The sequence below is a fragment of the Vigna angularis genome, chromosome 8, assembly GCF_016808095.1.
Source record: "Vigna angularis cultivar LongXiaoDou No.4 chromosome 8, ASM1680809v1, whole genome shotgun sequence".
Lineage (NCBI taxonomy): Eukaryota > Viridiplantae > Streptophyta > Magnoliopsida > Fabales > Fabaceae > Vigna > Vigna angularis.
The window spans coordinates 16,951,614-17,023,702 of NC_068977.1; the positions used below are offsets into that span (position 1 = coordinate 16,951,614).

General features: G+C 32.7%; 3 protein-coding genes across 12 annotated transcripts; 2 read left to right on the forward strand and 1 right to left on the reverse strand.

The window, feature by feature from the left end:
• Positions 1–12,418: 12,418 nt before the first annotated feature.
• On the reverse strand, positions 12,419–21,266 carry LOC108345774 (somatic embryogenesis receptor kinase 1). 4 transcript variants are annotated; one of them, XM_017584516.2, is made up of 11 exons: positions 20,795–21,266; positions 19,992–20,124; positions 19,803–19,874; positions 18,497–18,640; positions 17,167–17,238; positions 17,000–17,071; positions 16,811–16,917; positions 15,986–16,117; positions 15,560–15,901; positions 13,917–14,311; positions 12,419–13,235 (listed from the first exon to the last, which is right to left on the reverse strand). In XM_017584516.2, exons 1-11 carry the CDS (start codon positions 20,877–20,879, stop codon positions 12,921–12,923), a joined length of 1,869 nt encoding a protein of 622 aa, XP_017440005.1. In that variant the 5' UTR covers positions 20,880–21,266; the 3' UTR covers positions 12,419–12,920. The 4 variants fall into 4 exon arrangements, with proteins under 4 accessions (XP_017440005.1, XP_052723411.1, XP_052723412.1 ...); XM_017584515.2 differs by having other exon boundaries at positions 12,420–13,235; positions 16,805–16,917; positions 20,795–21,265; XM_052867451.1 differs by lacking the exon at positions 19,803–19,874 and having other exon boundaries at positions 16,805–16,917; positions 20,795–21,265.
• A 5,156-nt stretch (positions 21,267–26,422) lies between these two features.
• On the forward strand, positions 26,423–34,740 carry LOC108345649 (uncharacterized). Of its 3 annotated transcripts, none has more exons than XM_052867484.1 (16): positions 26,423–26,651; positions 28,797–28,880; positions 29,417–29,500; positions 30,306–30,502; positions 30,665–30,762; positions 31,508–31,594; positions 31,683–31,821; positions 32,012–32,257; positions 32,631–32,770; positions 32,870–33,067; positions 33,215–33,305; positions 33,398–33,536; positions 33,805–33,915; positions 34,011–34,110; positions 34,303–34,433; positions 34,531–34,740. In XM_052867484.1, the coding sequence occupies exons 4-15, from the start codon at positions 30,404–30,406 to the stop codon at positions 34,343–34,345; spliced, it is 1,491 nt and encodes a 496-aa protein (XP_052723444.1). In that variant the 5' UTR covers positions 26,423–26,651; positions 28,797–28,880; positions 29,417–29,500; positions 30,306–30,403; the 3' UTR covers positions 34,346–34,433; positions 34,531–34,740. The 3 variants fall into 3 exon arrangements, with proteins under 3 accessions (XP_052723444.1, XP_052723441.1, XP_052723443.1); XM_052867481.1 differs by having other exon boundaries at positions 26,425–26,651; positions 33,398–33,545; XM_052867483.1 differs by lacking the exon at positions 26,423–26,651 and having other exon boundaries at positions 26,680–28,880; positions 33,398–33,545.
• Positions 34,741–63,458: 28,718 nt separating this feature from the next.
• Positions 63,459–72,032, forward strand: LOC108345651 (uncharacterized). Of its 5 annotated transcripts, XM_052867531.1 has the most exons (15): positions 63,622–63,676; positions 65,805–65,888; positions 66,406–66,489; positions 67,612–67,813; positions 67,983–68,080; positions 68,845–68,931; positions 69,019–69,157; positions 69,348–69,593; positions 69,967–70,106; positions 70,206–70,400; positions 70,549–70,639; positions 70,732–70,879; positions 71,139–71,375; positions 71,568–71,698; positions 71,795–72,032. In XM_052867531.1, the coding sequence occupies exons 3-13, from the start codon at positions 66,434–66,436 to the stop codon at positions 71,255–71,257; spliced, it is 1,521 nt and encodes a 506-aa protein (XP_052723491.1). In that variant the 5' UTR covers positions 63,622–63,676; positions 65,805–65,888; positions 66,406–66,433; the 3' UTR covers positions 71,258–71,375; positions 71,568–71,698; positions 71,795–72,032. The 5 variants fall into 5 exon arrangements, with proteins under 5 accessions (XP_052723489.1, XP_052723490.1, XP_052723492.1 ...); XM_052867529.1 differs by lacking the exon at positions 66,406–66,489 and having other exon boundaries at positions 63,459–63,676; XM_052867530.1 differs by lacking the exon at positions 66,406–66,489 and having other exon boundaries at positions 63,459–63,676; positions 70,732–70,870.
• The last annotated feature ends 57 nt before the right edge of the window (positions 72,033–72,089 follow it).

Below are 72,089 nucleotides of genomic sequence, written 5' to 3' on the forward strand. Positions count from 1 at the left end.
TTCTTAGCTCTTAGCCCAATGCTTTTCCTTTTTCATGCTTTCCCAACAACCCCAAACTTGAACATTTAACAATACCACACAAGATTTTCTACTTAACTCAAGGTAAAGCTTTTCAACAAGGGTTTTCAATTTATGTTCAAGGCTAAGGGTTCAAAGGATAGAACACAAAGTGTTCTCTTTTAATGGGCTAACTTTATGAATTTGGCCAATAAAAAGGGTTCCAACAAACGACCTTGATCATATGATGCACAACAAGCAATTGATTCAATCAAAGAAAACCTGGGCAAAATCATTCATGTTTCCAAAGTAATAGCATTCAATCAATAAAAACTCTAGAGCTTAAAACCTCACATATAAGCTCATTCACATTTGACATACACATCCTGCTTAATCTTATAATCACAATCATAATATCCTGCATTTGTTCACAAAGTTTGTGAACCACCTGTATAAGCATGTAATGTGCACAATCTCAACATCAATCAATCTCAAGGCATCATCAAGCATTGCTTATCAAACATTCACAATCATAAGCAAACCATCATAACAGATAAAGTTTCCAATTAAGTACATCAAACCCTATTCTAAAACACAAATAAATAAATAATAAAATGAATCCTGCTTTAGTGTTTTGAAAAACTCAACCCCATCAATGATGCTCTCTCCCAACCCCAAACTTAGATGGAAAACTAGTGAGAAAGTGAGTGAAAGGAAGATTTTCTCAAGAGGGGTGAGGAAAAAGTTGTAGAGATCCTTTGAAAGAGTAAGTAGGAGTGTGTGTGCAGAGCAAAGTGTGAAAAGAAAAGCCAAGGCGCAGCTTAGGGTATAAAAATACCCTAATGGGCTCGGGTTCCGCTAAGGAGCAACCCAAGCCCAGTCTGCGATACTACCGCTCAACGGTAGTTTGCCGCTCAGCGGCACTTTCTGGAAGTGTTCTTCTTCTTCCTGGCTTGACCTAAATGCATCCTAAACATACCCCTCAATGGCCCCTTGCAATGAAATTCTCAGATCACTCATGCACAACCCTATTATGCAACTAAAGCTGGATCAAAACAAACAATACAGATAAAATTAATCAACTAGGTTGCCTCCCAGGTAGCGCTTGTTTAACGTCACGAGCCTGACCCAAAATCCACCAACACCCATCAGTAGGTGCAAACTTTCTTACCAACACCCATCAGTAGGTGCAAAACTTTCTTACCAACACCCATCAGTAGGTGTATACAAACATACTTCAGTAGATACTTTTCCGCCTAACATCCATCAGTAGATGTAAACCCTGTAACAAACTTATAACAAAAACAATAAAATGTCCAAAAAGTTCAAAATTACATGACCAAAACCAAAAATTAAAAGTTCTTAACTCACTGGGTTGCCTCCCAACAAGCGCTCTTTTAACGTCATTAGCTTGACCCTATAAAGTTCAAGTTCCTTCTTCTTTTTCTTCTTTCTACTGAACTTCTTCAGAAATTTGATCAAACCAGGAACATGTTGCAATGTCTCAATCATAGGAACTTTAATCTCCAATTTCTTGAAGATTTCCATAAAGTACTCAAATTCCTTCTTCCTATGATACTTCTTTGGATGGGGACGGGGTTTTTCATATGATTCTTTCTTTTTTACTCTCGTCCTATTTCTCTTTTCTCTCACTTTCTTTTTTTCTTTTCTTTTTCTACTCACCTTCTCAATCTTCACACAAATTTTCTCTTCTTCTTTCTCTTCTCTCTCTTTTCTCTCTTCTTTTTCCAACTCAACTTTTTCAACATTTACACTCACTACCTCTTGACACTCTTCCCTGGGGTTAACCTCAGTATTAGCCCCAAAATTCGTGTCAGGCCTTTCTTCCAACTGCTTGGTAATCTACCCCATTTGAATCTTCAAGTTCTTAATAGCAGCTTCAGTGCTCTTTTGAGAAGATTCAGTTTTCTGTATAAATTGATTAAGAGTTTCTTCCATCTTTATGAACCTTTCATTAAATGCAGAAAACTTTTGCCATAAAGTTGGTTGTTACTGTTGCTTGTTAAATTGCCTAGTTTGTCCAGCTTGCCCACTTTGTTCCTGACCAATACTTGGGTGTGGTTTCCACCCTTCATTGAAGTTTCCCTGACAGTATGGAAATTGATTGGCCATGAAGTTAACATCCTCTAAAGCTTCCATTGGAAAGGCGCATTGACCATTGATATGGTCACCCCCACATAATTCACACATCAATTCACACATATGTGGTTGAACCTGTGCAACAGTCTTTAACTCTTGTGGCAATTGTGCAAGTGTTTTATTTAAGAGCTTCCAGTTGTTGAGTTAGAATTTTATTTTGTGCTAGCAAGGCATCATGTGTTTGTAATTGAAGAACTCCTTTTTGTTGCATAGGAGCTCATCTTTCACTGTTGAGCTCATTATCACTAGTAGCCATATTTTCAATAATTTCTATTGCTTCCTCTGGAGTTTTCCATTTAATGTTTCCTCCTGCTGAGGCATCAAGCATCATCTTGGTTTGTGAACCAAGACCTCCAAGGAAGGTAAGGACTACTTCCACTTCATCGAATCCATGCGTGGGTGTTTTTCGTAGCAAGCTTTTGTATCTATCCCATGCATGACCTAGTGATTCTTCCATGCCCTGCCTGAATGAAGAAATCTCTTGCTTGCCTTTGTTCACCTTTGAATGTGGAAAGTATTTATTTAGAAACTTTGCTACCACTGCTTCCCACTCTATGAAACTTCCCTCTGGAAAAGACTTTAACCAAAGCTTAGCATTGCCTCCTAATGAGAAAGAAAACAAGCTAAGTTTGATCGCTTCATCTGGCACCCCATTGATTTTCACTGTGTTGCAAATCTCATTAAATGTAGTGAGGTGCTCATATGGGCTTTCATGAGATAACCCATTGAATTGATTGCTCTTCACCAGTTGGATCAATGCTGCTTTGACCTCCATGTTAGCTGCATTGACTCTAGGTCTAGCTATACTGTTAAAGTGCTGAGGTCCAGCTGTATTGGTGTAATAAGCAAGAGTTCTTCTGATATTATTGTTCTCCATATTTTCTGTGTAAGATCCTTGAAAATATTTGTAAGTTAAATGCTAAAAAAAAATTATGAATAGTAAATTGTGAATAGTAAATTTTGAATAGGAAATTGTGAATAGTAAAAAGTGAATAGTAAAAAAATAATAAATAATATTTGGAAAGGATAAGTGTTCCACGTAGCTTTGAGATCAGAATTCATCAAATTGCAAATAAAAAATTATTTTTGTAATAGTAAAATGAATAGTTAAAATGAATAGTAAAAAAATGAATAGTAAATTTTTTTGCTATAAATAGCCAAAGGGGGGAGGTTGAAAATTTACACCAAAGAACTTAGAAATTTTTTGAGAGAAGAGAGTTGGAAGAATTTCTAATTTCAAAGGGGATATTCTGGAAGTTTTCAGAGAGCGAGGAGATTAAGTTTGTAATAGAGGTAAGGGAAGCTAACTTTGAGTATTTCTTTTTGTATTATCTTGAGTCTTGAATATGCTATATTTTTCTTTTGTCTAATTTTAAATCTTGAATGTGGAGTATTTTGTTTCTGTATGATCTTGAATTTTAAATGAGAGTATGCTTTTGTGTTGATATCCAAGTGTGATAGTTGTAAAATGTGATGCTGATTATGTTATGCCATTTGTATGTTATTAGTGGTTTATTTTTGTATTTTGGAAGGATTAGAAATTGTCTAACCGGCTCTGCCAGATTCAATTTCTTGTTTCCCCAAACATTTGATTGTTTTCCTTATTTATTTTTATTGTATTTTGGAAGGATTAGAAATTGTCTAACCGGCTCTGCCAGATTCAATTTCTTGATTCCCCAAACTTTTTATTTCTTTCCTTATTTATTTTTATTACATTTTTGGAAGGATTAGAAGTTGTCTAACCGGCTCTGCCAGATTCAACTTCTTGTTTCCCCAAACTATTTATTGCTTTACCTATTTATTTTATTGCATTTTTGGAAGGATTAGAAGTTGTCTAACCGGCTCTGCCAGATTCAACTTCTTATTTCCCCAGACATGTATTGTTCTTGTTATTTAATTATATTGTATTGTTGGATGGATTAGAAGTTGTCTAACCGGCTCTGCCAGATTCAACTTCTTGTTTCCCCATGAATTTTTATATTAAGATTATTTTTATGATTGTCAAATATTGTATTCTTCTATGACCATTTATAGTAATATTTTATTATTGTTAATTGTTTATAATTATCTTGTATGAATTCTATTATGGATGTTTATTGTGATGAATTTATTGAATGAGTTTGTTGGCTGAAATTGATCTTGTTGGAAGGTTTGGAGTAAGGGTTCTGTAATAGCTTGTATATGGGTATTAAATAGATATGCAGATACTGTTTGAGGTTGTTGTGAGAGGAAGTAAAATATTAAAATTAGGCATTTTAGATTTAGAGCATAAGAAAACAAGGTAGATAAATTAAATAAATAAATTGTTAATTATTGAGGGCCTCCCTCTGTTGGTAGGATAGAGGAACCTTAAAAACCTGAGTTGGCACATCCCTGATCATAGAGCAGCCCTGGCCTGGTCCAGTCAGTTGTGACTAGTCATATGTGCTGGCGTCGAAGGTGAGTTTGATGCGTTCAGACATCTGGGTCCTCTCCGGTGACCAATTGGGGTAAAGAAAGATCTCTAATAGGATAAAAATAAAATAAGTCAATTGTAGATGCATAAAGTTATCATGGTAAAAACTTCATATATATTTTATTTATCGTTACGTTGAGCTCAGACTTTAATACGTAGTTGCTAAGATATGTTGAAATGTTTTGACTGATCTATGAATCTTTGATTGGTGAAAATATGTTGAGTTATACTCGTTATGGTCAAAATGAGTTTATAATATGAAGTATGATATCTGGCAATATGTTTAATTTATTGACACCAAATAGGTTATTGTCAAATTATGATTAAAGAATGAACATGATTGAGTTATGTGGAGAAGAGGTTATGAATTGTTGATTTGATGAGATGTTAGAGTGGATAAGAGGGTATGAAATGTTGATTTGATGAAATGTTGGAGTGGATATAAGAAATTATTGCTTATGAAATGATGTTTCCTACGGGAAGTAGTATGTTCGGTTATACCATGAGAGCTTGATATGAGCAAAGTAACACCTGAGGTTTATGAAAGCAGGCAGCAAGTGGTCTGACCATAAGGCTTTGACATAAATATGTGATTCATAAGTTTTATAGAAGCAGGCAGAGAGAGGTCTGACCATAAGGCTTCAGAGAGTAAGACATAGTATACAGGTGAGGCTTAAGGAAGCAGGCAGAGAGCGGTCTGACCATAAGGCTTCGTGAGTAAGCATGGTAAAATTGTAAGGTTTATGAAATTGAGGAAGATTATTTTGATAATGATGAATTAATGACATCGGGGTAATGATATTTTAGTAATTGTAGAAATAAATGATTGAACTATTCTTATTACAAGTTTAATGATTGATATGATATGGTTGGCTTACCCTTATTTGTTTGTGCTATGATCATATAACTCATGTTATATGTGATTAGATAATGTTGCAGATGCGGTTGAAAAAGCTTATAGATGAGACAGATGCGGGGAAAAGCTTTCAGGGATTTTTGTAAAAAGAATAAATTTGTATTGGGAAGATTATGTTGCGTAAAACTTATAAGTTGAAATTTCAATGGTGAAGACTATATTGTTTAAAGTTTGTAAGTTTGGTATTGTACTTTGGAGTAATTGAAATAAAGTTTGATTGTTTATATGAGATATCAAATTAATTTAGTCTCTACTATCAGTAATACCCTTTAAAATATTTGGGTGTTACATTCTGTGCTATGGTCAGAACCTTGTGGTGATGGTTGAAATAGAGTTTTCGGAGGAGGGAAAAGTTCTCTAGATGTTCGGATTTTTCTCCTCTGTCTACTCTCGTTTAAACCTTCAAGAAGAGGTTCTGCACTTATCTTGCTCCTAGTTCGAATTGCCTCCTGCATACACAAGAACACAAAACCCTAGAATATTTGGTTAGCACAAAAAGATATAGGAGAAGATATAAAATTCAGAGAATAAAATAAAATAAAATAAAATAAAATAAAAATAGAAATTCAAAATTAAAGTAAAAGATAATCAATAATCACACAAATTAACCAGTTAAACCACGAGTCCTCGGCAACGGCGCCAAAAACTTGATGACAAATTTATGAACACCGAAATACGGCGCCACAAACTTGTTTTACAATCGGCAAGTGTGACCGAATCGTTTCAAGTAATAAACTCGGTAAGACCAAGTATTGTTCTCCTAAAGGACTCACGGCCTAGTTTAGTTATGTGATTCGTTGATTATTTAAGACTTAAGAACGAAATAAGTGGAGTTTAATATGCAAAACAGAAAATAAACATGTATGCATGAATTTGATCAATGGCTAAAACAAAATACAAACACTTCAATGGAATATATGGATGAGTATGTTGTTGGGGTTATCAATTTCATCTTATCCACTCTCATATACTTTAGGAATTCAACATTCTTTTCATCATTGTTAATGCCACTCTCTAAATTACCTTGCAAGAAGGTCTATCCCTAATTACGAGTTCATACGATTCCTAGCATTCCTAATAATTAGTTCTTTTAGTGCAGGAGCTTAACGGCAACCAATATACTATTGGGAGAAATTCCCCGGATCTAGACTTTCCCATACGTTCCCGTATCGACAAAATCAATAATCATGCATTGAATAAGTTAAACAAAGCAAGCATTGAGCAAAGAGGAAAAACCCTAACTAATGATGAAAGAAAGCATAGGTCTTAAATATAAGATGTAAAAACAAATTCCATATATGAGAGTTTCACAAGACTACATTTATCCCCCAACAATAATACAAGGTTTAGTTCACCATATTCATGGTGAAACTAGATGAATAATAATGAAAGAATGAAAGATAAAACCTTAGAAAGGTGAAGAGGTAGCCTGAGCATCCAAGATCCTCCTTCAAAGGGGTGGAAGAGAGAGTGTTTGCTTCGTTTCTACCAAAGATACAAACCCTAGGACGTCCTAAAGCTTATATACTATTCTAAAATTACAGAAAATTTAGGCCCAAGCCCATAAGTGTGCCGCTCAGCGGTAAAGTACCGCTCAGCGATAAAGTACTGCTCAGCGGTAAGTGCGTGAGTTGGTTTCTTCCCCTCAGCGGCCATTTTGCCCTTCAACAGATCCCCCGTGAGTTCTTGAGTGTCGCTCAACAATAAACTGCCGCTGAGCGGCAGTTGCGGCTTATCCTTTTGCACTTTTTGATGTCTTTTCTGATTCCATCTCTCTCCTTCTTCACTTCTTTCACCAAATTCACCTTAAAACCTACACAAAAACACTGAAATCAAGCATAAACCTGTCCAGCTCTCTTATTTCGGAAAATATGAACAAAAGCATGATTCCAAGCTAGTTTCTAAGGGTTAAAGGTTGCTTTTAGTATCAATTTCAAGCATAAAAATAACAGTTTTTCAACTGTTATCAACGGGCGTCGTCCCCCTTTTCATTGGTTCATTCTGACATTTGGGGACCTAGTCGTGTTAAGTCTATTTTAGGTTTTCACTATTTTGTTACCTTTATTGATGACTATTCCAGATGTACTTGGTTGTTTTTAATGAAGAATCGTTCTGAGTTGTTTTCTATTTTCCAATCTTTTTTCAATGAAATAAGAACACAGTTTGGGGGTGTCTATTAGAGATTTACGTAGTGATAATGGTCGTGAATACCTTTCTCAACCGTTTAAACAGTTTATGCCTTCTCATGGCATTCTTCACCAAACCTCATGTGCTTATACCCCTCAACAAAATGGGGTGGCTGAGCGCAAGAATAGACACCTTATTGAAACAACTCGTACACTTCTGATTCATGGTCAAGTACCCTCACTTTTTTGGGGTGATGCAGTTCTCACAGCATGTTATCTTATCAACCGCATGTCATCGTCCGTCCTAGATAACAAAATCTCTCATTCTATCTTATTTCCTCAAGACCCTTTGCATCCATTACCTCTTCGAGTTTTTGGGTCTACATGTTTTGTTCATGATTTTAGTCCTGGTCTTGATAAGTTATCTCCTAGGTCTCACAAATGTGTCTTCTTAGGATTTCCACGGTCACAAAAGGGTTATAAGTGTTTTTCCCCTTCCCTCAATCGTCATTTTATCTTTGCTGATGTCACTTTTGATGAGTCTTCTTTTTACTTTTCACATCTATCTTCTAGTTCTGTACCTCTCCCTGTTACTGTTGATATTCCTCTTATCTGTGATCCTCCTGGTGATGCTCCACCCATTTTGTCTTCTCCTTCTTTAGACTCTCATTCACCACAGGATCATCCTTCACCTCCACCCTTTCAGGTTTATAGTCGCCGTAATTGTCTCCCTCATGACTCACTTCCGGTGCTGCCTCATGTGTCCCCTCCGGCTCCAGCAACTGAGTCTGACTTGCCTATTGCCCTCCGTAAAGGTATACGCTCTACCCGTAACCCTTCCCCCCATTATACTATTCTTAATTACCATAGATTATCTCCATCTTTTTATACTTGTCTCTCATCCATTTCTTCTGTGTCAATTCCTAAATCTGTGGGTGATGCCTTAACTCATCCTGGTTGGCGTCAAGCTATGATGGATGAATTAAGTGCTTTACAGGAAAGTGGAACTTGGGAGCTTGTCCAATTACCATCTGGAAAGTCTGTTGTTGGTTGCAGGTGGGTGTATGCTATCAAGGTTGGTCCTGATGGCACAATTGATCTTCTAAAAGCTCGACTGGTTGCCAAAGGCTACACACAGATTTTTGGTTTGGATTATGGTGATACTTTTTCTCCAGTGGCAAAAATGACCTATGTTCGCCTATTCATTGCCATGGCCGCTCTTCAACAATGGCCTCTTTACCAACTTGATGTCAAAAATGCTTTCCTCAATGGTGATTTGCAGGAAGAAATTTATATGGAGCAACCGCCTGGCTTTGTTGCTCAGGGGGAGTCATCTGGATTGGTATGTCGTCTTTGCAAATCCTTATATGGCCTAAAACAGTCTCCTCGGGCCTGGTTTGGTAAATTCAGTTGTGTTGTTCAACAATTTGGTATGTCTCACAGTGAAGCGGATCATTCAGTGTTCTATCGCCACTCGAGTGCTGGATGTATCTACTTAATAGTGTATGTCGATGATATTGTTCTCACAAGAAGCGACTATCTTGGCATCTCTCAGATGAAACAACACCTTTGTCATCATTTTCAAACCAAAGATCTTGGCAAACTCCGGTACTTTTTGGGTATTGAAGTAGCACAATCCAATGATGGTATTGTCATATCTCAGAGGAAGTATGCGTTAGACATCTTAGAGGAAACAGGGTTAATAAACTGTAAATCTTTTGAGACACCTATGGACCCTAACATCAAACTCCTACCAAATCAGGGGGAGCCTTTCTCAGATCCTGAACGGTACTGAAGACTAGTTGGTAAATTAAACTATCTTACTGTTACGCGTCCTGACATTTCCTTCGCAGTTAGTGTGGTGAGTCAATTTCTAAACTCCCCATGTGAAGACCATTGGGATGTAGTTGTTCGTATACTGAAGTATATTAAAAGATCACCTGGAAAAGGTTTGCTATATGGCCCTAACAACGATACAAAAATCGTTTGCTATTCAGATGCTGATTGGGCTGGTTTCCCTTCTGACAGGAGGTCTACTTCTGGATATTGTGTCTCTATTGGTAGCAACTTGATATCTTGGAAAAGTAAGAAGCAAAGTGTTGTGGCAAGGTCGAGTGCAGAAGCAGAATATAGAGCTATGGCATCAACTACTTGCGAGTTTGTGTGGCTTAAACAATTGCTTAGTGAATTGAAATTTGGAGATGTCACTCACATGATACTTATATGTGATAATCAAGCTGCACTCCATATTAGCTCTAACCCTGTCTTCCATGAGAGAACCAAACACATTGAAGTTGATTGTCATTTCATTCGAGAAATAATTATATCCGGAGATATCAAGACTGAGTTTGTTAACTCAAGCAACCAGTTGGCAGACATATTCACTAAGTCTTTACGAGGGCCTAGAATTGATTATCTTTGTAACAAGCTTGGAACATATGATTTATATGCTCCAGCTTGAGGGGGAGTGTTAGATGTTAAGATGTGTGTTTCTGTTATTTGGGCTTAGTCTATTATGTATTAAGGGCATTGGCCTATATCTTACAATATAAATAAACTACCCTATGTGTAGTCTAAATACACAACGGATATTTTCTCCCAATCTTCTCTATTTCTCATAAAGCATAACAGTATATTAAAGCCTTGGTTTAAAGCTGAGGTTTTGAAATATTCAAAATCTTTTGAGACTTTGATATGTCTAGCAAATGGATTGATGTTTAATATTATATGTTGTACATGTTGCAAAATTAGTAATTTCACTTTTTATATGAAGTCTTTGGATTATAAAAACACAGTACAAAATAGTGGAGTCAATCTTGAAATTGAGTCGTCAAAATTTTTTACATCCAAAGATCAAAATCCTGTATTTAAATCAATGACGTATGGTATAATAGAAGAGATCTCGAAGGTTGATTATACTATGTTTACTTGTCCAGTGTTCAAATGTAAGAGGATTGACAATAAGAGTGATGTCAAAATGGATGAATCAGGTATGACGCTAGTTGATTTTTGGGAGGTGGGTTATCCAGACGAGCCCTTTATCATGACATATTAAGCATCTCAAGTTTTTTATGTAAAATATCATGCATTTGAATATTGGTATGTCACTCTTCGAGACAAAAAAAAAATTGATATTGATAAAGAAAATCTTAATAATAATTATGATTGGTAACTTGTGATTGATCCATATTTTAACAACTTCATATGAAGTTGTCAATTTTGATAATGGTTGTGATTGGTCCATTTCAAATATACAAACCAATCAAAACAACTAAGTGTTTACTTATATTTGATAGGAGTTTTTCAGTCAATGAAAATACTTTTTGTTCTTTATTGACATCCTTTTCCATTTTTATAAGATCTCTTTGTTAATGATGTGTTTAATGCTTTTTCCATTATTTGCATTGGATATTATCATTTTCTAGAGTATGAGTATATATCTCTTTCAATTATTTTAATGTTTTGCCGATGTATGACTTTTAAAATTTATTGCTAAATTATTTTGGAGTTTACATAGACATCAAAATCACTTAAAAATATATTAAAAGAAAATTATCATGCTAGAAAATTTACTCCAATTTTACTTATCAAACCTATCGTTTAAATTTCTTAAATTTTAATGTCTATTAATTTTAGTTTCACAGACAAGTTAAAAATATTTTAACTAAACTTCAAATTGTGATTCAAATTATTCATATGTATAATATTACAATTTAATATAAAACTAAAAAACCTAGCATTAATTGAAGAAAGTTAAGGAAATTTCAAAAAACTCACAATTTTACATTTATTAAATTTAAATTTAATTACTCTACATAATATTTAATGCTTTAATAAACAAAGTTGTTTTATTCTTAAAGTTGAGTTGGCCGAAAAAAGTAGACATTTTAAGCAAGTTTGAATGTCAATGAGAACTCTAAATTGTTAAAATGATTCCACGTTTAATGCATTTAGATTCATATTTCAAATCAAATGAATTGATTCTAAAAATCATACTCAAAATATAAAGCTTATAAAACTAAAGTAATGACTAAATATAAGATCGGTTTAACAAAATGGCAAAGATTTTTTTTCATTTTTTGAAGAAATTGATTAATGGTGAATTAGATTAGAAAGGCTTAGTTCACTTTTCAAAACTCCAGAGAAAAAGTTCTCTCTCTGCCCTAAATTACAAGTGAAAAGTATTTTAAAATTCTTATACCTTTATATGAACCAGTCTTCTAATTGTTCCTCCCAGTAATTGCCTTTTGAATCAAACTATATTTAATCATCGTAGTTCATAAACAATATATGTTACAAGTTTCAAACTATATTTAATTATCATAGTTCATAAATTAAATAGTTTAATTAATCTGGATGAACTATTGATGTATTATATTTAAAGAGAGAAAAAGAAATTTAATTTTGATATACCAACTATAAAGATTAATTATCAAACAAGTAGAAATCACTCAAATAACTTTTCAAATAATTACTACAAAAGTATAATATTATAAAGTAAAAAAATAAAACCTTTATTTATAAGTATATTCTAATTAAATTGAAACTAATAAGATATAATTAATCATTAATCATGAAGCTACAAATGATACAGAAAAACATAACACACTGCCAACAAAATTAATCAGGATCATTGAATAAAAAGAAAAATGTGCCATAAAGTTGAAGCAAATATACAACAATTGATCAATATACAAGGACATATAAAGTATTAAAAATATAAGCTGCTAACAAGGTAAAAGAAGGAATTGAGCAAGTAAAAAGATAAAAAGAATGGTGGTGCAGAAAAACTAGTAAATAAATACAATGAGTCAGGATTACGTTTTAAAACATGAAAAACTTTATGCTTGGTAAATGATTAAGCAATAATCATGACAAACAAACCCTAATTTGAATGACAGCAAGCACTTGTCAAGACAAAGGATCCATGCAAATTGGACACTTTGCCCATGAGGGTGCAGGGAAAGTCTCCCACAATTTCACAAACATCATCATCAAAATTGCAGATTATAGAAAAGTATGAAAGATAGTGTGCATAGTTCTGCTGCAATTGTTTAATCTAAGTAAATTTCACTTCATCAAACTACAGCAGAAGCAGGTGATACACATTGTAACTCAAGAAAGCGACCCTTATGCACAAATGGAAATGAATACAATGCAGTGGACTGGACTTACAGGAAGGAACAAGAGTGAAAGAAAACTTCTATAGCTGATAAAAATGACAAATAATTCTATTTTCTCCCTTTAACTTACTATTGTGCCAGAGTTACCTTGGACCAGATAACTCAACTGCATGTAGATTTTCAGTTGAGTCAACAATCCAATCAGAATTGGAATGAGGGGTGAGATCCACTTCCTGGCGCAGAACCTCCACCTTTTGCCACTCGTCCCATCTTTCGGCCAAACCGTCACCATCAAGCATTCGCACCACTTCTGACATCTTAGGCCGGTCCATAGGGAAACCTTGTGTGCAAAGCAGTGCAACCTGAATTAACTGTTCCACCTCAGCATCTATGTAATTGCTATGGAGATCAGGGTCCACAAGCATTTCTAGCTTCTTTTCCTTCAAAAGTCCTTTAACCTAACAACATACTCAGCTATGTCAGATCTGGACATGACATTACTATAAAATATTATGCATTTCAGAGACAAAAGCAATAAGTACTAAACTATGAAATTCTTGTCGACAAGTAACATGGACTATAATTTAAAACTAGTGATTGTTTCATGGAAGATCATGAATGCACAGTTCAAATGACTACAAGTCAATGTTCAACATCATGTTAATCCTTTTCCAATTAGAGGCGTAGCCTGTTTTTTCTTTCCTAAATCAGATCATGATAAATTATATAGGCATTAAGTAAATTTCAGTACTAACAGCTGCTAATAGCATTAGTAACATTAACCTTGACCTAATTTTCCTAGCCTGCACTAAAAAAGTATTATCAGTTAGAACTTGTTTTCTCCTGCAAGACCTAACCGGCCACATTTGATGTCATAGATACCACTTTCAATAATAAAACAACAGTGAAAGTATTTAGAAGCACAAAAGTAGCATTGAAATTAGTACAGTGGTGGCAAGAAAATGGAAAAAATGGAAAATTTGAAATATGTTCTGCATGCTACCATCTGCGGGCATAATTACTAGTCCTGTGTCATCCTTGTCCGAAGTATTGAAGGAAGGAGAAAACTACTTTAAGGGTTGAATGAAAACAAATGTAATTAACGAATACACAAGGATATGCATTTACAGTCAACATACCCAATCTAGCAACATAACATCATCATCATTCGCAAGTCGAGCTAAGTCAAAAGCCCTTTGTCCAGTGATCAGCTCCAGAAGCATTATACCATAACCAAATACGTCAGTTTTCTCTGAAGATTTACCAGTAGATAAGTACTCTGGGGCTATGTGCCCAATTGTGCCTCGTACAGCAGTCGTAACATGGGTGTCCTTGTAGTCCATCAGTTTAGCCAACCCAAAATCCCCAACAACAGCCTCAAACTCCTCATCCAACAATATGTTTGCAGCTTTTACATCACGGTGGATAATCTTTGGATCACAGTGATCATGCAAATATGAAAGACCTCTTGATGATCCCAATGCTATTCTTTTTCTTGTTGGCCAATCAAGGGGTTGTTGATGTGCTGGACGCTCTATAATAATGCAAATACGAGATCATGAGACAACACAAATTAGGGAAAGATAATGTAGAATACTCATGTTTGACATAAATAAAATAAAGAACTGAGTTAGTAGCACAAGTTTAGTTGACTTGTGGTATAACCAAGTTCATTTCACTTACTGTAGCATAGAATGTTACACAACAGTAATAAACATCATGGGTCTTTTGTTCAATGACTATAGTGTTAACAAACTCAATTTGCATAAATCGGGCAATTTCTTTATCTTATGGTGCTTTATCTTCTCTTCTTTAGTCTGAGTCTATATTTCATACATACTTTCAGCAGGAAATGGTAAATCAAGCGCAGGATCATTTTCCAAGCCAGAAGATAACAAAATCTATAAGTGAAGTCAATGGTAGTTAACACTTAATCCAAAAACGGTGGCCCAAAATTCCTCGTTTTGATGTATATGTTGACATGAATAAGAAAAAAGAGAGCAAAAGATAGAATGACTTTTGTTACTTTCTGATAGGATCTAAGGCAAGAGGATAGAAGGCGGAAAAATGAGAGAGCGGTTAGGAAAGGCGGGATGGGAGATCTTATATAAATAGAGTTCTATTCTTTGTTAGAGGGCAGCTAGCCATATACTTTTGTGAAAACAGGTCTTGAACCTTGTTGAGGGAGATTAGGCTCCCGTTATTGTATTTCGTTATACGTTACAGTAGATACATTCACAGAGAAATTCATTCTATTCCTTTGTTATTTATTGTTTCTGTGCTGTTTGGGTGTTTGGATATTGTGAGAAAGTTAGGTTTCTCAATCGGAAACCTAACACTTTCCTTAACATCATATTAGAGAAATAACTCTAGGGACTTTGGAACAAGAAGTCTCTTTTAAACCACAGATGACACAAGAAAACTTTTTTCCAATCCACATGTCTTTACAAATTTAAACCCTAATTATCTTTTTCATTAGTATTCTATCCACGTACCAGAGCTGTAGCACATTAAAACTATCTATGTACTTCAAATGCCAGTAGCAAGGATTGATAGAATTTGAAAATTGAGAGGAATAACTGACAATGACAGGTAATCAAGAAAGGAGAGTGCATGACAGTTGAAAAAGTAAAAAATCAAACTGATATCTTATGTAACTTGTTTCCATCCCCTGAAAAGCTAAATTCAAAGTAACTACATAGCAAAACTGAAGGGCTTTTAACATAAGCATGTTCTATTTTGTTGCTAGGCCAAAGACTGGAGGAAAAAGGAAATGCCATACCTCTTAAGCATGAGGCAACACTTCCATTAGCCATGTAAGGATATACAAGTAGTCTTTCTGTTGGTGTCATACAGAACCCACGTAAACGGAGGAGATTTCGGTGCACAGCCATGCTGATCATCTCTACTTCAGTCTGAAACTGAAGTTCCCCACCAGGTGTGCGCTCCTCTTTCAATCTTTTCACAGCAACCAGTGAACCATCTGCCAAGCGTCCTTTGTACACCTTACCAAATCCTCCCCTTCCAAGAATGTTTTTATTACTAAAAGTATCTGTTGCAACTTGCAGTTCCCGGAGTGAGAACCTCTTGAGCTGCCCAAGGTGTACTTCTGGATCTTCTTCAGCTGCAATTAGATGTAAGGAAAGGAGTCAACTCTCCAATTATTCTACCAGTGCACTACTAACTCGAATAGGAAGGGAAAGCTCACCAGGTACATCAAAGAAAAATTCTTGTGGTTTCCTTCGACGCCACCATGCAAATGCAATTGCTGGAGCAGCAAATAACAGAGCAGCACCTGCAGCTACTCCTCCAGCTATTGCACCAGTGGCACTATTTCCTCCTGCAATTAGACAGAGGAAATCACGAAACATAAGTGCTTCTTTTATATTAGCACAAAATAACTGTAAACTCATAGCATAAATAGGCATTGAACCTATTAAAATGTATGACTGACCAATGACTAGATAAAAAAAGAATTTAATCTTCAAAACTTCACAAGACAATAAACAGCAACAATGGAGAATGAACAATAAGTCTATGTAAATCTACACCAACTCACTGGCATGACACAATAAGAGTCTCAACGTTCAATGGAAAGAAGAAAATAGTAACACCAATAATTAAATTTCAATAAACCAAAAATAGAAAAATCAGGACAGGAATATTGGCCGGTCATCACTGTTGAAATTTAATGTTTCTTTATTATTATTATTTATGTATGGGAACCCAACTTTAAGGTTAAGGTTTACGGAAGTGCCTTGACCTTTTGTATTCTGCTCCTTTGTACTCTATAAATACAGTAGTAAAGACAGTGTAATAAGTACATACACTTACTTCATTCAAGTTCTTCAAGTATCATAACCACATTATAAAAAGTTGAAATAGGCACCATGATGGGTACCGCGTGAACTTCAAGTTAAAACCCAGGTTAAGAAAAACTGAGAGCAACAGCTATAGAAGTTATGATAAAGTAGCAGATAACAGTGTAATCCAAATTTTAAAGCTTCACAAGCACAATAAAGACTACCTGGACCTGAGATCGGGGATGGTGGGACAAAAGGAGGAGGAGGAGAAAATGGTGGTGACCCAGGACAAGGGTGCCCAGTGACTGGGCCACATAAGTCCAAGTTGTTGGTAAAACTACAGGAAGGGTAATCCATTCAGAAATCGTTTGCAGGCCAGATCACTGAAAGCAAGAATATCTCAAAGCGGAGCAAAATACCTGATGGGAGTGAATAGTGAGAAGGAGCCATTATCAGGAACCACACCTGAGAGACGGTTATTAGACAAATCCCTACATTTCAAAGTAAATATTGAGAACAAAACATTAGCTTTGCATAAAACCATTGCGAAGATAAATAAACCACGTGGTGAGGGAAACTGTCTCACAGCACTTGCAAAGCAGTGACATTAGTCAGTGACATGGGAATAGGACCAGTAAGGCTGTTGTTGTTAAGCCGGCTATCCTTAGACAAACATACCACAAAAATGGTATTAGATATAATATTCTATAGTGGTTCAGAAAACAAGAGACAGATCAACAAGCACAAGGCACCATATTACGCTTTTACAGTCCTAGCCTATGACAGAAAAATAATAGCAATTTACATCAAAGTAATATAGTTTTCATTTTCATTTTTGGTTACTCTTACAATACCTTTTAAATTTTTTCAAAGAAACAAGCACGAAAAAAAAAAAAAATATATATATATATATATATATATATATATATATATATATATAAGTGTTCACAAAGAGAGAGTCAAGCGCACATGATTTGATTAACAATAACTAAATGTGGGCTGGGGAGAGATGAAGGAACAATTTTGGGTAAATAGGAATGCATTTTGAGCCAAGAAGGACCCCTTTGGTTTAATTAATGATTAATTTACATTTCATTGGCTTAAACTGTCAACTCTGTTTAATACACAGAATTAGTAGCAACCAAAACCATAGGTGAATGTATGTTATCTAAATTTTAGATTCACTGTAGAATTTAACTAGTATGTACTAAAAGTATAAAGCTTTTTTACACTATCATCCAATCATAGATTTCAATCCATGGTGGTAAGATCTAAATGGAATCAAAAACTAATTGGTGGTTTGTTTATAATAATATGATTCAATACTAGGTTTTTTATAATAATTACTTTGAAAGTCATATCTGTCATGGTTGCTAATTGGTTAACTGTGTAAAAATCTTAACGGTATCAATGTATGAAATTAAAATATTTATTAATAGCACGATCGCATGCGCCCCAGAGCCTGTATATCCGCATTTCTATTATATTAAAAGAACAAAATTTCAAAAAAATAAATAATTTGTAATAATGGTTTAAAAAAAATCTGTGGTGCTTATTTTAAGTGGAGAAGTTATATAGATACTTTTCAGACGGGAGATTGTGCAGTTACATATTTTATTAAATAAAGAAAATTAACTCTATTCATTAAATGATAAAATTGTCTAATTAAAAAGCAATACCAAAAGTAGTTATAAAAAGGTGTGGAAAATGATCGTAAAGATAACCCATTTGTTTTATTGTCAATGCGCATTAGCATATTCATCTTTTCATTTACAATAATAGGAGCCGTTCATAAATCATAATGCAAACCAAATGTAATGATGATAAATAATGGAATTCAGAAAAATAATATTCTTAAAAAATTTCACAGAATACATGTACATAAAACAATTCATCCCAACAATAAGTGTACTCACAGGAAGCGCAATTTTGACAACTTGCCCAATGACTCTGGGATAGGTCCACTGAAGTGGTTCAGATACAAATCCAAGCTCACCAAATTAGTAAGATTTCCCAGATCACTTGGAATTGGTCCACTAATGTTATTGCTGTAAAGTTCCCTGATACGAAAAAAGAAATGACATGAAAAAATATGAACATATCAGACATCCAAATTAATATTTTGTAAATTAGAATCCAGCTAAATCTTTTTAATATTTCATTAACATTTTATCACTGACTGCTAGGAAATTGCTATCATCCATTAAAAGTCATACAGCTTCCAAAGTTAAAAGAGTCATTTAAAAAGTACTTAATGCAGATACTCTGTTTTCTTCAGGAATACAACAAATGCACATAGAAGTATGGGAAATTTCTCTTGTGGATGAACTATTAATAGGCTTCTTTTCAAATATGTTAGAACAAGATCCACACAATCCCAAAACACAAGAGGCCTTGGATTTCCTCCTCAAGAAACTTCTGAACAGGTCAAATGCAACTGCTGAATCACACAAATTCAAATAGATAGCATAAGCAAAGAGAACCTATGCACAATTAGAATGCTAGTCAAACCACCCTTAGCCAAAAACCATTTTCAATTTAGATAGCTTATCAATAATCCAAAGCCAAGAGTGTATGGACAAATATATGCTAGAACATTCTTAAAAACCAAGAGTGTATAGACAAATACATGTTCAAACTAAGATCATCAATACAAAGTTTTCTTTTCTCTGTCTTCTTTTTCTGTTATCCTCTTAATATGGTACCAGAGTCATATTTCTATAAACAGAAGTTCATTAATTATAAGATGCTCAATACAAAGGCCTTTCATATTATCTTTAATGGTACAAATATCAAGGGTTCAGATACCTTAGATAAATTCACCAGTTACAGAAAATATGATAATTATTCTGAATAATAAACTAAATAACAATAATAGCATGCACTTATCAAGTTCAATATCTTATAAAAACCTTACCACCTAAAGTCTGCATTGAAAAAACTGAATGAAATGTTTTATAGATAGGATATTTCAGAAAGTGACAATAAATTATGTATCCATAAAATTAGAGATCTGAGTACCAACATTTGCCCATGATGACAGTCTTAAACACTGCACTGTTTTGCTCTACATTATTGGAAAACCATCCCTATGATACTATTGAAATAGAAAATTAAACTGACAAATAAAATATTAACAAAAACAGGAAAAAATATTGTCATCCATAATAAAAATATTATAAAAGGAAAACTAAAATATTGAAACATGAAAGTATAACATACAAATACTGTAAGTTTTTAAGTTGGCCAAGCTGTGGAACAAGTTGACCAGACAAAGCAGCATTTCCCAGATCACTGATATTAAAGCAAAGGAAATAATAATAAGACGTTAAAATGTAAAAGATGACATTAGGCTGCAAAAAATACAGAACTAACATAAATGCGACAAATATCAAGGGGCAAACAGATTACACTCTAATGACACTATTATCATTGTTGCATGTTACATGAAACCACGTGCATGGATTCACCAATGTAGGGTCCCAACTTTGCAAAACATTGTTAGGATCCTGTAAATTTGTCCTCAGGTTATGTAAGGCGTCACCTGTTTCATAATACAAGAGCAAAAGATCAGGTGCTGCAAAGACTATCATCTTGAAAATTATTTTTTACACACTGCATCTAACAAAACAACGCCCTATTGATTGGATTGGGCAATACACTCCCGACACCCAACACACATAAACACTGAGAGAGACAAATAAATAAATAAATAAAACAAAAAAAAGTTCAGCAGCTGTTGAAGTATGTGAATCAGAACATTAGAATCATGTCCCTACTACACAAACAAGTACAAACAATTGAGGAAAAAGATAAGCCTAATGAACACTGTTCCTATTCCCTATGAGTAATCACTTCACACTCTGTTTCTTACTGTAACCATAAGGGCGTAGCCCATTTTGTTAGAATCTTATGGATACACAGTGCAAAGGCATTGCCATCAGATGTTCTCTAACACAAAACCATAAGGTCATTGGGACAAAAATGTAGATACAATATCTTTCAGGACGTTTGTACCCCAAAACCAAACTATGATCCGTGAAAACCATTACAGCACTTAACATTGCAAGACGTACACAAAAACCATAACACAAACAACGAAACATCAACCAAAAGTCCCAGATATCCAACTCAAACACAACCAAAGCTTAAACTCCTCAGTAAACGAGCCACAAAGTAAAGAGCTTCAACACTCAAAAAAAAAAAATACAAACCTTCCATGTTAGCAGAAACCAAGCACAATGGGTGAGCTAAGAGCACCCACCAGAAGAAAACAAACCCCCAAAACTTTCTCTCCATCAAAAACTAAGTCACCAGAACAAACCTCAGATCCAAATGGTATCTCACCCCCCAAAACACCATCACAAAACACCAACAACCCAAAATGCCACAAAAACCCTAACCCCCTAAAAATTCTCACATGCAAACCAACATTACCAACCATCACCACACCCAGAACCCGATCCCAACAAAACCAACATTTTCCAAAACCACCCTGAAAAGGATCAAAACTCAGAAATCATAGCATTTTCCCACATTCTTCTTTTCCAAAACATAAAACAAAAATAAATAAATAAAAAATAAACTTTGCTTTTAACTTTTTCTCTCCTGCTTATGAAGGAAAGAGCACACTTTACTTTTAATTTTAATTGATATTTTTCTCTCTCTGTTTATTTATGTGTGAAGAGTGGAGAGTGTATTTGAGTGAAGCGTGGTGAGTATGAGTCAGTGAGGCTGCCCGAACGGTGGTGCCCGCTGCCCGAATCCAATTAAAACGCCTTCGCGCTATATTGCGGAAAGCAATGTGAGGCAAAAGCCCTCCGTTCTGGGGTCAATAAGCGTGTGATTTCTGTGGGTCCCACACCTCTCGCTTTTATTACGCTTTTGTAACATCTTATATTACTATACTATACTAATATGATTATTATTGTTATTATTATTATATATATAAATTTATTATTAGGTATATGTGATGATGGATTACAGTGACTCTTCTTTGACTATTGGTGATGAGAATTTAGTTCACTGTTTTGTGATTTGAAAAATCATTGAACAAGTTTTTTTGCTTTGTGCTTTTGTTATTGTATTTTGGATCTTTTATGCAAATCGATGTTTAAAATTATTTTCATATTTATATTATGAACCTTAGGTAAAATTTGTGTGTTCCAGTCTAAAAAGATTATTTATGTTACGATGTACTTATTTATTTTCTGGAAATTATTAGTTTTTACTTGTGGAAAAGAGTAAAAGAAGGTTTTTGTATTAAAAAGAAGGTTTGGAGCAATGACTATATTTATTTCTTCGTTTAGTATTTGATTTTTAATTGATTTTTGTATTAAAATAATGAGAATAAGATAAAAAATATGTTAAAAATAGTTTTATACATGTTCTTTTAGATATTGTGTTAGCATAAAGTTAAAGAGCATAAATTTTGATAGATGTTTCAAAATCAAATTTTATGTGTTTTTATTGCAGAAAGATCTTAATGAAAGATTTGTTTTTATATTAAAGTTTTTGTAATTTAGTAGATTTATTTATAGATTGTGGTGTATCTTTGATTCTATTTATTGTTTGTTTTAGGTTGTATTAAAATATTTTTTGAATCACAAAAACTTAATTTTATACTTAAGATAATTGATTAATAATCGATTATTAGTAACAATTATGACTTACCATAATTGATTATAATGAGCAATTATGAAAATTTTTAAACAAGTTTTTTTTATCGTTGTGCATTTATTAAATGCATAATTAATTATCATGGATAATTGGTTGGATAATTGGTTATCAGACTTTAATTAGTTGACAACGGATTTTTGGATGTATCCTTAAGTGAGATCTCTATAAATTAGATTGGGACTCTCATTCAAAAATACAAAATACAAAATACAAAATAAGTGTATTTCGAAAAATCTTATCTGCAGTGTGGCTTTGAGAACTTGGCGTGTTGGTATAGAGCGAGAACTTTCACAGGGAGTGTGATTGAGTGTTGGTGATGTTGTTGAGTTAAAAGCCTATCATCCTTCATGAAGCATTCGGAGGATGTGTCCATCCTTTGTGAAGATTCAGAGGAGGTGTTCATCCCTTGTGGGTTACAGGAGAAGTGACTTTCATCTCTTGAGGTAACAAGAGAGGTGGTTTCTAAACTTTTACAAATTGTTTCTTTGTGATTGTAATTTGTAATTTTTTTTAGTAGTAAACTGTTTATATTGATTTGAGATAAGCGACGGGATGTAGGATGGGTAAGATCCAAACCAGGCTAAAATCATTTGTGCAAATTTCTCACCACGTTACTTTTTTTTATTTATCGTTATTATTTGCTCAGTAAGTTAAATTAAGAAGAATTTTTAAAAGACACACATTATTATTAAAAACCAATTCAACCCCCTCTTGGTTTGTTATTCCACGCTAACCATTCTGCTGCAGCTGATGGGGCTGTCGCGACCCATCAAATTTGATGTGCATTAAAATATAGTGCTAGGAAGTGACTCCTAGGTCGTCTCTCAAGGACCAAATGTAGTTCGAGTCTTAGGTCGAACACGTAGTGGAGGGTTTTGAAAGTGTTTTCGTGCTTAGAAATGAACTAAATTAAATTAAACCTAACAGTTCATGATACAAGGCAAGAACAGTAAAATACCAATTAATAGTGCATAAATCTCAAGGAACCATGGTAATCTTCCTACTTTCACACCAAAAAACATATTTAAACTTCCATTAAATGAAATTAGATGCAACAAAACATATTATAATGCATGAAAACGAAATTAAAACAGTAAAAACAAAATTAAAACATTAAAAACGAAACTGCTACCGTCAAAACGAAAATTCAGCAACATAAAACAATAAAAATAAATCTGGAACAGAAAACTGCAGTACAGAAAATTGCAGTGCAGAAAACGAAAATACAGAAAATAATAAATACAGAAAACAGTAAATACAAAAAAATGAAATTACAGCAGTACATAATAACAGCAATACAGAAAATATAGAATTTTAAAATCACAAATTGCAGTAATACAAAAACAGTAAAAACATAATACAGAAAATAGTAAAGCAGAAAACAGTAAATTACAAAATATAGAAACAAAATTAGGATTACTGCAGCAGAATACAGAAAATGAAATTACAATGAATAATTGAAAATGAAATAATCAACAGCAGAAGAAAAACAGCAGTAAAGATTAAATTGTAGAAAAACAGAATACATAAATTAAATTACAGCAGAAGTTAAATTACAGCAGCAAAACAGAAACAATAAAACAGATCTGGAATTTCAGTAGCAGAAAATGAAATCAAACTGTGAATTGAATTGAAATTGTAGATGAATTCATTATAGCAAAGAAGAGGAAAACAAAATTAGAACCCAATCATCCAACTACAAGGCCCTTGGAACGTCCTCTGCTAGGTGCTCCACTTCTAAATGAAAGATCATGCTCCCAGCTGGCGGCTGCATTCCATGCCTTCTCCAAAATCAATCACAGCTCTCTGCCTCAGCCGTAGCCCTCCATCCTCCGTGTCGTGTGTTCTCCAAAAAATGAAAGATGATCATGAACCTAGGTAATCGATTACAGCCTCTCTATAAGAGATTACAAGTGCATGTGTCCAGTGTGTATGGTGCAGGAACAAGTTAGGTCATTGAATTGTTGAGAAAAAATGTCATTTAGGTGCTTTCATGTAAGTTAGATGAGCTCCATATGCATCTTTGGCCATTTTCTGTCCTTGTAATCGATTATCAGAGGAAAAATGGTCATTTGTACAAAAAGTTCAACTATACTCCCCAGCTGGATAAACAACACTTTCCAACTCTATTTTTCTGACCTTTACTACTTGTTTTGTTCTTAACTTTCTCCATCGAACTCCACATGACTTGATTCTTGTTTTGTTGGAATCTAGACTCAAAGAGCTTTCGAATGACTGCTAACTCATAATTTTTAGACCACTCTACTAGGTGCAGTTAATTTCACAAAAACAAAGTTTTTTCAAGCTTTCTAAATGAGTTTACTTTCAAGTTATTGTTTCATGTTTGTTATTTTAGATGAATGAGTGAGTTTAATGGTCATGAGTGGTCTTTAGTGCACCAATGAACATGTTAAGTCATTGAATTGTTGAGAAAAAAATGTCATTTAGGTGCTTTCATGTAAGTTAGATAAGCTCCATAAGCATTTCTGGCCAATTTCTTCCCTGGTAATCGATTACAAGAGTCTTGTAATCGATTACCAGAGGAAAAATAGTCATTTTTACAAAAACTTCAACTATACTCCCCACCTGGATGAACAACACTTCCCAACTCTATTTTTATGACATTTGCTACTTGTTTTGTTTTTAACTTTCTCCACCGAATCCCAAATGACTTGATTCTTATTTTTTTGGAATCTAGACTCAAAAAACTTTCAAATGACTGTTAACTCATAATTTTTAAACCACTCTACTAGGTGAAATTAATTTTCCAAAAACAACATTTTTCTAAGCTTCTTAAATGAGTTTCATTTCAAGTTATTATTTCATGTTTGTTATTTTAGATTGGTGAGTAATAAAATGTTGACTTGTAATTGAGTAATTTAGTTTGTATTTAGAACACAAATCTTCTGGTGACTTGAAGACGTGTGAAGGACTTTTAGTAAAATAATTATAGTTGACCTTTGGTCTATTGAAAAAATCGAAAGTTGATGATCGTCTTATACTGCAAAACAAAATTAAAGAAAAACAAAAAAGTTTTACATCTTTATTAATAACAGACAAATATTTTCGTGTTAAGTGAATAAATTTCACCATAAATATTTATAGACAAGAAAATATTTAAAATAAATTAAACCTTTTAGTATATTTTAGTTTGTTAATTGAAGAAGCTTCTAAACAAAGTTAATGCAAAGTTATACGAAAAATGTTTTGAAGTCCCATATCACCTAATCCAAGTAACAAAGTTCTGTAATACAACTTATATATTTGTTGATCAATTCCAGAAATATTAATTTATTTTAAAATGAATTTTTATATGGTTTTAAATCCAACAATGAAATATCCAATTTAAATTCCCACATTGAGCGAATAAATTTTGCTATAAATGTTTATAAGAAAAAAAATATTTAGAATGAATTAAGCTCCTCAAAATAAATAAAAATATATTATTTTAGTTATTAGTTGATAACACTTCTATAAAAATTAATTGCACAAGTTATAGGAAAAATACTCAATTCATAATCACTGGAGTCAATATCAACTTATATATAAGGATCAATTCCACAAATGCTATTTTATTTAGTCACCTATTAATACATTCAAAAATTAATGTATTTTATCGTCACACATATATTGTAAAGAAATTATTTAAATATATTTTTAAATCAAAAATATTTTTAACATACAAAATAGTGATATTTGTTTCGGCCTTTAATATTTTTAATATTTTTTAGTTTTGGGGGAAGTATGGGAAACTTAATTTTTAATTTTTCTTCCAATACTATAAATGAATTTAAATTAGATTTTGTTTATCTGGGAGAGTTATTTTGGGTTTAAATTTTTTAATGTTTTTAGATAAATCTTTTAAAAAATATGAAATAGATAAATTCTAAATTTATTATAAAATATTAGCAAAAACATAGGTACTGTCAGCAATTATATAGACATATTTTTTAAATATTTATAAATTATTTAAATATTAAAAATAGTAATTAAAAGGATAAAATTGATAACTATAAATTATTTAAATATATATAACAGTTTTCAATTAAAATATTGGTTTATAATTTTCAATTTTAAAAATTTATGTAAAACAATAACATATATCATTTGTATTCATTATGATACTTTCAGTATAATTATGGAAACCTGTTATCAAATATATAATAAAGTTCTGATGACAATTCTATGAAAGAAGAAACAAGGAAACTGAAGCTATTAACAGAGCAACATCTCTGCAATGTCCGATGAAGCGACTGTCCCCTTCGGCGGGTTCTTTATTCTTCACCATTCAATTCGCTCCCGACTCAGCGCTGAACTCGGTCACTGCTTGTTCATCTGGGTTTCATATTTGTGTCGCATGGTGGTCGCAATCGGTTCGGCTTGGTTTCTATGGTATTTGTTTTCTTTTATTGGAAACCATATTTCTGTTCCTCTTTTCTCAACATATGAACTGGATCAAACCATACCTAGGATTAGTTTGGCAGAAGTGATTTACTCTTAGGGTTTAGATTAACTCAGTCAAGTTCATAAGATCATGTTGTCTTTCTCAACTCAGAATAGTTCAAAAAATTTGTAAAAAATTGTAGTATTTTTTCTTACATTTTGAGCATGGACATAAAAGTTTTAGTTTAATAATAATGGTATAATAATAGTAGTTATGAAAGGTCTATTGGTCTGACCTAATAGGTGTTATTTGTAATTTATGAAAATTGTTTACAATTTAAATGAGCTGAATTTGATACTGTAAAGACAACTTATACAAGGGTGTTTCCATTTCTGGTAAAAATATTATTTTTTGGAAATTAGAGTGTTTGCATTTGTGTAAATGTTTGAAACAATTTATAAGTAGGTTAATAACCTATTTTCAGTTTATGTACTCATATATGAGTTATGAAGACAACTTACACTTAAACTTACATCCAAAGTGCAACACTTTATTTTTAATTTATTTTCAATAATAGAAATAACTTGTTGCAAATGCTTGCATCATAAACACCTATAAGCACTTTGGTGGTGTTTGAATAAAATTCGCTCTTAAATATTTATAATGGAAGAAATCTGCTAAAAATAATTGAGTTTCTCCAATAAAGTCTAGTTGCAAACTTCACTTGTTGACAAAGTTAAATCAAAAGACTGATGTAAAAGCTAACAGCACAAGTTATAAGAGAAGTGTTTAGAAGTCCCACATTGCATTCATCAAGTCTTTCAGTGCAACTTATATGTATGTGGGGCAACTTCTTTGGTTAATACGAATCTGTTTTAAGATGGAATATTACTTACTCTAGTAGGATTGCCCAGTTTAGCATAGACATTCCTCTGAGGGGATGTGTGTTGTAAAGTCCCATATTGTCTGCTACCGAGGTTAGTTGTCCTTAAATAAAACTTTTTAGGTTTCAAAACCAGCTAAATATTGTTTTTGAAAGTCTGATTCAAAGGAAGCAGTAGTTTAAAAGAATGAGTAACGATGCTTTGACACACAAATTTTTTCCATTCATTTGACACTCTCCTTCTTTACTTTTTACTCTTTCTTTTCTTTCTTAAAAGTACAAAAATCCACTCTTTTATGACCATTTTATGCATGTAATGTGTGTCAAATGAATGTAAATGTGTGTCATCCTACCATTGTTATAAATGAATTCACACATTTAGGAGAAGCCAATGGAACACCTAATGTGTTGTGTAAATGTGGTTTGGATTTGGAAATTTCTTTAATTTTTTTTACCAGATTTTCTTTCTTTAGCTTTATCAGCTAATACTGTTGGCATTATTTTCTTTTGAAGTAGCTAGTGTACTTCTGGGACATTGAAGTAGATAGAATGTGTTCATGGTAAGACATTTGATAATGGGTACTGAAACAAATCTTTGTTGTTAGAAAGTTGAAGAAGATCTTCTTGTAATCCTTTATATTCTTGTAGAAGATTACTCCAAATAGCTTTTATTCTTTCTTGTTAGACTGCTTATGTGCATCTCTGGTTTGTTGATATGTGTTGGACACATCAGAAAAGGAAATTAATGTTAGTGTCTTAGGGATAACATGTAATATTTTTCCTTTTATGTGTTATATTATTGCTATTTACAATTTTAAATTAAAGCACGTAAAAATATTCATCTTCTTTTAATAAAATCTTACCAGAAAGTAAATTCTTCCCATAAACAGAGTGTTGGATGCTGGATAATACTTATTGATAAAAAAAAAATTATATACATTAGTGACATGCTGTTTTTGTATTATAGAAGGTTAGATAATATAAATTCATTAAGCTTTTTAGTTGATTTAGCAAGTTCCAAAGCATTTGTTCAAACAAGAGGATATGTGGTTTAACTCTGTAGTTACTTCAAAACTTAATCATGAATGTTATTATCAAAATGTAGTGTAAATGTCATCTAGTATGTTTAAACAGTATGAGACTAGACTATTTGAGTCCTAACAGTTGTTTCATGTTTCTCTTGGTGCATTGATGTTTTGATTGAATGATTGTGTGGGTCAAGTACTCTTCGTATTGTTTATTTCCTGTCATTGGGCCATCTTTTTTGCAGTATGCAAAACTCATGCCAGCATGCTTCACATATTCAAATGCTCAAAGCTTGTGGGAAACATGTGCAACTCCAATTCTTAAACAGGTAATCTCATTGTAGATTAATTCTTACCGTCATTGTTGGTTTCAATTTAAATTACTCATAATGTGTTATCTAAAATGGTCACATTTGGATGTATAGTCTAAACGGCTCCGTGGTTGAATTGTCTGTTGCGCACGAGTCAAACTGATATGAAATATCGATTAACCTTAGTTGCAGGATTTTAACAAGATTAAACATATTTGTTAATTGTTTCTGCCACATTATCTTTTTTATTGTGGACTAATATATTGGTTAAACAAAACTTGTAGTACAGAGTTCATTTTTGTGTAGTGTCCATGGATCATGCCAAAATTGTCAACGACATATAGGTGTACATACCAAGCAAATAGTTCATCCCTATAAATGGTCATTTTATGCATTCAATATCAAGTTCATCCATACTTTTCAATTTGTTTTGTTTTCTATTAACATTAGTTCAAGTTTTCCCTCTAATCATTCCATTCTATCCACTGCTTGTGTGTTGAACCTAGGTGGCTTTGAACATTAAATCTATCATGTGTTGTCCTGTGCTTTTACAGGTGAAGAGTGATTTTACCAGATATTGCTATGGAGATGAGCAGCATTTGGATGAGACATGAAAACAAATATTCTTATATGACCATGTATGTTATTTGAATTAGTGAATAGTCAATTAGGTGCTTTTATTTTTTGTATATTATTACTCCATTTTCATACTTTTAGGAAGTACATAAAACATACAAGTAACATTTATTTTTCTCTGTTCTCTGCTTGTGTTTGAAATGAAACACAACACAGTACTTGAACCAATTTCCTACTTAAATTTGGGGTGATTTGGTTCTGAACTTGGTGAAAACTGAATCCTTCTTAATACATAATGATATATTTGTCATTAACGAACCATAAAATAAACTTAAACTATTAGGGGATTGCATGTGAATCTTTTTTCATACTACAGACTCTTAACAATCTTCATCCGCACTGGCAGCTTTAGCTAGACAATTAGATTGCCACTGCATGAACTTGTTCATAATGAAGTTTGCATAACTTATGTTGCTGGTTCATCTCTTGCCTTGTGCACACACTATCATCTCTCTCTGTATTGTGAGCTCTTTTAACTGACTTTTTACTCATTTATTACTATTTATTTAATTTAAAAGTCCATTTATGTTCATTTGTATTGTCTCAGGCTCTTTTGGGTATGTGGTATGTCTTGGTTTTGGAATCTAAAGCTACCTAATTCTTTGTTTGATTATTTCCAGTTGCATTTAGATTGGCCTTTAAATTTCCATTGTAATCCACTTGGCATTTAGTAGACTACTTTTAGTATATTAGAATAACATCTTCAGAAAATTGTTCAGATTTAGCTTTAATACATTTATAGATTGATAAAAAAAAAGTAATACATTTATTACTGCAATTAATAAAGTTTTTTTTAACTATATATAGAGAGAGACGGAAGGACACTCTCAAAATTGCAAACCAGCCGCCTTTGCTACTCCCTTCTACTCAGCATTCAAAGAGAGAATTCCTTTCTCCTACTCAAAATGGACGTGATATTATCTTCTGCTCAGACTAAGAACTCCGAGGATGTTGTGGCCAGTCCTCCAATTCAAATTGGGGGAACTGGAAAATCTTGTCATCAAGTATTTTATTAAATTTTTTTTTTACTTTTGTGATGTCCACTTTTTCATTTTGCATGTTGGAGTTTGGTGATTTTTTTTACTAGACTTTGTTCAGTTTATTTCTTGATTTTGTGGTACATTTGGATGATAACACATTTGTTTTGTTGGTTTTCCACTGTGAAGTGCCGGCAAAAAAAGGAGAATTTTGCTGCAACCTGCAAGAATATAAAGAAATCGAAGAATTGTCCGATTAAGTACTGCCACAAGTGCCTCTTGACTAGGTCAGTTCAGCATTATAAATCTCGGGTTTTTTTATTTATTTTAGATGTTTGTATTTTTCATAGAAGTGTGATATGCTTAGCACTGCCGTTGAGGAAGAAATCTGAACTAGGTTACTGCTATATTCCTTCCTATCATATGCAGCATAGCAAAGATATATATGAAGCTATGGGAACAGTACAAGGGCATAGAGGAGCTCAAGGCCTTGTTTTTGGCCATTTTTATGGGAAAGCGTTTTTTAATTTGCAACACCATCATCCAAAGATCCATTGTTTTGCAAGAGTATACAAAGAAATCACAAAAATGTCTTTTCTTGTACCAGGTCACCGGTATCCCTCATGAGATACTATATCTTGTGAGAACAGGGTAGGACCATGAATAACACAGTTGTTGTCTATAGTGGTTCTGCGTAGCATGAGTAAGATTGTTTATTATGCTCGATACCTGTGGCCTTGTACAGATAAAAGACAAAACATTTTGGTGTGTTTTGTGTGTTTCAACTATAGTTGCAAAGCAATGGAATTTTGGACACGTCCAATGCAAGGAAGAACTTAAAATTTTCTAAAAACTATGACTAATATTGTTTTTGTAAATGTGAAATGTTCCAAATGTGGGGTCCAAACATGCTATACATTTAGAAGGAATTAGGCTCTGATTGTCAGCTGAGATATCCTTGGTACAAAATGAAAAAATCGGAGAGTATAACAATATGTTTTCTCCAATGACAATTTTCTTGTGGTGAATTAGGTATGGGGAGAATGCTGAAGAGGTCGCGCAGTTGGCATATTGGACATGTCCGAAGTGTCGAGGCATTTGCAACTGTAGTCTTTGCCAGTGGGTTTCTTTTTTTATTTTTTCTATTTGCTTTTTGAGTTGGTAGTGTATCCATGAGTTCATTCTGATAAAGGAGTTATGTTTGTAGAAAGCGACGAGGTGAACAGCCTACTGGTCCCCTATATCATAGTGCCAAGGAATCTGGCTTTAAGTCAGTTGCAGAAATGCTAGCAATGAAGAAGAATTTAGAAACATCAAATCCATTAAATGAGGGTAATCTGAAAAAGGTATGCTATTTTTCTACCTGTCCCCTTTGCTAAATCTCTTGTGGTTGACAGATTTGGTTGAGAAGGATCTCTTGTTTAACTGTGCAAATTCATGATAAGTTACTGATGATATGAGTGAATGTGTTTATATTTCAATTTATGATAAACTTTTCATGAGATGGTTCGTGTTCTTTTTTGTTATTTCTTGCAGGAGCCTGAAGTATTTCTCTCAGGGGAACTTGGAAATGAATATTTTTCAGATGCAAATGTCACTGAAGTTTGCACCAAAGACGATAGTGGTGAGAATTTTGGAATGAACTTAGAGAGAGAAACAATTGCAGAGGAAATTCTTTTGCCACCTGGCATGGAGTTAAAAGAAATATTTGGCATCGAGTTACCACCCAAAGATGTTGGGAATGCATTGCAAATTTTAGAGTTTTGCAGAGTGTTTGGAAAGGTATGGTTTCATGTTAACAAATTTTCCTGATGTTTTTTCTAATTAATTGCATTTAATAGTTCACTGATTGAATAACCACAATCGGCAAATTCCTTTAATGCTATAGAGGGATGTTACCAAATTGGAACTAATTATTTCTATCAATATCATGCAACTTGAAAGTCAAATTTTAGATGATTTTGCAGTTGGTCATTTAATTGAACGTTTTGACCATGAATGATATTCCCTTCTGTTACGTTAAATTATATACCCTAGAAAAAGTGGTATTATGTTTCAAGCTTAATTCTTGCTTTATAGTTATGGTGTTGCAACTATTCATAATATATTAATCAAGTGTTTCTTCACTGTTATTCCTGTGTGTAATTTTAATCAGGCTCTTGATCTCAAGGAAGGAGAAGCTGAAGCCATTTTTAAAGAATTGATCAATGAAGAAATTATGGATGAACATAACTCTTCACTGATTCAATTTCACATTAAATTGTTGGGATTGATTGTAAGCAATTCGAAAAAAGAGTGAGTTATCCCTTACAACTCTTGTTTGAAGTTTTCTCAGTGATTAAATTTTTTTGAGATGCTTGAATTAAAGTTTCCATATGGATTATTTTGGTGTAGGTCTCCATCCTTCTCAACCAAGAATGAAACTAATTCATGGTTGAAACATTTAGAGGATTTGATTATGCAATCATATCACCTTCTAAATGATTTCCCTTTGGATTGGTTTCAAGAAGGCATCAGTGGATACTATAAATTGGATTTGTCTAAAAAGTTTAAACTGATGACTCTTCTTTGTGACGAAGTTTTGAACACTCAGTAAGTACTGTTAAAAAATATTCCTTTTTTTGTATTCCTCTTTTGTTTTACTACTTTCACCACTTCATCTTTCTTTTGTTTTTTTTTTCTTACTTTTGTTGTCTTAATATCAATTAAAGTGGTGGGAAACTTGCTTAATATGTCCAGAAAACTAAGGAGTTATATTCAGGACGAAAATTCAAGGCATGCAAAAGTAGTGAAAGAAACAAAACTTAAGATTGCTGCAGCTAAGGAAAAGGTAATAGAAAACAAGGTCTTATGATGCTCTTTGTATATGAATTATCCTTGCTGTTACAGTTCATAATAATTCTGTGTGTATGATATGTACAGATAAAGTGTCTTGCACAAAAGTTGCAGAATGAGAATGCCAAAGTGTCCTCCATTCCAGGGGAGGAGCATGATGCTCATATAAAGATAAGAACTGAGGTTGACGAAGCACACATTGAGATGTTAAGGTTAAAGAGCACAGGTGAAAAATGTATGTCATGATTAATTGTTTCTTAATAGATGTTAAGGTTAAACATCTAGGTAGGTCTTGGTTTAATAAAGAAATAAATGTTCTTAATGTGGTAAAAACAGAAAATAGAGTATGTGTAGGTAATTTTGTTTCTTAAATAAATTAACGCTCTTAACTAGGCCAAAATGGAAAGTTTGGATACATATAGTTGTTTTATATGTTACTAGTTTTAATGTTTATGTTATTGTAAGTGTTGACAATTGTTTTTCTTATGTTAAAGACAAAAGTGGATGTGATGCCACGAGAATCAATCCAGAGTTTGTGGACAACAATGGGATGACATTTTGGAAGTTACAAAGTTACAATGACGAATCGGTTCTTCTGCTGCAAGGTAATTCTCAAAATTTATGAGCTCAATTTGTCTGATTGATGATACCATTTTGATTAGGGAATTAGCAAGTTTTCTAAAAGAAAGCATGAATGCAGATATGAAGATACAAGATGAAACTGCTACTTTACCTGAAGAAAGCTGGTTTGTTTACGGTCTTCCAAAGAAGGACGAGATTGATAAATATATATCTTCAAGGTGAGTTGTTTTCTTAAACTTGAGTGAATTGTTGTTGTGATTTCAGATACTTTACATCATATTTGAAATTGAATTGCTTATATTTTGTCAATGAACATGATGGTGAATTTTTAATGTCCTATTCGGATATTTATATTTGTAGACTAAGCCACAGCTATTGAATCACATGTTTCTTTTCTACCTTGGTTGCAGGGCTAAAAGACTTAAGAGTCTCAATTCTCAAAAAAGTTTGTAGGAGTTTATGTTTAATGTTAATTGTTCTTAATAGCACAATGCTGGCAAAAACCCTCATTCCATATGGGTCTTCTTTCTGTGGAGTAATGGTATTGTATTAATGATGAGACTCTTGTAAATTTATCTACTAATAACAATATGTTGCTAACATTCTTTTTAACATGATATCATTTTTTATTTTTGTAGGTTTCGGTGGAAATCTCCTTTGTTTTTGGACTCAAGGGACCTTCATTATTGTAATCATTGTATATAACTTTTTTGTATTTTACTTTAGTGGTATACGAAATGAAATTATTTTTTTTTGTAATTTAATTACTATTTATAGTTGTATTTTTTTTATTTAACTAGTTAGATGTACAATAATATATTCATTGAAATGTGATAATGTATTCTTAATATTTTTAATAGTTACAATAAGAAGAAGTCTAAATTTTTTGTCTTGATGAAATGTTAGCAATATACGACTTAGTGTTACTATTTTCCATAATCATATAATCTATTATTTTCCATAATCAGTTAATCTATTATTAGAGATACGTGGGATTATTTGTAGAAGTTGTTCCTAATAAATAGTTTTATTAGGTCAATGTGTATGAATTATCTATAAATTTCAAAGGTAAGTTGAATATCAATAATAATGTTATTAGCTTTAATTTGTTTTGTTCTTATATATATATATATATATATATATATATATATATATATATATATATATATATATATATATATATATATATCATTTTATGATTTTTCATTTTTCTTGACTGTTCTACATATCATCGCAAATCATTAAAAGAAATTAATAGATACACTAAAGTTCATTAGGTAAAAAACCAAAAATAAAATACTGATTTTATAAGTTACCGTCTCGAAAAAATATTAATGGAACTAAAAAGGTAAATGATATATATCAAGAAAATAAAAGTTATGTAAATCTATCTTTTAACTAAAGTTGTTACTGAAAAAAAGAAAAAGTAGTTGATACGGCCTTTAAAAGTTTATAATATAATGTGGTTTCTAAAAACAGATATTGAATGATAAATGTAATATTTCATTTTAATCATATATATTTATTAAAAGAGACATTCACTAAAAAATGAATGAAAGAAGAAATAACTCAAATAAATAAATATATATATATATATATATATATATATATATATATATAAAGTCTTATATTATTAAGAGTAATATAATACTGAATATAATATTGATTTTCAAATAATTTATTTCAAAATTTGAGCATCACTCTCCCGTAGTACTGAATTCATATGATCATCCTAATCTCCTAACATCATTAAAATATCATTGTAAGTAAGAAAAGCAACAAACAAATATACGTGTATGAAAGAAAAAAAAAGATTCACTCTAAAGCAAGTCTCTCTTTCATGAAAAAAATAATATACCTTTTTTATGATTTTTATTTAAATAAGTGAGTTCAAATATAAGCAAATTTAATAAAATAGATCTCTTCTGTTAGAAATTTATCATATACTTCAATTTTTAATATATTTATAGCCTTATAAACTTCCGGGAGATAAAAAATTTTGTTTAGTGCTCTACCTAATAATTATTTGTATTTTATCTAGTGTCATTTTTTTAATCAATATTTGAAATATATTTAAATTTATCAGTAACTTATTATTTTGTTATAGAAAAAAAATAGTGGATACATAATTTAAAAGAAATTGAAATGTTCATATTTATGTTTTATTACATCTTTGGACAGTTATGAGCAAAGCTGTCTGCAATATCAGGTGGAAGCACTGTGTCTCCGATCACAGCAGGTTTATCTTTTCAATGAATCTTGTTTTTGTTGAAACGTTTTCTTTTTGCCTCTTTTTTGAACCAATGAACTGAGCTAAGCAATTTTGTGGCTGTTGCTTCACTTGATATTTGTATTTCTGCATAATGTTTAGCTTTTCAATGAGTATTGATTTCTTTGAAAAACGTATTTTTTTGCCTCTTTTCTACACCAATGAGCTGAACTGGGACCATAGGATGAATACGAAAAGAGGTAACATCTTTCTGCAATTTTTATAGGGTTCTCTGTTGGCAGCGGTATTCATCTTTTCAATAACATCTTTTTCTTTAATTGAAAACTGTATTTTTTCTGAACCAATAAAAGAACAACCAATTTACTGCTCTGTTTCTACCTTTATGATAAAAAATTGAATATGCAGATTGAAATTGCTTCCTTCTATAGAGTAATATTGATTCTCGTTAATGTAATAATGGAAGAGGATCAATAATTTATTATCCTCTCATTAATGAACAGAAAAGAAAACGATGACCAAGTAAGATAAATGACTATTGTATCCTTTAATCTATTACAAAAATGCCATTAATAAAAAACATTTTTTACCTAAGTTCTATGGTGACAAATTATCATAAAATTAATATGAAAACTAAATATAATACATATAAATAAAGTTTATAGCGAAGTTTGTCATTAATTTTGTTTTAGAAAATTCCTTGAACCAATTTATCTTTTCCTATTACATTTAAATATAAAGTTACATATGATAAAAATGTGTTTTAGAAAATATAAAATATTGTACACCTTCGACTATGCATGTAGAAAATATAAAATATTAAATTTAATTAATACCACTGAAACAAAAATATTAACCGGACGCGTACAGGGCGAGAGGAGAGAAAAACAATGATTTATGAATGATTTATGAACGCATTACTGACTTTCAACCAACAACAATGAAAAAAAATAAAAATTCTTGTTATGACTTTCACTCCAAATCATATATGTCAAGCATAATTTTTTTCAACGTTTCCACTAAAATTAGTGATTAAAACTCATTATAATTTATTCAGTTTCTTTTACATACATATATACAAGCATACCAAAGCAAAAATATTTTTGTTAAATATTTGGACTTGTGTTATCAAATCCACTAATAAAAGGATGGATTTGTTAATTAAAGAGTTATTTACAAAACTCATTGTGATATTCTCGAATTGTATGGACATCGTCAACGAAAGAGTCTTAATAAATTTATCATTATTTTAAATAGATAGGTGTAGTAATATGAAGATTATTAATATTTTCTTAACATCAATTTTTTTTTGTCTCGAAGAGTGATATACCAATGTTCAAATGTATGATCTTTTACATAAAAAACCCAAGATGCTTATTATGTCATGATAAAGGGTTTGTCTGGATAAGCCACCTCCCAGAAATCAACTAGAGTCATACCTAATTCTTTCATTTTGACATCACTCTTATTGTCAATCCTTTTACATTTAAACATTGAACAAGTAAACATAGTATAATCAACCTCCCAGATTTGTTCTATTATACCATCATTAGTACAATAAATAGAAAAGACACCGGTTATTTTTGTCTATTCGCACCAGTTCTGCAACCGAGGTATATGGAGGCGAGATAAAAAAAATGTATGTTTATACCTTGGTTAAAATGAAACCGAGGCAGTAGAGGGGAAAGAATTTTGGTTTCGGGTTCACCAGAACCGAGGCGGTAGAAGGATGTTTTTTTTTTCATCATCAGGTCATTAACAGATCCCCTTCCATCACATTAACTTATTATCATTTTCTCTGTTGCATCTTTTAATCTCAAACTCTATGAAACAACAACCAGAAAAAGAGAGAAAAATATCCAGAGACAGAGAGGCTAGAATCATATTCAGATTCTTTCATAACATAACAGAATCATATAACACAAAAAAGAAAAAGATCCTTAAGCCCGTAAGCCCGTGCTCTGCCCCTTCTTCACCTGCGTAAAATGGAGCCAACAACCAAATGAGATAATGAAATTAAGCCTTCACGCCTCTCTGTTCATCTCCAATCACAGACAAAGGAGTTGAATCCTTAAGCAAAAACCAAGGGAGATTACCTTAGGGTAGCAAAGGTAGCGGCCGAACCATCGTACACGACGCGACTTTCTCCAACTTGAGCAACGGCGGTCCGACGACTGGCCTCGGCTCCAATGTGAGGTTGCGAACGACACTTCCCTAGACGCGAATCCGCGAAGAGGCATCAGCTTTGGAGACGTTGCGGGTGAGCTTCTGGATCGTGTTGTGGACGTTGGGGATGGAGGGGGGTCTTTAGGGGTGGAAGCCGGGCCTTTAAATCTGAGATTTTTCACCACCAAAAGCCACCGCCAACAACCACTGCCAACAGCCACCGCCAACAGCCACCGCTTGCTCTTCACTCCAAAGGCGATGCACTAGCAGGTGAGGTGGAAGCTGCGCTTGAGCCTTCGCACAGGACGAGGTGGTGGTGGCTCCTTGTAGCGGCGGGGCAGTGGCGAGGCCGCTTGCTCTTTGCTCCAGAGACGCAATGGCAGGTGAGGTGAAAGCTGCGCTCGAGCCGTCGCCCAGGACGAGGTGGTGGTGGCTCCCGGCAGCGACGAGGCAGTGGTGGGGCAGCGGCGGGGTAGCGGAGGGGTAGCGACTAGATTTTCTTGAGACGAGAAAGAAGCGAGAAAAATAAAAGGGAAATGGGAGAGCTGCTAGGTTTTCTTGAAGATTTTCACGGTCCAAAGCCCAAGCCTTATATGCCTCGGTCCATCTAGTAATCGAGGCAGTATTGTTATATACCTCGGTCCATTCTACCAACCGAGTCAGTATGCCGTTTAGACACCGGTTGTTTAACAACCACGGCATATAATGATTTGAAAATTACAACTCTACCACCGCGTCTTATACGCTTCGGTTCCGAAAAAACCGAAGCATAATGTACGAGTTAAAAATGCAATTTTCTACTAGTGCATAGTACGTCATTGATCCAAATACAGGATTTTGATCTTTGGATGTGAAAAGTTTTGGGGACTCAACTTCAAGATTGACTCCACTATTTTGTACTGTGTTTTTATCATCCAAATACTTCGTATAAAAAGTGAAATTATTAATTTCGCAACATGTACAACATATAATATCAAACATCAATCCATTTGCTAGCCACATCAAAGTCTCAAAAGATTTTGAATATTTCAAAACCTCAGCTTTAAACTGTTGCTTTAATATACTGTAATGCTTCATCAACTATTATTTCTCTGATTGTCTTAGAATGTTCTCTTCCCAATGACTTTGTATGCATATAAGTAAGAGATTGCATCATATGTGTTGTTCAGTACGTATAGATGTGCTTGCAATAATTCATTGCGATATTCGATTACCACATTTACACCTCAAAAGCACTTACATATAGAACACCTTTAGTTAGAATTATTGGACTTTGTTTCTCAACACCAAGAGGAGGAGAGGGGGGGGGGGGGGGTGAACTGGTGTTTTATAAAAAGTAATACTTTTCAAATCTTTCGCAAATGGTATGGTTCTTGAAAACTTTCTTGTGTCGTAAGCAATGTGTGCAATGAAACCAGTATGCGTGTAAACACTATAACATAATGAATGCACGAATGTAAAGAGATAAGGAGAAGAAAATCAAACTTAGTTTTTATACTAATTTGGCCTCAATGCCTACATCCAGTCACCCTCCCAATCAACCTTAGATTGGAGAGCAATTCACTATAATGATGAGAGTATTACAGCTGAGGCTTTACAGAGCAACTCTAAAATGTAAACACCTTACAAATTCTCAATCAAATATAGAACAACAAAACCTGCCAACACAAAACTACCCTGTTCCTGTCACAACAACCCCTCTAAGATATCCCCTCTCAAAGTCAAGAGTACACTACTCTTTTACTTGATGCCACACGTACAGGAAACAACAAATCAAAGATTGTAAGTCTTCTTCTCCTGATCAAACAGAATGCACCTTCTGTTGTGTAGAGACGATCAGTCTTTTCAGTCCAATCATGTTTGCTTCTCACGAATGCTACAAGATCTATAAAACTACTTCTCGTTCTTGATTCTTGGAGCCTTTGATCAATTTGTAAAACCTCTCAGATGAAAATCAATTAGATATGAAAGTGTAATTCTAAATTATTCTACAGAAAATCAAACAATGCGTCAATATATAGTTTTTGTCAATTCTAACACAAATCAATCGATTACTATATTAATGTAATCTGTTACATTAAACACATGTAATAGACTTACAACAGTCAAAGCACATAATTGAATATTCAATTAATGTAATCGATTCTCATTAAATGCTTAGTCAAACACATTTAAAAGTATGATCGTTATAGTAGTTATGACAAGCATAAGTCAGTTTTAAAATCTTAACAGACTTAATTGAATACATAAACTATGTAATCGATTAAGCTTTAACACTTAGAAGATTTTTTAAAACTTTTCTTTCTAAAATCTCGTCACAACACATTTGAAAAAGATATGTGCAAACACACGAGTTTTAATCGATTCACCGACTAATGTAATCGATTCAAAACTAGTTGTTTTGCCATAGTTTAAAAACTCAAGCTGTCTGATGACCTTAATTGATTATCACACCACTGTGATCGATTAAGTCATGCATACATGCTTTTTGAATGTGGTTTTTATATCACCAAAACGTATATTGTGCATAGACAGATGTAGTCACTTCATAAACACAATTGTATGCATTAATCAATACAATATGTCAATCAAATGTGACAAACACAATATGTGCATATTTCACACTAAGCATGAACACATATAACTCATAACACAATACACATACATGTGTTTTTATTAACAATGTGTTGTCATCATCAAAAACAACATCACTGGGATTGGGTTTAGCTAACACTATGCTCCCCCTATCAACACCTTTCAACCATGATCTAGAAGGAACTCCTATCATATTTACTTTTGTCATGTAATTTGAACAAAACTCAATACTTATTTTAGCAATAAAACTCTCAATTATCGAAGCTTTTGAGTGATATTGATTTTTCATGTACCATTGCAAAATCTTCATATAAAGTTCAATATGATACATCCATCTTGGGTGACAAAGGAATTTGAGTAGAGGAAGGGGTATTGTAGGGTTCTATGAGATGAAGAGTGAAGAAAAATGAGAGTCATTTTTGTGTGATTGATAATGTGGGAGCAGATGATGAAATATCCTGGTTAGACAAGAAGAAAATTGTAAATATGAAAAAATGATGTATGTTTTTGTTGAAGTTGAATGAATAAAAAAGGGGAAATTCAAAAATTAGAGAAGAGGATGGAGTGGTTGTGTCTTCTATGTTGTATGAAAATTGAAAGGGTTGATAATGGAGTTTAAAAATAGAGAAGTTGTGATGATTGTTTCTAGGTGATTGATGAGAAAAGATATTAATGACAATAGAAGTAGGAAATCTTGAAGTTGAGACATGGAGGAAGAAGAATAATACTTTTATAATTTAATTAAAGAAATGAGTATGTTGCAGACTCATGTAATCAGACGTGGAACAAAATTTATCACAAAGCATAAAACTTAATGTCGTTTGAAATTAGGGACCAAAACCATTGTTTTTCAAAGTAAAGGAACCAAACAATATCAAAAATTTTAGCATGAACTATTTATAACTTTTTGGCTTAATACCTATTTTTGTCCCTATATTAGTTAGTTTTGTTCAAAATGGTCCTCACTTTTTTGAGATATCCAAAGTAGTTCATTCTTTTGTAAAAATTGTTCAATTTTGTCCTTTTTACTAACGATGTTTAAATCGATAATGGCGTAATGCCCACCTTAGCCAATATTCAATGAAATGTTCAGTTTTAAAATACGTGGTAATATCAACCCAAGTGTTGTGACAATGTTAAAATTGAAATGGTTTTTCTAAAAGGAAATTACAATTAGTTTCAAAGGGATTTGCGATTATGGTTAAATTAGGGTTGAGGAAACTAGTGAAATTGGTGTTCAATTTGGGTTAGTGGTTCATTGAAATTGCAATTGGAAGAGCTTGGGTCAGGTAAGTGTTCGTAACATCATGTTGTGTTTGTTGGATTTTGGTAAAATTCTCCCGGGTTAGCTCTGGTCATGCACTACGCAATTTGCTTGAAGTTGTTTCTTTGTTACTTCTCTTTTTCTTTTGTTCTTGCTTTAGAGAAAGATTTCAAATAAGAGATAAGAGAGACTTGTTGGGTCCACTTCTAGGAAAGAGAGGTATGTCACAATGGACAACTTAAGTACCAAGTTTTTCCTAGGCAGAGTGTATTCAAACTAGCCTTAAGTATTTCTCAAGAGAAATTATTAATTAAAACAAGAACAAAGATTTTTTGCTAAAACAATAATGACTAAAGACTACAAAATAACTCAAATTAAATTAAATGTATGTGCGTTAAAAAAAATAAAGATAAAAAAAAATAAAAATAAAAATAAGAATCAAAATATTCAAAATACTAACTGTACTCCCCAGCAATGGCGCCAAATTTGATAGGCTGTCGTTGAAGCTATCAAATTAATACTACTTTTCAAGACAACTTCAGTATTGCCAAGTAGTATTCAAGAAAGTAGATAGGGTTAAAGTAACCCTGAGTCGTCTCCCAACGAATACGAAATTGTCTTTTAATATTTGAATCTTATGAATGCAATGCAATGTTCAAGAATAAAAATGATGTTTGGAGAATGTTTAAAGAACAAATAAGAAACTTAAAAACGATTATAATGAAATAGGCTAATTCCACTGCTTTTCCAAGATAGATTCATCATCGGTTATTCACAGATAATTGTTCAATTGATTATTATTTAAGTTTCAAATTAATTAAAGTACATTCTTAATTAATTTGAGGGCGATCATGCACTTAACCAAAGTAAATTCTCAATCAAATGCAAAACCTTTCTAGATTATTCACAATGAATTCAACCAAAGTACATTCTCAATCAAATCCTATTGTGTTTAATCATGTATATTCTTAAATCGCCTAACCAAATTAAAAACTAATCAATCAAAGTAAATTCTCAATTGATTATAGATGAAATTATTACTACCAATCAAAGTACATTCTCAATTGATAGTAAAAACCATTTAATCATATGAAAGTTCCTAAATTAAATCAAAGTAGATTCTCAATTAAACCTATAAACCCTAGAACTCATATAATCAATATGCATGTAGATTCAAACACATTATGATGCAAAAATCTTTGCTTTTAATTTGATAGAGAGATGAAAGACATAGAGAGAGAACAACTTAAATCAATAATCAAAATAAACAATTGCATTAACACAATCTAACCTCGGAATCCATAATGGAATTACATCAGAATAGTCCTAGATGCTTAGCTCTCCATGAATGGAGTTGAATACAAGATGAAATAAGAGAGAGAAGTGGTGAATGAATGAATGAAGTCAAGTTTGTCTGTTTGGCCCATTTGTATATTATTTTCCAAATAAAATCTGCTTTTGGGCCTTGAATTGTCATTTGGACCAATAAAACTTATATTCTCAACTGTACAAATAAAAGTAAGAATTTCCAAGAATAATTTATGCAACTAAAAATCACCTTTTAAGTCCCTTTTTATTTCCAAACCCAACAATTCCAATCATCAAAAATTCACTTAAAATCAACCATTTAAGCACAATTATCCCATCAAAAATTTGAATTTTAAAGCATAAATGTGGGCATAAATATGCACTCATCAGAGGACACTCAAGTTTGTGAAAAATTATAAACGTAGGGTAAGGGTCAGATGCATGGGTGGCCAACGTAGGTGTACATGAATAACTTATTGTGTCTTTTTGCCTTCACGTAAAACTTGGCAATTAAGGAAAATTGTTGATACTCATACTTGTAGGAGATAATTTAACATTAAAATGATGAATAATAAATGGTTGAGTGAGAAATTGGATAGGTCTTTACAAGAAAATCCTAATTTAAGGGTGAATCAAATAGGTTCAAAAGCATTGAGAAAATGGAATACCAATGTTGCAATTTCTAAAGCACGTAGGATAAAGTTAATGCCATCAAGTCAACTTGAGGTGATTTTAAAGAACATTTTAGAAGGATTTATGACTATGCACATAGGTTGTTGAGGTGTAACACAGGATCAACAGTTAAGGTTAAAGTACACACTAATAATGGTGACCTAATGTTCTAGAGATTTTATGTTTGTCTGAATCCATACTACAATTAACTCAACCAATGAAAAGGGAAAATTAGATATTAGGATAAAAGTTTTTTAGTAGTAATTTCATGTACTTTGATTCGGAAAATTATTAGGAAAATTTTGATGTAATTTCATTTTGTACTTTGATTATGTACTTTGATTATGTATTTTGATTATGAGAATTAACTCATTAATGTTATTATATTATAATGTTATTAAGTGAATTATATTACTACCTTGGTATGTATCATGTTGATATAAATCAGGGAGCACATTGCAAATAAAAGGGGGACTAAATTGAACATAAGCAAATCAAATTTCTTTAATTCTTCATTTCTACTTATTAAAACAAACATTAATACATCATGCATTACGTCAACCTACAAACACCACCCTAAACATTAACCTTAACATTACATCAACAAAAAATACAACCAAATTGCCCACCTAAACCCATCAACCTAAACACAACCACAATATTAAAATGTTTAGCATACCACTAACACACACAACTCCAACTAAAAATTTTATCCTTTTATTCAAAACTTTCACTAAATTTTTCAGATCATAAACCCCCTCCTTTGCCTCACAATTGTAACATCTCTTTCATCAATGTTTTCTTCATAACACCACTTGAAAAAGTTATAGTACATTCCATTTGAAGATCCACCTTGTTACTCACCAAAATAACTTCACAGTCAATATTAACTATCAACACATAAATCCAATAGACATAACGTGAAAAGGGATATTCATAAAACGTTGTAGTGACGACATCCTCAAAATTATCTACCAACACTCTTTGCAACTCTAGCCATTTTTGTTATAGCAATATCACCACACTTGCAAATGGGGATTATCCCACCTCCCCTCCAACCACCACCATGTGATGAATGAGAAACTACTTTCCCCATGTATTGGAACAAGAAGAAGAACATCGGGAAGAAGTCATACCTCTTTCGACACAAGGACTTTGCTCAATTGAGGGAAAAAATTCAATGAACCCCAACCCTCTTCATATACGAACCCTAACCGTCCTCGCTAAACTTTAACTTTAACTTTTAACATTTTCATGTCACTTGGGTTGATCTTGCCACGTATTTTAAAACTAGACAATTAATTGAATATTGGTGAAGGTGGACGTTACACTATTAGCGATTTAAATGTCGTCAGCAAAAATGGTCAAATTGAATAATTTTTACAAAATAACAGATCACTTTGAACATTTAAAAAAAGGTGAGAATCATCTTGAACAAAACTAACTAATACAGAGAACAAAATAGATATTAAGTCTAATTTTTTATGATAAATTATGGACCAAAAATATATTCCACTCATTTTAATTTCATATATAAGTTGAGGAATTAAAAATATATTTAACAAAAACAAAAATACAAACTTTTTCTTATTTTCAGGAGGATAGATTGAATTTTCCAAATCCACCTACAAAGGCAACACCTTCTCCACCTGCGATATTATCTATCTTGCCCACTTAAGACTCGGCGACACCTGTCGTCGAACAACATAGTCTTTGCCGCATCAACCATCACCAATGTCACACAACATTTGTGTGTTCCTTTTATTCCAACTTTTGCTTATCACAACCCGTCAAGACACAAACAACCTCTTTTTATGTTTTCTTAATTCTTATTTTAGGATGTTTTATATTTTCTGATTTGGATTACTCACCAGTGTTGATCCCTTTGATTTTTTTCTTTGAAAGAAATTTTTGTTGGGACTATTTGGCTTTTTTTATTCTCAAATGTTTTTTCAAATTGGGGAACAAAGGAATTTGAGTAGAGGAAGGGGTATTATAGGGTTCTGTGTGGTGAAGGTGAAGAAAAATGAGAGTGATTTTTGTGTGATTGATAATGTAGGAGTAGATGATGGACATCTTAGTTAGAGAGAATGAATATTGTAAATCTAGAAAAATGGTCTATGTTTTTGTTAAAGTTGAATGAATAAAGAAGGGGAAATAAAAAGAAATAAAAAAGATGATGGAGTGGTTATGTATTCTCTGTTGTATGAAAAATGGAGAGGTTGATAATTGAGTTGAAAACTGAAGGAGTTGTGATGATTGGGTCTAGGTGATTGATGAGAAAACATATCAATAATAATAATAGAAGTGAGAAATATTGGAATTGAAATATGGAATTCATCCTTATAGGCTAAAAAAGTAACCTTTATTATAAATATTTCATTAACTTTTATTTTTACTTATAAACAAAACCCATAATTTATTAAACAAATACAATCGATTAAAACTAAATAAAATACACTAAAAGATTTTAATTTTTTTAATCTAACAAAATAAATAATTAAAATATAAAATTATAAATAATAATTGAATATTTTAAAATATATTTTATTATCATCATAAAATTAAAATTAAAATAATTAATAACATAAAATAAATTTGATATTTTGCAATACATGTTTTATATTAAAATAAAATAAAATAAATTTATTTACATTCTTACAATTTATTATAATATATTTTTATACTCAAATATAATATTTTATTCACTGAAATTTTATAATAATTATTTATCTTAACTGAAAATTTATAATTTTGAGAATTTATATTTTACATTAAATTATTTTAAAAATCTATTTATAAATAATTTTCTAAATATATTAACATATAACCAAATTTTTTTATTACATCACTCTTGATACTTTCAACTCATTTCTGTTCGACAATTAATTAATTTCCACATAGATTAAATATCATACTAACTATATTATAATGTAAAAATTATTATTTTTATTTGATTAAAAGAAAATAAATAAATAAATAAATAAAAATCACAACATTGATCAAAAGAAAAAACAAACTTATTCCACTTAACCTCAAAATTAAATTAAGAAAATACAACAAAATCAAGTTAAAAAATTACAACAAAAACAATCCTAAAGATTTAACACTTTATGATACCTAAAAATAACATAAAAAAATAATAGACGGATGAAGTGAAAGATAATGGAAATGACATAATAAGGTTATTAGAAAGTTCCTAAGATGTCCTAATGTATTTCTCTCAGATTTATTATATAGAAATTGAATTATGTTTTATTTTAGACTTTTTAGTTGTTATTTTCTTCTTGTAATATCCTCCAACTTCAATTATTTTCTAAATAAATCCAATATCTTTATTATATATTTGATTTTTATGAAGATTTAAAAATGTTAAAAAAGATTTTGTCATATTCCAAAAGATTTCAAATTTATTATGTTTTGATGATTTTTATAATTAAATAAGATATTTATTTCAAAATATCAAAAAAAAAAAATCTAAAGTATTTGTCTCAAACTATCTTTTATCATAAAGATTATTGAATTATCAAAGTTCTTTTTGTGCAAAAAAATAAATAAACTACTGTTGCTCATTCCTTCTTCATGGCTTACTCAAATTCAGTTTGGCTCAGCCTAATTAGTTTTTCAATAGTCATCATTTTTCTTCACTTTTTGATGTTTCTCTTGCCTTCTTCATTTTGACTTAATTTCTTGTAGTCTAGATAATTTATGACCTTAAATCTATCTTCAATTGCATTAATACACCTCAAAATAATAAAAGAACATTTATTGAACTAAAAAATTATTTTTAGCCTCTCAAGTTCATTTAGTTATCTTAGAATAAATCATGATTAAAACAAAAATTTTAAGCACAAAAGTCAATTAAGAGATCAATATTAAAAGTTAAATGAAGGTATAAATATGCATTCATTAGTTGATGTGAGGACTGTAAATTTTGGAGGTGGGGACACGACAATCAACCACCCATTGCATTATTAGAATGCAATAATTGGAGTGCATTATGGGGAGTATTTTATTACTGGACGCACCCTTCCATCAAAAGGGAGATAACTGACTCCTCTCTGCTCATCACCCATCTTCATCCTTTTTTCTTCTTCATCTTTTCCTTCCAGCCAACATCATCATCTTTCACACACGGCCAAATCAGCCTCCTGTAGATACTTCAAGGTAGACGGTGGCTCGTATGCAGGTGCGGCGGAGGTGAAACCCCTCCCTGGGTTGAGGTGGCTGAATCAGTGGCCAGTGGCCGATTTGGTAGTGATGAAGCAAAAAGGGGGTGGTTATGGTGATGGAAGAAGCTGGAGGAGGTGAAGGTCCTAGTCCGGGATATGAGGTTGCGGGTGGTGGACATGGTTGTGCTTGGAGAAACCAGGTAAGGGGGAGCTAGAATTGGGTATATGAATCGTAGGAATAATATGTTTGATATCATATTATGATTATTTAATATTTTTGATGAATAATTTTATGTTTAGAGTATCCTTCATTGCTATAAATCTGTATGGGTAATTGTAGAACTATCCTATTACAAATCTGGGAAAAGGGATGAAAGATATGGGTTTCTGGGTTTTCTCTGCATTCTGTGCAATTCTGCAGAATTCTGCAGAATGCACGCTCGTCCCATTTTGGTGAGTCAAAATTGGACGTTCGTCCAATTTTGGTAAATCAAATTGGACGTTCGTCCAATTTGTGCTCGACCAAATAGTGGTCGGCCAAAGTATATGAGCGTTCGGTTTGGTGCTCTAAGATAACGAACGTTCGTCCATAGATAAAGTTAGAAATCTTAAACGTTCGTCCTTAGTCAAGTAATCTCAGCAATGTCGAGTGTTCGGCCTTCAATTGGTAGTCTCTAATAGAGATCTAGAGCGTTCGTCTTTCAGTTGGTATTCTTGGAAGGAAATCTGGAGCGTTCGGCTGTTATGTATTGGTTAGAATAAGCGTTCGTCTTAAACTTGGAATTCTCGGGTAGCATTGTTGATCGTTCGTACATCATTTGATAGTCCACTGAGCGCCTCTCTGGACGAGCGTCTACTTCTACTAGCTGGACGAACGTCCACTGTTCTATTAGCTGGACGAGCGTCCACTGCGATTCTCGATGGAAGTCTTCTTAGACTTCTGGACGAGCGTCCTCCATGAGCTCTTGGACGAGCGTCCTCCGCTGAACGAGCGTCCTCCGCAATGTTGTACGAGCGTCCTCCGCAATGCTGAACGAACATCCTCCGCTGAGCGAGCGTCCTCCGCAATGTTGAACGAGCGTCCTCCGCTGAACGAGCGTCCAACGCAACGCTGAACAAGCGTCCTCCGCAATGCTGTACGAGCGTCCTCCGCAATGCTGAACGAACGTCCTCCGCTGAGCGAGCGTCCTCCGCAATGCTGAACGAGCGTCCTCCGTTGAACGAGCGTCCAACGCAATGCTGAACGAGCGTCCTCCGCTGAACGAGCGTCCTCCGCTGAACGAGCGTCCAACGCAATGCTGAACGAGCGTCCTCCGCGTGGCTGAACGAACGTCCTCCGCATGGCTGAACGAGCGTCCTTGGTCTGGCTGAACGAGCGTCCTCCGCATGGCTGAACGAGCGTCCTTGGTCTGGCTGAACGAGCGTCTTCCACTGTTGGACGAGCGTCCTCCACTGTTGGACAAGCGTTCTCCACTGTTGGACTAGGTATTCTCATACTCCGATCGTAAGCGTTCGATATTAATGATAGGTAGTTCGGTTTTATTTTTGTTCATTCCCAGATAGTAATTATCCATAGTGAACGTTCGGTATTAATTTGATAGTCTTAAGTTCTAATCTTAAGCGTTCGTTATTATTATGTGATTAGTAATTTATAGCGTTCGATCTGGATTATGCTTAGGTTAGATTATAACTGTTCGGTCTCGATGATGTGGCACTCAGATAATGTTCATCATAGGCAGTGTTCGGTGAGATTTGACCTTTTTACGATTGTTCAACTGGGACTCGACATGGCATTCGGCTTTGAGCGTTCGGTCTAGTGTTTGATCCATGTTCGTTCTAAGAGTGTTTGGTCAATATTGGGTCCCGAGTTTCAGCGTTCGGCTCAATAGTTCATTGATTCCCTAGCGTTCATTCAAATAGGATCCAATCAAACAGTGTTCAGTGAATAACGTTTGGCAGATAGCGATCGTCCAGTAGCATTCGTCCAGTTGAGTTTGGTGAACAGTGCTCGTTCAAATGTATTCTACTTTTAGTATTGGATTCTAAGTTGAATGAATTTATGCGTAAATGTTTGGAATATAGGATGTAATGTGATATGTGTGAATGCATGAGGTATGATAATTATTGTGATAAATGTATCCCATGACATTGATATGAGATCATGCATTTGCTCATGATATGAGTATTGTGGGGAGGTTTTGTAATGGTATAATGTGAGTTGAGGAACGGGTATGGTATGAATCTCATGGAGAGATTCTGAAAAGTTATGTTGTTAGTGTATATGTTGATGCTGAGGGTCCTGTAGTTGGAGGTTATCCTGATACTCTAATAATTCATCCAGTCTCATGTAGAGAAGGATGAATTATGTGGTGAGAGGAGCAGGAGGTCCTGGTCTATGTGCCGGTTTTGGACATAGTGAGGGGACTAACCTTGTGAATGGTATGAAGTATTTTGGAAGTGTATTTATAAGAAAAAGTAGAAGTCATCACAAGTGCATAACCTCCCGTGACTGCTCATCAACGTATCATCTGGATGAGTGTCTATTGGGTATTGTGACGTTTATTGGGGATGGTGGGATGAATCTCTAGTAAGAATTGTGGTATGATGTTATATGAGGATGTCTGTTATAAATTTTATATGATGTTTATATCAAAGCATTTATGCATGTTTTACAATTGTTGTGTTCATGTTAGCTAACCCTTACTTATTTGTGCATGTATCGGAAAAATCTTATTTTTGCGATGATCGTATAACGTTTTTGTTGTACGGGAGCAGATGAAGGATCGTCGCGTGATCCGGTGCGAATGAAGAAAGAGATGGAAGACCAAATTAGAAAGATTCAATGTTATATATTTGTAGTTAAATCTGAGCTTAAAATATATGTATAGGGTTAAGTATAAAGTTACAGGGTGATACTGTAAATGTATTATTATAAATTTTTTTTTGAGTTTGAATTTTATAGGGTGAATTTTTGGGATGTTACAGTTGACCTTTGGTCATAGCCGACTCAACCAACATTTGACCCAGACAGCTTAGTCGAAGCCCGTTCGATTGAATTTCATTCAGTGTTCACTCAATTTGATTTTTAATTTTGACCACGACTGACTCATCCTTGATCGATCAGGTCAAATTCAGCCTAGACTGACTTTGTCGAATTTCCATTGACGTCATCTCAGCTAATTTCGATCGAGACGAACTCGATCGAATTTTGATTGAGCTCTACTTGACTGAGTTTCGGTCTGGATCGACTCGGTCAAATTCTTGCCAAGGTCAACATTGTCGAATTTCGGTCTGGGCCAACATGGTCTAATTTCGGTCTGGGTCGACTTTGTTGAATTTCGATTAGGGCTAACTCGGTTGAATTTGGGTCGGGGTTGGCTTGACCAAATTTTTGTTGGGGTCGACTCGATCAAATTTCGATCGTGGTCGACTCGTTCGAATTTTGGTTGGGGCTAACGAGATAGACTTTCAATCAGGCTTGACTCCCCAACATATTTGTCGGACTCGACTTCGCCAAATTTTGGTTGGACATTGTTAGCAACAAGGGAAGAAATGAAGATAAGAATTTCTTAATGATGACAAAAAGAAGGTCCAAGAATCCAAAACACTGCAAACGATGTTAGAAGACTGGTTGTTTACTTTTAAGCTTTTATAATAAGTCATTTACGGTTATGCATTGGACTTAGAAGAATACACAGCTAGTTGCATAAGATTACACAAGTAAGAGTTTTATTTCAAAAATGCTCTAGAATAAACAATTATCATAATTGATAATCGATTACTCCAGTTAATCACACTTGGTAATCGATTATCATAAAGAGAAAATAATTTTTGAAATAGCTTAAGAAATAATTGATTACCACTTATGATAATCGATCTTCAATGAAAATTGTGAAAAGACTCTTCAGCTTTTTAACCTAATTTTCAAATATTGTGTCTATATACATTTTCCTTAAGCGAAATTTCGAACAAATGATTCATTTTAGAGGTTTAATGTGGTGTTGTAAAGAAACTCTTTGTGCTTTTGAAAATTGAAGTGTTGGTAGAAGTGAGAGCTTTCACTTAATGTGTCTAAGTGATTGTGTACATCTGTTGTGACTAGAAAAAGTTGTACATTCTTTGTGTGTCAAAGAAAGAGTTGTTTGTGCCTTCAAAAGAGATGCTTTCTAAGATTTACTCTACTATTTGTTATTGTAAGTTCTTGTTATTTTTAGTGATTAGTTAATCCCTCTTTAGAGAGATTAAGAACTGGATGTAGGGTCTTTTAATTTGAACCAATATAAAACTATCTATGCAACTTCCTCTTTCCCTATATTATTTATCCTTACTGTTCTTTTTTAAACGAATAAATTTGTTATGAAATCAATCCATAAAAAGAGAAAATTTTAAAAAGGCACAATTTTTATTAAGTAAATTAGTTCACCCCTCTCTTGGTTAACCTCATGTGAACATTCTGCTGTGTGATTCTAATACTTGTCTTGGTGGAGTTTCGGTCAAGGCTGACTCGGTGGAATTTCAATCGAGGTCAAATTTTTATTAAGACATTTTTCAGATGAATTTCAATTGATGATGACTCGAGCCAACCTTTAGGGAAGGAAGACCAAGATTGACCTTCGATTGGGGATGACTAGGTTGGCCCTCATCTGGAAACCTTAGCCAAATTTTAATTTTGAATTTATAAAATAAAAAATATCCAATCTAAATCAAATTAAATAGATTGAGATTTAGAATTTCAAAATCCAAATCCAATTAAATGAATTGGATTTAAAATCCAAAAATATAGATTTGAATTTGAAATAATACAGACTTAAAACAACATCGATTCATGTTATTATGAATTAGATCTCAAAATTGGGATCATTTGTCCATCTTACCACAATCTAATCAACTTTGTCTTAAGATTATCGGAAGAAGAGATGTTGGATATGATCATTTTAAAAGTTACACACCAAAAAAAATAATATTGAGCAAAAACACAATCAAAACAAGAAGACTAGTTGGAATAAAATTTGTAACGTTACTCCCATTTTTCATTTTCTTAACTCTCCCTAAAACCTTTTCCTTCTTTCTCTATAATTTTCTTTCTTTAAGTTTTTATTTGATTAAATTTTCGAATAAAATAAGTTTCTATTTACTCTAAAAATTTCTTCTATCTTTTCAAATAAAAGATTTCACCGTAGGTTTTGATATTGTATAAATTTTGAAACAAATTAGTATTTGTGAAATTGTCCAACAAGTATATATGTTATACTTTAATACTTGTATAAATTTTGAAACAAATTATTCCTATTACTTGTGTGATTAAGTCTTACCAAAGTCTTTTCATCTAATTCTATTAGAAAACTGAAATATAGCAGTAGGCTTAGTTCCTTTCAGAACTTCAATTCGTTTTAGCTACTTTCTTTTCTCATAAATATTATAGTAAAAATTATTCACTCAACACCAAAATACTTATTAGGTATGCATTTATCATATAAACATTTGTGCATAAGTTAACTATGTTATTAACATAAAACAAGATTAAAGTGTTTTATTTGCAATATAAATTTATGTTATCGTATGGCGAACTATAAATAGTTTATGAGCTTATTTATAAATTATTTCAAACATTTACGTTACATTAAGTTATCAAGAAAAGATAAATTACTATCAGGCCAATGTTCTAAAAATATACCTCAAAAGAAAGTAATGTCAAGTCTAACTATGTATCTGATATAATGTATGATTTCGTCTTAAAACTAATTAATATTTATGGCATTAACCAACATATGTATAGATTGTACTCTAAAACTTCATTATATATATTACATTGACCTAATAGTAATTTATCTTTGAAATAACTTGTAAACAATTCATAAACTATTATTGGTCAATTCCACAAATGTTAATTTATTTTAAAATGAATTTTTTTATGTGATTTCAAAACCAAATTTTCATATTGAGTGAATAAATTTCAATGTAAATAAATATTATATTTACGGAGTCGAATGTAGTATAAGAAAATGATTTTCATGGACTTTCTTAGTCTTCTGTGCATTATGTGAGTTTCCTTCTGTTATATTTTTGATGTTCGTCCTCCATAAATGAATGATAGTGTATTTGTAAAAGATACTTTGACACCCAAATTAAAAGATGGTGCTTCACATAGTAATTGATGTTGTATAAAAAAAGAACTTAAATCATTTAGCTTGATGTGTATACTACTTATAAGATGGTTATAAATACTATGAATTCTTACCTATAGGGTTATGATGCACACAGTGACCCATTTACCTTTGATGTGTATTATGCTAAGTTAAATAATAACATCTAGTAAAATATGACAAACAAATTTATGACCGAGTGGTAAAAGATTGGCTTGTGATTAGGTAGCTTAAATCGTGTGTAGTACATAAATCCTCTAGTCTTCTCATGATTTAAAGACGTGTAAAAAACTTTTAGTAAAATAATTATAATTAAAATAATTATAGTTGACCTTACTGACAACCGATATTTGGTGATTGTCTTGTACCACAAAACAAATGCAGAAAAAAATTACATATTTATTAATAACCTTACTGACAACCTTACTGGTACAAATATTTTTATGTTGAGTGAATAAATTTCAGTGTAAATAAGTATTTAGAATGAATTCAAGAAATCAAATCTACTAGTATATTTTATTGTTAACAAAGTTAGTTGAAATGACTTCTAAACAAAGTTAATTAGGAAGTTATTGGAAAAAGTTGTGAAGTCCCATATCACCTAATCCAAGTAACAAATTCATGTAATACAACTTATATATTTGTTGACCAGTTTCACAAATGTAAATTTATTTAAAATGAAGTTTTATATGGTTTTAAAACAAATGAAAATATCTAATCTAAATTTCCATATTGAGTGAATAAATTTCACAATAAATGTTTATAAGAAAAAAAGTATTTAGAATGAATTAGGCTTCTCAAATAAATAAAAATATACTATTTTAGTTGTTAGTTAAGAAGACTTCTATGAAAATTAATTGCACAAGTCATAAAAAAAATACTCAGAAAATCTGGTATCACCTTACTCAAGTATCAACTTATACATAAGGATATGCTAATTTATTTTAAATTAAATATTTATATGGTTTCAGATCCAACAAAATATCTACAAATCTCACATCACCTATTAATACATTCAAAAATTAATGTATTACATGATTAAAAAAAGATCAATACACACATTAGTAAATGAAACTCAAATGAACAAAATAACTAATAAAATGTATTTGATTTCCAGAGTACACATGAAAAAGAAGGTTGAATACTAAAAAAAATATAAACATATATTTTAAAGAAATTATTTAAATATACCTTTAAATCAAAAGTATTTTTAACATACAAGATATTTGTTTCGGCCTTTAATATTTTAATATTTTTTAGTTATGGGAGATGTATGGAAAATTTGATTTTTAATTTTTCTTCCATATGAATTTAAATTATGTAATATCCCAATTACATAGTATTAATATTACAAAGGAACTGTCACATGTAGATTAGTTAACAAACAGGAATATAAAATTAATTTACAGTCATTTAACATAATTATAAAAATAAATTTTATATACAAGGTATTAAGATCAAAACTATATGCATCTAGGTAGTTTAGAGAAAGTTAAATATATGTTGTCCTTCTATCCAGAGCTTGCTCTATAAAAATCTCATCACCCTCTGTTCATACTTACCAGATAATCATAGCCGAAACACATGAGCAATAAGTAGGGTTGGGCAGAATTAACTTAAAATACTTAAACTATAGTTAATCCATATTTTTTTAAACTTAAAAAACTAATAATACAGTTAACTAAAAACTAATTAAACTAATTAATAGTACAATTTAAAAATACTGAACTATTTTATATTAAGTACAGTTAACTGCAGTTTAGGTTTATACATGCTTTTCCAATCACGGCTTCATTTTGCTTTCTGCCTTACATCCTGTTCATCCTACTCACTCGATGCTGCTGTTGAAGGTTGTCGCTGTATAATTCAGTTTAAAATTAGTATAGTTAGTAGTTCAGTTCAGTTTATTTTGTAGTTTAGTACAGTTTAGTATAATTCAGTTCAGTACAGTTTAATAAAACAAAAAATAGTTCAGTTCAGTTTTTCTGAACTATTTTTTAGTGCAGTTCAGTTTTTCTGAACTAATTTTTAGTTCAATGCAGTTTTTAGTAGTGCAGTGCAGTTTAGTTTGATTTGTCCACCCCTAGCAATAAGAACACCTAAATACATAAGAAAACAAAACAAGGTAAGCTAATGTAAACATAATTATCATATAATAATTAAGATTCCAACCTAGATCACATTCCAAGCCAAATAATCAAACACCCTATAAGAATGCAATAAACTTAGATTCGACTCATTCAGATATCGTATGAATATCGAACTATGGTAGTTCATGCACTTGTAGTGGTGAAACAGCTAGCCCACCCCAAACTACCACATAAGGTTAGTTCGTTAACAAATGTTCCCCTCGACTAGGATCTCCTGCTATCATCTTTCTCTACTTGAGAATGAATGACCATTAGAGTGTGATGAACCAATATTTTATTCACTTCACTTAGCTTATTGTACCGAATTTAATCAGGGAATTGTGCTTAAATGTTCGGTATTTTTCCGTTTTCGTTAATTGTGCTTAATTTGATCAGAAATTCTTATTTTGACTAATTTGAATTATCTGAGCTTATTATTTTCATTATTGATTGTAAGGAAAAAATTTGGGACATTTGGAAAAACATTCACACACTCTGTTTGAAAGAAACTACACTGCGTTGATTTAATTTGTGTGGAAAATTGAGCAGAATTGGCTTAGAAGCAAGACACATCACACGACTCCATAGAGAAGAAATGCATTAACTTTGGATGTGCAGATTTGTTTTGACCATATTCTTCCACTCCACATAAGCATTTGGTCTTGGACCTTAATTGCAAAAGAATCTCACGGACCAAATTCATTTGCTGAAATATGAATAAAATTATGAAGACATAGACACATGGGAAGATATTCCCTTGTCACGGATGCTGCAGAGAATGTTGGAAACACAATTTTCTTGTCTTCATTTTAGTTTTTTTTAAAAAAACATTGTTACATGTGAAAAGAAGTGCAGCGTTTGGTTTTGTTTTCTCGACTTAAAACACATATGGACAATTGTTTGGAAAGCATTAACCGGTAGTGGAATAAACGTGGGACCCTCCATTAGGAAAGGAAATATTGTTCATGAAGAGGGGTCACGTTGAAGGAAGCAACTCACGGCAACCATCAATCTTCTTTCTCTTTTGGAAAAGAAAGACACCCACAAAATGAGAGAGTTTTATTGGATGCAAGTAGGAATGTCTGGAAGTATTCCTAGAAGTGCAACCATCCAAATATTGCATTCATTTGGGCTCCACATCTACCCTTCACAAACTCCAACTTCCAACATAATTGAAGAAGCAGCTGGTCCAGCAGAGATGACACACGGTCCTCCACATCCAGAAGCTTTGGAGCTTCATTATGAAGGAAGCTGCACCATCCAGCAAAGAGGAGATTCTCGGTCCAGCAGTGGAGAAGGAGCACGTCCAAGCGGCCCAGAGTTGGTGTGTACGATGCTGCAAAGGAGAGCATGGTGATTGAGTAGAAGCGGTCTGCACGTCCTGGAAGAAAGCTTCCACGCTGGAGTTGCTGTTTTTATTTTTAGAGAAGCTTGTAGGTGCACGGTGATGGCTGGAAATTAGGAGGAGAAGCAGTTGGTCCAGTGGAGAGGATGCTCACGGTCTTAGTCTAATCCAGCAGCTTGGAGGAAGATGGACACAATCCAGCAGAGAAATCAACATTCCAGCAGAGTGGAAAGCAACCTCCACGGTCCAGTAGCAGCTGCACGCACATGGAAGGCCTGTTTTCAGGCAGAGAATGGAAGCACACAGCAAGAAGGGAAGCGGCTTCTGGTCTGCAGCAGAAAGGAGTTGGTGATGAAGCATGCATATTCCAGTAACCAAAAGCAACAATACATGGTTCACGTGAAATCCAGCACTTGGAATGTGGGCACCACGCTTCAAATGAATTTGTCATCAAGCAGAGAAGCACATAACAATGAAGGGCCTTTGCTTGTTTTAATTGGCACGCACAAGGTAATATGATGGAAAAATTGGCTGGAAAGAAGGAGTGAACAGGACCGAATTTTGGCTATAAGAGAAAGGGGAGTTCCAGAGATTGATATACGGCCTTGAGGCCTGGAAGGGGTCTCGGTTCTTCTCTTCCAGATCGCTCTCTGATTTTCTTTTCCATTCCAAACAGTGTAATAGTGTAGAATTTTAATTCTGAAGCAATGTAATGCGTTGCAGTGTTTGCAAGTTTGATCATTTCTTTGATATTTCCACAGGATTTTGTTTCAGCTTGATGAATTTGATTTTCAGTGAAGAGATTTTAATTTTACCGTTTCTTTTATTTTATCGTTTATTGTTTTCCTACACCGTTAAATTCTATCGTTTCTGAATATTTACTGTTCCTTTTTTTTTTTTAACGTTTTTCACTGTTTAGTTTTTATTGTCTTTTAAATTTATTTTAGTATTTTTAATTCAATGTTTAAATCCCAGTTTTAATTTATTTTAATTTTTCAGCTGTTTTATTTAATTTCCAATCTCCAATTTAATCTTACCGCCGCATTCAACCATAGCACCAAAAACACCCCCCCTTCGTGTTAGATCTGAGACTGAACCCAATTTGGTCCTCGAGAGACGACCTAGGAGTCACTTCCTAGTCTATACTGCATTATTCTTAATTGCACATCAAATTTGATCGGCCGCGACAGCTGTATCAGAGTGTCAAGATAAACTACTAGTACTTAGTTTCTTACATTCATACTAACAACACATTGATAACCATCATTAAGAATTATCCTTAAAACACTTATAAACCTCACATCCATTTAACCACATATTCCAAAACATATCACTAAGTATCATATACATTACATCATATAAATCCAAGCACAAATAAGAAATAGAAAACAAATCAATCAAACAACTTCAACTCATTTGTCCAGCTAACAACCTTTGCCCTACAAGAATCTAAACAACAAGCCTCTCAAACTAAGCAAGCTGGCTCGCTTAGCCTCTGCAACTCTATGCCAAAAACCCCAAATACTCGCCCAACGAGATTCTTCACTTGTCCAACAAGTTCCAAACAGCAAGCTCTCCAAGCTAAGCGAGCTGGCTCGCCCAACCCCGAAAACCCAATTAGTGCCAGAACTTCCCTAAACTCGCCCAACGAGCCCTTGTTGCTCGCCTAGCCTCACTACACAATTTTACAGCACCAAAACTGCCTAAACAACAGACTACACATGACCTATTATAACCATTTTTACCAACTTCTAACACTCCTAAATTGAATTATAAACTACCATACCCAAACAAATGTGTATAACCTATCTTATACTAGTTTAACACTATTATGCAACAAGATTTCAACTTAAAACAACTAAATCCTCAACTTATAGATCAAAATCGAATTCCACAAGTTCTAGCTAACTTTTAACCAATTTAAGGACCCCAACAAGTAAAAAATGACTCGATAACATACCACAAACCCTCCTCTTTGACACATAACTCCTAGTTCAAACCCCCACCCAAAACACACTGAAGCCACTTTGAAAACATGCTAAAACAACTACCACTCCACTCTAACAAACATATAAGCTACTTCTCATCCCAAACAAGTTACAAATGATCAAAATAACTGTCCTAAACCACACATAATATTTTAGAAAATCACCTCTCAAACCTCCATTTTAGACCAAAATTGACCTATAACTCTACTCACACCATTACTCCTAGCATTTAAACCCAAATTGTACCAACATAAACATATCAACTGCATTCACAAGGTTACTCCAAGTTCACACAAATATCCAAGCATGATATCATTCATTGTTCTCAATCAAACACAATTAACACTAAAACAATCATTTTAGACATAGCCAACAAATTACAATAACATACATACTAGTAATCACAATTTCATACATTATAATCCAATTTAAAGGCAAACACTAGCTTTTCTTACCTTACACTAAAGCTACTGAGCTCTATAAATGTCGAAATCCTTGCTTAGAATTCAAGAAATTCTAGAGACGCCTATAGAACACAGAAAAGTGATCAAAGAGAGTCCTTAGAACTCTTGATCAACAAGAAACTAAGAAACAGAGGTACATAACACATGTGACCAAAAAGTCCTAGACATGATCTCAAATTAAGAGCAAAAAGGAAAAAAAGAGTCAAAACTTACTTGCTCTAAATTAGAAACTGATTGGTAGATGTTGGAGAACGCACTACAATGATCTTCTAGGCACTTCTTGATCGTTAAATAAGTGATTTAGGGGTTATAGTTCTTAGAGAGAAGGTAGAAAAACTCAAGAAACGAATTTTACAGGGATGATTTGTTTTAAGTAATGAGACGAGTTTAAAAAATTCTATTTATATTATTGAATTATTTTAAAACTAAAAATACTTAATCTCATTATTTTAAAACACCAATCAACTCTAATACTGTAATTTCTAGGTTCTTGCAAATTATATTTTATTTATCTTGGAGAGTTATTTTGGGTTTAAATTTTTTGGATAAATCTTTTAAAAAAAATATGAAATATATAAATTCTAAATTTATTATAAAATATTAGCATAGGTACTGTCAGCACTTATATATACATATTTTTTAAATATTTATAAATTTTTTAAATATTAAAAATAGTAATTAAAGGGATAAAATTGATAAAATAAAATTTGTATATAATTATAGGATTTTCAGTGTGAGAAAGGTCACCCATCCCAGAATTACTCCAAGTTAAGCACGCTTAAATATGGAGTTCTTATGAGTCAGGCTACCGAAAAGCAAATGCATTTAGTGATATAAGTAGTCAAATCAATCCCTTTAAGCTATCCTTCAATTGTATAGTCTCATACCTATACAGTCTCCAGATCCCTCTCATTCCGGTGTATGCTCGATTCGTCCATGTGCCCTTTCCACTGGAAGCCTGCCAGGAGCCGCTCATTGTCAGTGCTCCCTGCACCGACGTCACTCCCCGCCCTCGTCAGTGCCCGGATGTCACATGCTAATATAACATCCCAAAAATTATTTTAAAGAAATTATTTAAATATACCTTTAAATCAAAAGTATTTTTAACATACAAGATATTTGTTTCGGCCTTTAATATTTTAATATTTTTTAGTTATGGGAGATGTATGGAAAATTTGATTTTTAATTTTTCTTCCATATGAATTTAAATTATGTAATATCCCAATTACATAGTATTAATATTACAAAGGAACTGTCACATGTAGATTAGTTAACAAACAGGAATATAAAATTAATTTACAGTCATTTAACATAATTATAAAAATAAATTTTATATACAAGGTATTAAGATCAAAACTATATGCATCTAGGTAGTTTAGAGAAAGTTAAATATATGTTGTCCTTCTATCCAAAGCTTGCTCTACAAAAATCTCATCATCCTCTGCTCATACCTACCAGATGATCATAGTCGAAACACACGAGCAATAAGAACACCTAAATACATAAGAAAACAAAACAGGGTAAGCTAATGTAAACATAATTATCATATAATAATTAAGATTCTAACCTAGATCACATTCCAAGCCAAATAATCAAACACCCTATAAGCATGCAATAAACTTAGATTCGACTCATCCGGATATCGTATGAATATCGAACTATGGTAGTTCATGCACTTGTAGTGGTGAAACAGCTAGCCCACCCCAAACTACCACACAAGGTTAGTTCGTTAACAAATGTTCCCCTCGACTAGGATCTCCTGCTATCATCTTTCTCTACTTGAGAATGAATGACCATTAGAGTGTCAAGATAAACTACTAGTACTTAGTTTCTTACATTCATACTAACACATTGATAACCATCATTAAGAATTATCCTTAGAACTCTTAAAAACCTCACATCCATTTAACCACATATTCCAAAACATATCACTAAGTATCATATACATTATACCATATAAATCCAATCACAAATAAGAAATAGAAAACAAATCAATCAAACAACTTCAACTCATTCGTCCAGCTAACAACCTTTGCCCAGCAAGAGTCAAAACAACAAGCCTCTCAAACTAAGCAAGCTGGCTCGCTTAGCCTCTGCAACTCTCTGCCAAAAACCCCAAATACTCGCCCAACGAGATTCTTCACTTGTCCAACAAGTTCCAAACAGCAAGCTTGTCCAACAAGTTCCAAACAGCAAGCTCCCCAAGCTAAGCGAGCTGGCTCGCCCAACCCCTAGAACCCAATTAGTGCCAGAACTTCCCTACACAATTTTACAACACCAAAACTGCCTAAACAACACCTCTAGACTACACATGACCTATTATAACCATTTTTACCAACTTCTAACACTCTTAAATTGAATTCTAAATACCATAGACCCAAACAAATGTGTATAACCTATCTTATACTAGTTTAACACTATTATGCAACAAGATTTCAACTTAAAACAACTAAATCCTCAACTTATAGATCAAAATCGAATTCCAGAAGTTTTAGCTAACTTTTAACCAATTTAAGGATCCCAACAAATAAAAAATTGAATTAAAAAAAATAGTTACAATAGATTTATTTATTATAATTGCTTATTTAAACTTTAAAAATAATAATTAAGAGAGTAAAATTAGAAAAGGAATCACCAAAAAATATATCCTATTTATATAGATATAAAGTTATTGATAATCAATATTTTTTTAAGACATTGTTTTTTAGTTTTTTAAAATATTAGAGAGAATTTTAGTATGATGGTAAATGCACACCCGAGAAATAAAATCATCACTTGAAGGTATTATAATATTTTATAGCAAAATTTAAATTATTTCATCTGTCTCCTTATTGTAAAGTTCTCTCATTTATAATATAATTAAATACAGTCATGAAAGAACCCAAACAATAAAAAATGGATAGAAGAAAAAAAGTATAACTTTTATTTTTAAAAAATGTTTTGTATATAACAGTTTTCAATTAAAAAATTGGTATATAATTTTTAATTTTACAAACTTTATGTAAAACAATAAAATATTCATTTGTATTCATTCTGGTACTTTCAGTATAATTATGGAAACCTTGTTACCAAATATAATAAAGTTCTGTATGATAACAATTCTTTGAGAGAAGAAGGAAGGAAAACCGAAGCTATTAACAGAGCAACATCTCTGCAATGTCCGATGATGCGACTGTCCCCTCCGGCCGGTTCTTTATTCTTCACCATTCAACTCGCTCCCGACTCAGCGCTGAAGTCGGTCACTGCTTGTTCATCTGGGTTTCATACTTGTGCCGCATGGTGGTCGCAATCGGTTCAGCTTGGTTCCTATGGTATTTGTTTTCACTCATTGGAAACCATATTTCTGTTCCTCTTTTCTCAACATATGAACTGAATCAGACCATACCTATGATGAGTTTGGAAGAAGTAATTTACTGTTAGGGTTTATATTAACTCACTCAAGTTCATAAGATCATGATTGACCTTCTCAACTCAGAATAGTTCATAAAATTAGTAAGAAATTTAGAGCATGCACATAAAAGCTGTAGTTTAATAATAATAGTAATTATGAAAGGTCTATTGGTCTGACCTAATAGGTGTTATTTGTAATTTATGAAAATAAATTATCTAAATTTGATACTGTAAAGACAACTTATACAAAGGTGTTTCCATTTCTGGTAAAAATATTATTTTTTTGGAAATTAGAGTGTTTGCATTTGTGTAAATGTTTGAAAAGATTTATAAGTAGGTTAATAAACTATTTTCAGTTTATCTCCTCATAATGAGTTATCAAGACAACTTACATCCCAAGTGTAACACCTTATTTTTAATTTATTTTCAATAATAGAAATAACTTGTTGCAAATGCTTGCATCATAAACACCTATAAGCACTTTGGTGGTGTTTGAATTAAATTCAGTCTTAAATATTTATAATGGAAGAAACCTGTTAAAACGAATTGAGTTTGTCCAATAAAGTCTACTTGTAAACTTCACTTGTTGACAAATTTAAATCAAAAGTCTGATGTAAAAGCTAACAGCACAAGTTATAAGAGAAATGTTTAGAAGTCCCACATTGCATACATCAAGTCTTTCAGTGCAACTTATATGTATGTGGGGCAACTTCTTTGGTTAATATGAATCTGTTTTAAGATGGAATATTACTTACTTTAGTAGGATTGCCCAGTTTACCAGACATCATTCCCCTGTGGGGATGTGTGTATGTAAAGTCCCATACTGTCTGCTACCTTTGATAGTCCTCCTTAAATAAAACATAGGTTTCAAAACCAGCTAAATATTGTGGTTGAAAGTCTTGATTCAAAGGAAGCAGTAGTTTAAAAGAATTCATACACCTTTGATAGTCGTCCTTAAGACATAGGTTTCAAACCAGCTAAATGTTGTTGTTGAAAGTTTGATTCAAAGGAAACTGTAGTTTAAAAGAATTCATGCACCTTTGATAGTCGTCCTTAAGACATAGGTTTCAAATCTTTTACATTCATTTGACACTATCCTTCTTTACTTTTTACTCTATTTTATTTTCTTAAAAGTGTAAAAAATCACTCTTTTATGAACATTTTATTCTTATAATGTTTGTCAAATGAATGGAAATGTGTATCATCCTACCATTTCTTTAATTTTTTTTACCAGATTTTCTTTCTTTAGCTTTATCAGCTAATAGGGTTGGCATTACTTTCTTTTGAAGTAGCTAGTGTACTTCTGGGACATTGAATTAGATAGATTGTATTCATGGTAAGACATTTGATAATGGGTACTGAAACAAATGTTTGATTGTTAGAAAGTTGAAGCGGATGTTCTTGTAATCTTTCATATTCTTGTAAAAAGTTACTCCAAATAGCTTTATTCTTTCTTGTTAGACTGCTTATGTACATCTCTGGTTTGTTGATATATGCTGGATTTATCAAAAAAGGAAATTAATGTAAGTGTCTTAGGGATAACGTGTAATATTTTTCCTTTAATGTGTTATATTATTGCCATTTACAATTTTAAATTAAAGCACTTAAAAATATTCATCTTATTTTATTAAAATCTTACCAGAAAGTAAATCCTTCTCAAAAACAGACTATTGAATGCTGGATAATACTTATTGATAAAAACAAAAAATATACACTAGCGACATGCTATTTTTGTCTTATAGAAGGTTATATAATATAAATTCATTAAGTTTTTTTATTTGATTTAGCAAGTTCCAAAGCATATGTTCAAACAAGAGGAGGATATGTGGTTTAACTCTGTAGTTACTTCAAAACTTAATCATGAATGTTATTATCAAAATGTAGTGTAAATGTCATCTAGTATGTTTAAACAGTATGAGACTAGACTATTTGAGTCCTAACAGTTGTTTCATGTTTCTCTTGGTGCATTGATGTTTTGATTGAATGATCGTGTGGGTCACGTACTCTTCGTATTGTTTATATCCTGTCATTGTGCCATCTGTTTTGCAGTATGCAAAACTCATGCCATCATGCTTCACATATTCAAATGCTCAAAGCTTGTGGGAAACATGTGCAACTCCAATTCTTAAACAGGTAATCTCATTGTAGATTAATTCTTACCGTCATTGTTGGTTTCAATTTAAATTACTCATAATGTGTTATCTAAAATGGTCACATTTGGATGTATAGTCTAAAAGGCTCAGTGGTTGAGTCAAACCGATATGAAATGTCAATTAACCTCAGTTGCAGGATTTTAACAAGATTAAACATATTTGTTAATTGTTTCTGCCACATTATCTTTTTTATTCTGAACTAATATATTGGTTAAACAAACCTTGTAGTACAGAGTTCATTTTTGTGTAGTGTCCATGGATCATGCCAAAATTGTCAACGACATATAGGTGTACATACCAAGCAAATAGTTCATTCCTATAAATAGTCATTTTATACATTCAATATCAAGTTCATCCATACTTTTCAATTTGTTTTGTTTTCTATTAACATTAGTTCAAGTTTTCCCTCTAATCATTCCATTCTACCCGCTGCTTGTGTGTCGAACCTAGGTGGCTTTGAACATTAAATCTATCATGTGTTGTCTGTGATTTTACAGGTGAAGAGTGATTTTACCAGATATTGCTATGGAGATGAGCAGCATTTGGATGAGACATGAAAATAAATATTCTTATATGACCATGTATGTTATTTGAATTAGTGAATAGTCAATTAGGTGCTTTTATTTTTTGTATATTATTACTCCATTTTCATACTTTTAGGAAATACATAAAACATAAAAGTAACATTTATTTCTCTCTGTTCTCTGCTTGTGTTTGAAATGAAACACAACACAGTACTTGAACCAATTTGCTACTTAAATTTAGGGTGATTTGGTTCTGAACATGGTCAAAACTGAATCCTTCTTAATACATAATGATATATTTGTCATTAACCAACCATAAAATAAACTTAAACTATTAGGGGATTGCATGTGAATCTTTTTTCATACTACAGACTCTTAACAATCTTCATCCACACTGGCAGCATTAGCTAGACCATTAGATTGCCACTGCATGAACTTGTTGATAATGGAATTTAAACATTCTTCTAAAGTAGCCTGTGATATGTTCTTCAGTTTTGAGACATCATTTTGTCTGTCTTGCTTCACTGTTGAGGAATACGAATAGAAGTTCTCCTGTTCTACAATTGATCCTTGTCGAAGTATGATTGTCAAATTTGCATTAGTTAACCAATCATTAGTAATTTTTCTAATTTTAATTTAAACAAAAAATTAGTAAATTAGTACAATAGGATGCATAACTTATTTTGCTGGTTCATCTCTTCCCTTGTGCACACACTATCACCTCTCTCTGTATTGTTAGCTCTTTTAATCACGTTATGTTCCCTGGTCTTTTTTTATTCATTTGTTACTATTTATTTAATTTAAAACTCCATTTATGTTCATTTGGAGGTATATCATGGACTTTACCTCATCTTAAGCTTATAACTTCTATTCTTATCCTTAGCATTTATACCTCTTTTTCAAGCTTCTTTTTGTGTTGTCTCAGCATTTGAGATTCTACTAAATACTTTTGTATTGTCTCAGGCTTTTTTGGGATCACAGTCTGTGTTGGTTTTGGAATCTAAAGCTATGGCTAATTTCCATTGTAATCCACTTGGCATTTAGTAGACTACTTTTAGTAAATTAGAATAACATCTTCAGAAAATTGTTCAGATTTAGCTTTAATACATCTATAGGTTGATAAAAAAAATCAATATATTCATTACCGCAATTAATAAAGTTTTTTTTAACTATATATAGAGAGAGACGGAAGGACACTCTCAAAATTCCAAACCAGCCGTCCTTCCTTTGCTACTCCCTTCAACTCAGCATTCAAAGAGAGAATTCCTTTCTCCTACTCAAAATGGACGTGAGATTATCTTCTGCTCAGACTAAGAACTCCGAGGATGTTGTGGCCAGTCCTCCCCTTCAAATTGGGGGAACTGGAAAATCTTGTCATCAAGTATTTTATTAATTCTTCTCTTTTTTACTTATGTGATGTCTAATTTTTCATGTTGCATGTTGGAGTGTGGTGATTTTTTTGTATTACTCTTTGTTGTTCAGTTTGTTTCTTGATTTTGTGGTACATTTGGATGATAACACATTTGTTTTGTTGGTTTTCGACTGTGAAGTGCCGGCAAAAGAAGGAGAATTTTGCTGCAACCTGCAAGAACTTAAAGAAAGGGAAGAATTGTCCGATTAAGTACTGCCACAAGTGCCTCTTGACTAGGTCAGTTCAGCATTAGAAACCTTGGGTTTTTATTTTATTTTATTTTAGATGTTTGTATTTTTCATAGAAGTGTGATATGCTTGGCACCACTGTTGAGGAAGAAATCTCAAGTAGGTTACTGCTATATTCCTTCCTATCATATGCAGCATAGCAAAGATATATATGAAGATATGGGAACAGTGGAAGGGCATAGAGGAGCTCAAGGTCTTGTTTTTGGCCATGTTTATGGGAAAGCCTTTTTTAATTTGCAACACCATCCAAAGATCCATTGTTTTGCAAGAGTATACAAAGAAATATCAAAAATATCTTGTCTTGTACCAGGTCGCTGGTATCCCTCATGAGATACTATATCTTGTGAGAACAGGGTAGGACCATGAAACAGTTGTTGTCTATAGTGGTTCTGCTTACCTTGAGTAAGATTGTTTATTATGCTGGATACCTGTGGCCTTGTACAGAAAAAAGACAACACATTTTGGTGGTTTTTGTGTGTTTCAACTATAGTTGCAAAGCAATGGAATTTGGGACACACGTCCAATGCAAGGAACAACTTAAATTTTTCTAAAAACTATGACTAATATTGTTTTTGTAAATGTGAAATGTTCCAAATTTGGGGTCCAAACATTCTATACATTTAGAAGGAATTAGGCTCTGATTGTCCGCTGAGATATCCTTGGTACAAAATGAAAGAATCGGAAGTATAACATTACAATACTTGTATATATGTATATGTTTTCTCCAATGACGATTTTCCTGTGGTAAATTAGGTATGGAGAGAATGCTGAAGAGGTTGCACAGTTGGCTAATTGGACATGTCCGAAGTGTCGAGGCATTTGCAACTGTAGTCTTTGCCAGTGGGTTTCTTTTCGATTTTTTCTATTTGCTTTTTGAGTTGGTAGTGTATCCATGAGTTCATTCTGATAAAGGAGTTATGTTTGCAGAAAGCGACGAGGTGAACAGCCTACTGGTCCCCTGTATCGTAGTGCCAAGGAATCTGGCTTTAAGTCAGTTGCAGAAATGCTTGCAATGAAGAAGAATTTAGAAACATCAAATCCATTAAATGAGGGTAATCTGATAAAGGTATGCTATTTTTCTACCTGTCCCCTTTGCTAATTCTCTTGTGGTTGACAGATTTGGTTGAAAAGGATCCCTTGTTTAACTGTGCGAATTCATGATAAGTTAATGATGATATGAGTGAATGTGTTTATATTTCAATTTATGATAAACTTTTCATGAGATGGTTCGTGTTCTTTTTTGTTATTTCTTGCAGGAGACTGAAGTATTTCTCTCAGGGGAACTTGGAAATGAAAATTTTTCAGATGCAAATGTCACTGTAGTTTGCACCAAAGATGATGGTGGTGAGAATTTTGGAATGAACTTAGAGAGCAAAGCAATTGCAGAGGAAATTCTTTTGCCACCGGGCATGGAGTTAAAAGAAATATTTGGCATCCAGTTACCACCCAAAGAGGTTGGGAATGCGTTGCAGATTTTAGAGTTTTGCAGAGTGTTTGGAAAGGTATGGTTTCGTGTTAACAAATTTTCCTGATGGTTTTTCTAATTAATTGCATTTAATAGTTCACTGATTGAATAATCAGGATCGGCAAATTCCTTTAATGCTATAAGGGGATGTTACCAAATTGGAACTAATTATTTCTGTCAATATCACGCAACTTGAAAGTCAAATTTTAGATGATTTTGCAGTTGGTCATTTAGTTGAACGTTTTGACCATGAATGATATTCCCTTCTGTTACATTAAATTATATACCCTAGAAAAAATGGTATTATTGTTCAAGCTTAATTCTTGCTTTATAGTTATGGTGTTGCAACCATTCATAATATATTAATCAAGTGTTTCTTCACTGTTATTCCTGTGTGTAATTTTAATCAGGCTCTTGATCTCAAGGAAGGAGAAGCTAAAACCATTTTTAAAGAATTGATCAGTGAAGAAAGTATGGATGAACATAACTCCTCACTGATTCAATTTCACATTAGATTGTTGGAATTGATTGTAAGCAATTCGAAAAAAGAGTGAGTTATCCCTTACAACTCTTGTTTGGAGTTTTCTCAGTGATTAAATTTTTTTGAGATGCTTGAATTAAAGTTTCCATATGGATTATTTTGGTGTAGGTCTCCATCCTTCTCAACCAAGAATGAAACTAATTCATGGTTGAAACATTTAGAGGATTTGATTATGCAATCATATCATCTAAATGATTTCCCTGTGGATTGGTTTCAAGAAGGCATCAGGGGATACTATAAATTGGATTTGTGTAAAAAGTTTAAACTGATGACTCTTCTTTGTGACGAAGCTTTGAACACTCAGTAAGTACTGTTAAAAAATATTCCTTTTTTGTGTATTCTTCTTTTGTTTCATTACTTTCACCACTTCATCTTTCTTTTCTTTTTTTTTTCTTACTTTTGTTGTCTTAATATCAATTAAAGTGGTGGGAAACTTGCTTAATATGTCCAGAAAACTAAGGAGTTATATTCAGGACGAAAATTCAAGGCATGCAAAAGTAGTGAAAGAAACAAAACTTAAGATTGCTGCCGCTAAAGAAAAGGTAATATAAAACAAGGTCTTATGATGCTCTTTGTATAGGGATTATCCTTGCTGTTACAGTTCATAATAATTCTGTGTGTATGATATGTACAGATAAAGTGTCTTGCACAAAAGTTGCAGAATGAGAATGCCAAAGTGTCCTCCATTCCAGGGGAGGAGCATGATGCTCATATAAAGATAAGAACTGAGGTTGACGAAGCACACATTGAGATGTTAAGGTTAAAGAGCACAGGTGAAAAATGTATGTCATGATTAATTGTTTCTTAATAGACGTTAAGGTTAAACATCTAGGTAGGTCTTGGTTTAATAAAGAAATAAATGTTCTTAATGTGGTAAAAACAGAAAATAGAGTATGTGTAGGTAATTTTGTTTCTTAAATAAATTAACGCTCTTAACTAGGCCAAAATGGAAAGTTTGGATACATATAGTAGTTTTATATGTTACTAGTTTTAATGTTTATGCTATTGTAAAGGTTGACAATTGTTTTTCTTATGTTAAAGACAAAAGTGGATGTGATGCCACGAGAATCAATCCAGAGTTTGTGGACAACAATGGGATGACATTTTGGAAGTTACAAAGTTACAATGATGAATCGGTTCTTCTGCTGCAAGTTTTCTAAAAGAAAGCATCAATGCAGATATGAAGATACAAGATGAAACTGCTACTTTACCTGAAGAAAACTGGTTTGTTTACGGTCTTCCAGAGAAGGACGAGATTGATAAATATATATCTTCAAGGTGAGTTGTTTTCTTAAACTTGAGTGAATTGTTGTTGTGATTTCAGATACTTTACATCATATTTGAAATTGAATTGCTTATATTTTGTCAATGAACATGATGGTGAATTTTTAATGTCCTATTCGTATGTTTATATTTGTAGACTAAGCCACAGCTATTGAATCACATGTTTCTTTTCTACCTTGGTTGCAGGGCTAAAAGACTTAAGAGTCTCAATTCTCAAAAAAGTTTGTAGGAGTTTATGTTTAATGTTAATTGTTCTTAATAGCATACTGCTGGCAAAAACCCTCATTCCATATGGGTCTTCTTTCAGTGGAGTAATGGTATTGTATTAATGATGAGACTCTTGTAAATTTATCTACTAATAACTATATGTTGCTAAGATTCTTTTTAACATGATATCATTTTTTGTTTTTTAGGTTTCGGTGGAAATCTCCTCTGTTTTTGGATTCAAGGACCTTCATTATTGTAATAATTGTATATAATTTTTTTGTATTTTATTTTAGTGGAATACGAAATGAAATGATTTTTTTGTAATTTAATTACTATTTACAGTTGTATTTTTTTTATTTAACTAGTTAGATGTACAATGATATATTCATTATAAAGTGACAATGTATTCTGAATATTATAATAGTAACAATAAGAAGATTTCTAGATTTTTTGTCTTGATCAAATGTTAGCAATATACTACTGAGTGTTGCTATTTTCCAT

Coding starts and splice junctions, on each gene's coding strand:
- LOC108345774 (XM_017584515.2), bottom strand. CDS start 20,879: ATGGAGAGAAAGTTTTGGGGGTTTGTTTTCTTCTGGTGGGTGCTCTTA. Junction 17,239..18,496: donor TTGTCAAAATTGCGCTTCCT/GTGAGTACACTT, acceptor GTCTAAGGATAG/CCGGCTTAACAACAACAGCC. Junction 16,918..16,999: donor TCACTATTCACTCCCATCAG/GTATTTTGCTCC, acceptor CCCTTCCTGTAG/TTTTACCAACAACTTGGACT.
- LOC108345649 (XM_052867481.1), top strand. CDS start 30,404: ATGGACGTGATATTATCTTCTGCTCAGACTAAGAACTCCGAGGATGTT. Junction 33,068..33,214: donor GACGAAGTTTTGAACACTCA/GTAAGTACTGTT, acceptor TAATATGTCCAG/AAAACTAAGGAGTTATATTC. Junction 33,916..34,010: donor ATCGGTTCTTCTGCTGCAAG/GTAATTCTCAAA, acceptor GCATGAATGCAG/ATATGAAGATACAAGATGAA.
- LOC108345651 (XM_052867529.1), top strand. CDS start 63,522: ATGTCCGATGATGCGACTGTCCCCTCCGGCCGGTTCTTTATTCTTCAC. Junction 63,677..65,804: donor GGTTCAGCTTGGTTCCTATG/GTATTTGTTTTC, acceptor TCTGTTTTGCAG/TATGCAAAACTCATGCCATC. Junction 70,107..70,205: donor GTAAGCAATTCGAAAAAAGA/GTGAGTTATCCC, acceptor ATTTTGGTGTAG/GTCTCCATCCTTCTCAACCA.